Raw genomic sequence first — 70810 nt, forward strand, 5'->3', positions numbered from 1 at the left:
TGAACCTTTTGATAACTTTCCTCATATATTCTTCTTGTGAGAGTTTGATGCCCTCCTTGCTTCGGTCGATTCTCATCCCAAGGATTTGCTTTGCAGCTCCCAAATCCTTCATTGCAAACTCTTCCGATAACACTTTTTTCAACCGATCAATCTCCTGTAGGTTTCCTACGATTAGCATGTCGTCGACATAGAGTAGCAGTATCATGTATGAGTCTTCAAATTTCTTGAAGTAACAACAGTGATCTGCCTCGCACCTTGAAAAATCAGCTTTCTTCATAAAGCTGTCAAACTTTAAATACCACTATCTTGGAGCCTGTTTTAGTCCGTACAGACTCTTTTGAAGTTTGCACACCAGATTCTCCTTTCCTTTGACTTTGAATCCCTCCGGCTGTCGTGTGTAGATTTCCTCGTCTAGATCACCGTGAAGAAATGCAGTTTTCACGTCCATCTGTTGCAGATGTAGATTTTCCTTTGCTACCAGTCCAAGAACAGTTCTGATAGTCACCATCTTGACTACGGGAGAGAAGATCTCCGTATAGTCGATGCCTTCTTTCTGTTGAAATCCCTTTGCAACCAGCCTTGCTTTATAACGCTTGCTTCCATTTGGTTCTTCCTTTATCCGATAAACCCATTTGTTTTGCAATGCCCTCTTATCCTTTGGCAACTCGGCTAACTCCCATGTATGATTTGCTGATAGTGAATCCATCTCATCTTTCATTGCCAGCTCCCACTTAGTCGATTCATCGACTTGTATTGCTTCTTCATAACATTCCGGCTCCCCTCTATCAGTGAGTAGAATGTAGTTGAGGGATGGAGAGTACTTGTGAATGGGCTTCCTGATCCTGGATGATCTACGCAGTTCTGTGATTGGCATCTGTTTATTTTTTTCAGAATCAGCACTTTCATCAGCACCTTCTCGGATTATTTGTTCCTCTGCTTCGGCTGTACCTGGTTGCGGCTCAGGTGTCGGGAAGCCCCTCAAATCGACTATTTCCGATTCCTTGTCCTGACATTCTGAATTTTTTTGCAACTTGTCTTTGTACAGTACCTCTTCGTTGAAGACAACATTCCTGCTTCGGATGATCTTCCGATTTTGTTCATCCCAAAATCGATAACCAAGCTCGGTGTCACCATAACCAATGAAGTAACACTTCTTTGATTTTGGATCAAGCTTGCTTCTAGCCGTATCATCATTATGAACATATGATAAGCAGCCGAACACTTTCAGAAATGAAATATTTACCTTCTTTTCACTCCAGACTTCTTCTGGAATTTTGAAATCCAAGGGAACTGACGGTCCTCGGTTAATTAAGAAGGCCACGGTATTGACTGCATCTGCCCAGAATGTCTTGGGTAGGCCTGTGCACAAATCGGTTCAATCCGAATTTCTGAACCGATTCGAAACAATTCGGATAATTTAATTTGGATAATACAATTCAATTTCAATTTACAAATGCAATTGTAAAATATTACGGTTTAACGGTTCGGATACGGTTGACTTCAATTATCAACTGAACCGATCCGAACAAACCGAATTTATATGCCACAACTGACTAATATGACTAATTTGGTATATGTAATGTGGTGTTGGTGGATTTGTATGCTTGCACAAGTTTTCAAGCTCTTGTTTTGCTATTTATATGCTATTATGCTTGCAAGTTTATGATTTTTTCTTGGTTAATATCTTGGTTATAAGGCTGCAAATTTAGGATCTCATAATTTTTTGTTATGTTTACTCTAAAATTGAAATGAAATAGTTACTTGTTTAAATTTCGAATAAACCGAACAAATCGATTTGTGTAACCGAACCGAAATAATAAAAAACGAATCGAATTGAACCTAGAATGGATCGAGTTTGATTGAAAATTTTAGAAAGTCGAAATTCAAAATTTCAACTCGATAATGGCCAAAACCGAACCGAACCGATTCGTGCACAGGCCTAGTCTTGGGCAGTCCAGAGTGTATTCTCATACTCCGAGCACGCTCGTTCAACGTTCGGTTCATTCTTTCGGCTACTCCATTTTGTTGCGGCGTTCCAGGAATAGTCTTCATTATCTTGATCCCATTATCGGCACAGTACCGTTTGAAATCACTATCGGTGTATTCTCCGCCGTTGTCGGACCTCAAACATTTCAACTTGAGGTTTGTTTCATTCTCGACCATGGCTTTCCATCTTTTCAATACACTAAACACATCGGCGTATGAGTGAACCTATTGATGTCATTAGTGACTCAAACAAGCACTTGACAATTTTCCAAAGACAAGGAAGACGTTTTCTTCCTCAAAACAAGGGAAGTGTTTTCTTCGTCAAAACAAGCGAAGTGTTTTCTTTCCTAAAATAAGAAAGGTGTTTTCTTCCTCAAAATAAGGGGATGGACCCAATAGTTAAGTGCTTCGACTAATGATAGGTTATGTTATTGTTATGACGTTAGGAATAATAGCGGGAAATACGTGAAACTTTTGTGGCCTAGGGTAAATGATTGGATTGACGAGGGCATTTACACTTATGTAGAAAGCCTCATCCCATTGAAAAAGATTTGCAGTGCTCGTCACCAAAGTTAAGCTTTAAGACATTTGGGTTTGTGGTCTATTTAGTTTTCTCGTATAGGGAAAAATAAATCTTGAAATTCATTAGACCTGAACATTTAGAAAAGTAATATTTCTGTCTCTTTCCTTTTGACAAATAAGAAATTCAATTTTGAATTGAATATTACTTTATATAAATCCTAATGATTTTATGAATCTGATTAGCATGCCTTTTAATTACTACCGGACAACAAATTTGGTCTTATTCTGCATAACGAAAACTGCTTCTTTATTTTATTTTTGTGATGTTTCAACATGTTCTTGCCATACAATCAATCTTGAATATTGGAAAAGGCTACATGTTCTTTGCAAATTTAAAGATTTGAACAGTTGTTAGTGATTTTATGTTTCTTTTTTAAATAAATATTTCACATAATTCAACAAGCTTAATCAACAGTTATAATAGCACATTCCAATAGTCGTATTAAGGTCGGAATATTCCTCCTTCATACATGTGTAGCCCTTCTTTGGAAAAAAAAAATCCAAAAAAATGTTACCAATGACATGTTGTGTGCATAAGAGTATTGTATTCAAATATTTACAATAATGTTTTTATTAGATAGATTCTCTGATTAGAATTTAAAAAGAAAGATTAATTCATTTTTTAACGAGATCGATAAAACGTAGAATGTTACAAAATTTTAAACAAAAAAAAAATGATATAAAAAGGTGGTTCTTATATGTATGATCCTTAGTCGGTATATAATCATGTATAAAATATTCGCATGTATTGATTTTATAAATGATCTGAATGGGTAGAGATATTCTTAATATATCTTTACATATAATTTAAAGACAATGATAAATGATCCTCAAGATGCCGTTTTGCAGGTCAATTAGTTTTGTAGTCTTTTACAATTTTACTTTTAATTTTAAGTTTTTTTTTTTTTTTAAAATATCTTTATTTTATACGTGAAAAATTAATTTTTTGCGTAAGTTATTTTATTCAAATTGTACCAACTCCACCAATTTCCACCCGTCGCTTGCACTGCATTATTGACAATTTGACATGAGCATTGCCGTTGCCGACACCAAAATTGCATCACTAAAGAGACATATCAATGCATCGTGCCTTACAGGCTTACACGACTAATTCTTCTTTAACATTTAAATGTGACATCACTTAATAGTAATATACTGCCACAAGAAAAATGAATAATAATAGGAAAAATCTTTTTTAGTTTTTACGTTAATTGGAAAGTAAATACGAGTAATATTTGTGAAAAGAAAAAGAAAAATATTGGCACATACTCGATGTAGAATGCAGTATGGTTGGCCAATCATTTTCTTTGTTCAGTGCCTCATATTTTTTCAGATCCATATAAAAAAAAAAGCAAAAAAGTATGCATGTTTGCCACCTCTGATTAATCATGCATCTTAAGCTTCTTAGTGGTCGTTTGGTTTAAGGTATAACATGGGTTATGCCGGTACTAATTTTTATACCACGTTTGGTATAAGGTATAGATTTATCCCGAGATTATTTTATACCTTGCACCAAACGTGGTATAAAAATTAGTGCTGGAATAACTCAACTTATACCTTCTTAACCCACTTATACTGGGATTATTTTATACCATCTTTCAGATGGTATAAAATAATACCAATTGATGGGATAAATTAGTCCCGGGATTACAATCCCGGGACTATTTTGACTAGCAACCAAACGACCACTTATAGTATTAAGTAGTACGACAAATGAAAAGGTTAATAGGCCCCAGCAGAAGCAAAGCTACTGGTTGTAATTATTTATACGGACTTTAATTTAATAACTAAGATCTAGTATTGGACCAAACAAAAATAAAACTAAGATTTAGTAAATCGTTGCAATTAGTTTAATATAGTTTATCCTCGAAAAATCACAATTTGAATCGTAGCCTTAATATGTGATTTAACAAAATCAATCTCAAAAAAGAAAAGAAAAGAGGGATCAACATGAATCCCAAATACGGTTAGAGCAGAGGTAACTATACAATTTCACATGAATTCAGTAATTTTTTTTTCCAGATCATATATATTAAGAATTTTACTATTTTTAAGTATTTATTTGTGAACTTAAGTATTATATATTTTTTGAATTGAGATCTTCTGTAGCGATTCATAAACTTAAAATTTGATTCGTCTTTGCCATGGAAGTTTGACCATCAGCATTGGTTAATATAGGTGGAATATCGAAAGTCTTGTTAAGAAATATTTTAAATAAAATAATAATTATTCACAATATGTCAAAACTATGTTTTTTTCCAGTTAACTCATTTTTCATCAACAAATAAATATGTTGAAACGTATTCCTAGTAGTGGACTAGTGGTAGGGTCACGGAAGGGAATACTATATTTTACTATAATATTTTCATAAATTTTAAAAGTAAGCAATCCTCATCTAGTATGTCCGTAATATTTTCATATGTTTACCGGGAAAAGGTAAGCAAATATAATCTATATCCATCTCATAATTTTAGTACAAGCTCATAATTTAGCTTCCATTCTACAAAGACACTCTTTTTCCAGCTCAGCATATATTCTCCATCTATAAATAAGCCCACACGGTTTTGACTCAAAACATACACGCATTTTATTTCTCACCTCTTTTTGTGTAATAAACTCACTTTATTATTCGAGTCATTTTAGCGTCAAAATTGGAGTAATAAGCTGTACTAATAATAATAATCAAAATTAGAAAGAAGAGCATAAGCAACACACACGTACTCGTAGAAAGCATTTCCTTCATATATTTTTTTTCTCTCTCTACATTCAATCTTCCGATCTCAGGGAAGAGAAAGAATATCAAATCCAAACCCAAAATTTATTGGATTCAAATTCAAATGATACAAGAAAGTCAATAAATCAACATAACATATTCAGATTCATTACACACACATTGTGGGTATATTCATATTGGTGTAGTTTTTTTGTTTGGGGTTTGTTTGAGCTTTGATTTACCAAATGCATTGGTCTCGTAAGAGACCAGTTTTAATATCATTTGATTGCTGTGTTATTGGATCTGATGGTGAGAAGAATTTCAACATTCAATTTGAATTGTTTGAGAATTTCGAAACAGAACAATAATAATAATAATAATATTAATCCAAGAGGCCTTATTAGGGTTGTGGATTGGAATTGGGATTGGGTAGTGAGAGGTGTAGGGGAAGTTAAGGTGGAGAAGAGAAGCAGCGATGCAGCTGCACTTGTCACCTAGCATGAGAAGTATAACAATATCGAGCAGCAGCAGCAGCAGCAATGGAGGAGGAGGTTATGGTGATTTAATGAAGATCAAAGTCGCAGCTGGTCATTTTTCATATCGAACCATTTTCCATACAATACTTATCTTAGCTTTTTTGTTGCCATTTGTCTTCATTCTCACTGCTGTTGTTACCCTTGAAGGTGTTAACAAGTGCTCCTCATTTGGTACTTTTTCTTTTCTCTTTCTCTTTTATCTATTTTCCTACATCCTTATGTGTAGCTACGCATATTTCATGTGGCAATGTTGGCACTACATTATTGGGTATCTTATATGTTGTTTGATTTGAATTGGAAATTATTGTTTTTCACTCTAGTTAGAGTTGCCGTTGGAGTTGTTTCTACGTGGCTTAATTCATTTAGACACTCGAACTGCAATCCGTTTCGAATGAGCACATGATAAAGTGTTCTTATTAGACACTTTTGGTTCAAATTTTTGAATTTCTTTTCCGCGTGTTCTCAAGCATCTATTAACTAGGGAAGTTAGCCACATAAATTTAAATGAAATTTACTGGCAAGTTTAAGGGGCTGTCAATATATTAAGCCTTTTAATATTAACATTGTGTGGAATTACGGGAAAGTTAAGGCTGAGATTATTTTCTTTCATTAACTTGCCCCCTAGGATTTGAATTTGATGACAAACACTAAAAAAGGAAACAAGCAATAGAGTGGTATGGTACACCATTTATGATTTTTTTGTTGCAATACTTAAACATTTTCTTTTAATTTTACTCTGCGCTGCTCCAGTCAAATTAAGAAATTGTTTATGCATTTTGTTGTCCACTTTAGGAAGCAAAGTATGTGATTGAGCCCAAATTGTTTATAGTGATGCATGAAATGGTAATTAGTAACTTCTTCTCATGTATGCAGCTTACTACTATTAGTCTAGTTGACGTCGTTCATTTCTTATATGTGTTGCATTAAGCTATCTTGGATTAGAAGTTCTTCGTGGATCATGTGCTCTGATCACATGTCTTAGTTGTTATTGGATGCCTTTTCTAAATGACATTTTTTGTTCTGTGGGATGAAAGAAGAAGCTCCCTTGGTGGGACCCTTTTTGCGTTGTGGGTGGGGGAATTTTCGAAGTACCAATGTGCCAAGAAGCCTGTATGATCAGTGTTGTTGGTCCTGGTCGTGATGCTTCTAGTTGACATTTCCGTTTGTCACCCAATATACTTCAGAATGTTGTTGGATATGAGGGATCACTTTCATTATTATTATCTTTTTTCTTTTGCAAACTTTAATTTAGTTTTCTTCTCCTCGGTTATCAGATTGTTTAGGTAGACGATTAGGACCAAAGCTTCTCGGACGAACTGATGATACAGGGGTAAGTAAACATCATTCTACATTGTCTCTTATTGTCATTGCTCTCCAATCTTGTGTAAACTTTTTACATGGAATTCCTTTTCTAAACCAAGTCTATCCCATTTTTTATCTGTTGCTGTTTCAGCAGAGGCTGGTAAAGGATTTTGTTAAGATCCTCAATCAAGTGAACTCTGAGAAAGTGCCTGCTGGCTTGAAGCTCCCAGAGTCCTTTAGTCAACTTGTTACTGAAATGAAAAACAACAAGTACAGCACAAAAGAATTTGCTTTGGTGCTAAAGGGAATGGTATGTGCATGACACTCTTCTCTAGCCTTTTTAGTAGCGCATGTCTATTAGGCTTATTTGTTCTTGCCTTCCCCTTGGACTTTCCCATCTGGCCAGGGTTGGGGTTGAGTTACTTACTGACCCCCACTTTGGTTTTGAGCACAGAAAGATATAGTCCTTCGTAGCTGAACTTCGCGTTGAATTTGCTATTTTGCAGATGGAGAAATCTGAAAGAGATATTAGGGAATCAAAGTTTGCAGAGCTGATGAATAAACACTTTGCTGCAAGTGCAATTCCCAAAGGCATTCACTGTCTTTCTCTGCGGTTGACTGATGAGTACTCCTCGAATGCTCATGCACGCAGACAGTTGCCTTCACCAGAGCTACTCCCTCTGCTATCTGACAATTCATTGCATCACTTTGTAGTGGCCACTGATAACATCCTGGCTGCCTCAGTTGTGGTCAATTCTGCTGTGCAGTCATCGCTGAAGCCTGAAAAGATTGTTTTCCATGTCATCACTGACAAGAAAACATATGCAGGCATGCACTCATGGTTTGCTCTGAATCCTGTCACTCCTGCTCTTGTGGAGGTTAAAGGTGTTCATCAGTTTGACTGGTTGACAAGAGAAAATGTTCCAGTGCTTGAAGCTGTTGAGAGCCATAATGTTATTCGAAAATACTACCATGGAAATCATATTACAGGTGCCAATCTCAGTGATACAACTCCGCGATCTTTTGCATCCAAATTGCAGGCTAGAAGTCCAAAATATATATCTTTGCTCAATCATCTTCGCATATATTTGCCAGAGGTACCACTTTCTCATATCTTGTAAACTGTCTTCTGTTTCGCTCAAGCAAAATTTTGGAGGGTGGAATTCCAATGTCTTTTCCACTTCCATTCCTCTCTCACAGGCAGGTGGACGGTGAAATAATGCCTAGTGAGAAAAAGTTTCCAATATATAAAATTGAGTCAACGGTAAACTTAAGCATGTGATTGAGAAACTTTGGATAACTTAAGGAAGAAGCATACAGCCTAGTTTAGTGACTGTTATTTGCATTATTTATCTGGACCTAAGCTAAGTTAACAAAACTTTCATAAGACGTAGTTTAGCCAATCTTATCTGACATTCGAGGCTTCTTATTGTTAATGTTGTGTACACACATAAACAGAGCTTATAGGATGAGTATTTTGATGTTTATGCAGACATTATTTCTTGATTTTGCTAAAGTGTTAAGATTTTTGTGCTCCAGTGATCATTCACATTACACGCAAATGTTGATAAGATGGAATAACCAACTCTTCTGTATAATGTCCTTCACCACATTGGCAAGTCAGTTTCAGTATCACCTTTCCCACCCAAAAACAGTATAATGAGACCTTAGCACCCTAGATTTGAAATTGTATATCTCAAATTACTCTTTATGGAGAATGAAGCAAGTACCCTGTGGAATTAGTCGAGCTAGTTGAGCTGCATGCAAGTTGGCCTGGTGACACCACGGTCATTAAAAAAACTCTTTATGGAGAGTGAAGCATAGTTATAATCAGACTTTTCTTTTGTTATTCTCTTCTTGTTCCAAAACTCCAAGTTTGGCATCTCCAGGTGCTCCTTTCTTTTCTGGAAGAGTTCCATGTAGCAATACTTTTTGGTTTTCCTTTCTTAGACTTTCTATCATTTAGGTTTTAATTTGGATTTCGCTTTGTAATTTTTCCCTCTTTGATTCTTACGTGTAATTCGCTTGCCGGTCCTGATTTATGTAGATATGCACATTTTCAAATAGCAATCTGAGATTTCTGTGGTGTCTTCTTTTGCAGCTCTTCCAAAACCTAGACAAAGTGGTTTTCTTAGACGATGATGTTGTAATTCAGCGCGATTTATCTCCCTTGTGGGACATCGACCTTAATGGTAAGGTCAACGGAGCAGTTGAGACTTGTAAAGGTGAAGATGAGTGGGTGATGTCCAAGCGATTCAGAAATTACTTCAACTTTTCTCATCCCCTAATAGCAAAGAATTTGAATCCGGAAAACTGTGCATGGGCTTATGGGATGAATATCTTTGATTTACGTGCATGGAGGAAGACGAATATTACAAATACTTATCATGCATGGCTTAAGGAGGTACTCGATCTTATGTTTTGTGATTTTTGGGGAAAAAAATAGTTTATTTGAATTCTAGCATCTATGTGTTTACATTTTGGATCTTGCCAGTGTTACGATTCTTCTGTCGTTCCTGTTTGTCTGTCTCTTAGTTGTCCACCATATCAGTCATTTAGCCTTTTCTTTTAACACTGACAAATTTAGCATTTTTTACGATTTGGTTTTATGTGATTAGACTTGGGTACTTCAATTGCCTGCTTAAGCCATAAAAAATATGGTGATTAATATTTGAGGCCGCACATTTTTTTAGTTGAGAGAGGGTCTTCATTTACTATTTTTCCAACTATTGACGATTTGATCTTAGCAAATATCTTCAGATTCTGAATTGACATTGTTAAACTATCTAATCGTTGTAGAATCTGAAGTCAAACTTGACAATGTGGAAGCTTGGAACATTACCTCCTGCTTTGATTGCTTTCAAGGGTCATGTTCACCCAATTGATGCCTCGTGGCACATGCTTGGCTTGGGGTATCAGAATAAGACCAATATTGACAATGTGAAGAAGGCTGCTGTAATCCATTACAATGGCCAGGCCAAACCTTGGCTCGAGATAGGCTTTGAGCATCTCCGTCCTTTTTGGGCCAAGTTTGTTAACGGCTCGAACGATTTTATCAGGAATTGCCACATACTGGAGTAGTCGACGGATTTTCCTTCAAGGACAAAACACATGAGAATTTTGAAAGCCACAGGCTTTGCAAACTTTGATTGGTTCTAGGGAACTTCAAATTCAATTGAGAAGGAGATTCTGACGATTGCCCGGATATATTCAGGTTTCCAGATTTGGTGCTTTGTCACCTCCAAAAGAGAACCTGCATCTCTAGCATATGGGCATGAGATTCATTCTTTCAGTCTGTAAAATAGAAGTTGGTCGCCTAATTCTATTGATTGGACAAAGGACAATATTTTTGGCCTCTTATCTGGGGTTTAGCCTACCCTCTATTATACTATAGCTTAAGAGGCAATGATGGGGCGTCTCGGAAAATGCTCATCATTGCCATCATCAGTCATACAAATTGGTGAATTGCGAGAAGAAAAGCTAGGCGCCGCGCCCTGTTTAACTCCCGCACTGGCCTCGTTAGCTGCAGAGATGATTCTTCAACTTAAAATTTCATTTTTCCTTGTTAATTTTGTTGTCATTACTCCACGTTTCTTGATTCAATCATCTTGGTCATATTAGACTGTAGGCTATGGAAATTTGCATCTCATAGTTGGGAAACTCCGTAGGTTATTGTTTTGGTACTTGTTTTGTATGATTCAAGATATACAACTGATATGTGCAGATTCTTTTTACCAAACATTCTCCACTCTAACCTTTTGCTTTTATTAACGTGGGTTGTTGTCATGTCTTGAGGTTTGATGTTTCAAAACATTTCGTTCGTACCTATGTTCAGGAAAGATTAGAAAATGAAGGAAGGTCATTAACCTAATCATGAGATACGAGTTTCAATTAATTAACCCTAACTTACGGGTGTGGGTTTAATTCTCAGCCGAGACAAAAATATTAGGTGGTGTCTTTCCATCTGTTCTAGCTTTAGTGGACAGAACTACCTATGCTGTTGCTGATGGGAGGTAGCAGGTATACCGTGGAAAGGACACTGCGATTATTAAAAAAAATTAGGGTAAGGGTTTTAATGTACTTATGGATTTGATAAGTAACTGTGAAAATCACTAGGTGGTCAAAGTAAAAATTGTTAAAAAAAACTCATGCTGAGGAAACATGTATGCAAAATGGTGCATCGTACCAGCCTGTTTTTGGGTAGCCATGTTTCGTAGCTTTCAATATTAAAAAACTGAAGAATCCCTTTAAATGCACTCAAAGGACAAAAATAAGCACTAAAGATTCCTATGTGAAGAAAGGTTTTAAAAAAGAAACACTTTCCAGCTCAAATATTACAAATCTTTTATTTATTTATATTTAATTATATATATACAAAGGGATATGGAAGGGCCAAGAAATCTTTTTTTTTTTTAGTAAGAATTAACTCACAATCCAATTGGACAAGAGTCTTTCACCAATTACATATATATTAACTTACCTTTAAATACATAAAGTGAAATCCCAAAAAGAAAAAGAAGAATAAAAGCAAACATTGTTGTAACAGTAATAAAGAGAAAATAAAAAAGTAGATTACTAGCAAAGTAGAGAGAAAAATATCGATATTTCCATAGAGTGCGAAGGGAACAACGAAAAGTTAACTTCATTGACCCAAGCGAAGATGTAGAAATTGGGAGAAGACTTTGAAAACTCCGAAACTGCCGAATTTTCTTCATCTCCTTCCTCTCTTTTTTTTCCCCTTCTTCTTTTAAAAAAAAAAAAAAATATATTATTTTATTTTCTTATTTTATTGTTAATGCATTACACGTATTACCTACCCTTTCCATTTCTTCTTCCTAAACTAGTTTTGTAGCTCCATCTGCCTTTGAAGAAAATCATATGAAATTACTCTGTTGGTTAAAAAGTTGACAATTTCCAGATCAGTTTCTCTTACCAGTAAGCCTAATTGTGCATAATTTTTCTTCTTTTTTTTTGTTAATTTTTTAAAGATCCTTTCTTTTGCAGAATTGTAACTAATTTCTAGTTTTGATGTTCATCTGACTTTTGGGATTCCTCAAGTTAGTGATTTATTGGTTAAAATTTCTTTCTTTTGGTTATTGTATACTGTTGACTCTCCTTTCTTGATAATCTAATCTAAGAAAGTGTAATTATTTATTTGATTTTGAGTGGGTTTATGTATATCTTGTCAATATTCACATCTGATAGTCTCTTAAGAATTCATAGTTTTTTTTTTTTGAAGATTTAAGGCCGGGATTAGGGAATTTGATGAGATCCATAAAGTGGCAAGAACCAAAGACTAAATTCTTTGGTCCTGGGAGTTCCAGTGATTGTGTTAATTAAGGCTAAACAGTTTTTTTCAAGAAGATCTTAGTGAAGATCGTTGTTTTGGGGGTAGTTTTGTAATTTGGAATAAGGATGTCTGCAGCTCAAGATCAATTAGAGATCAAGTTTAGATTGATTGATGGAACAGATATTGGTCCCAAGAGTTATTCTGCGGCTACAAGCGTAGCAACCTTAAAGGAGAACATTCTTGCTCAGTGGCCTAAAGGTTAGTTTAGTACTTCAATAGCTGCTAATTGTGTGTAAGTTTTTCAATTACCCAAGATTTCAATTAACATTATTTTGGAGCTTTTAGCAAATTCACAAGAATTGCCTATAGATCGTATAGTCTATGATCTGTAGTTGTGACTTATATCCAGCTCTGTGGATAGTTCCTATCATTAAGGAATGCGTATACAGGCGCTAAAATTTTGTTGGGATTCTGAATGAAAGAAATATTGGCATTTTGTTATTCAAATATTGCAGCTTCAATAAAACAGTGGTGCACTTTCTCTTGAGATTGTTTTAGGCTTCTTTCCCTTGAAGGGATATTGGTTAAGAAAGTTGACATAGTAGACTCTGATTGTGTTCGGATGACATGAACCTCTGGCTAATCAAGCCTTTCAACTTTTCTTATTCGCTGATACGTTGTTGTTTACAACAACAACAACAAACCCACTGTAATCCCACAAGTGGGGCCTGAGGAGGGTGGGATGTACTCAGACCTTACCCCTATCTTTGTGGGTAGAGAGGCGTTGATGCCTTGTTGTTTGTTATTCAATGATTGGGTATTCACTTCTTTCATTTCATAAAAATCAACATGTTCCACGCACCAATTTCCTATAGCAGTATATTCATGCATGTCTTTTAGAATGACCTATTACATTCACAGTTTGCTAAGTACTTCAAAACCTTGAATGAACTTTAAGCTTTGCACACCTTACTAGAGCAAGTATTGAGCAAATCCTGTTTCTCAGCATTCAAGACGACTCTGAAAGCATAAGCTGCGATGCAATCTAAAAAATGGAAAATAAATAAGATCGAATTAGGAACTTGAGCTCTTTCCTCGAATTCGTTTTTGTATTTTCAGATTATCTACCTGAGTGGTGTGCACTTTCTCTCTGTTGTCAAAGAATATCTGCCATTATCTTTTCTTAAATGATTCCCTGGGTCCAATCTTGATTTTCAAGTTTTCAAGTCATGTTCTCTGAGACATTTAGTTTATGAAACAGAGAAGGATAATGGTCCGCGGACAGTAAAAGATGTCAAGTTAATCAGCGCCGGAAGAATATTGGAAAACAACAGAACAGTGGGTGAATGCAAAAGCCCATTATGTGATATTCCCGGAGGAGTTACGACCATGCATGTAGTTGTTCAACCACCAGCTCAGGAGAAAGGTCAGCTTAAATTTCACTAAACATATCAACGACATGCATGAATTGAAACGTAAAGTAGTATTTACAAAACTGTAGGACGTTTGATTCATTTTTTTTTTCCATTTCCTTTGCCAATGTCCATTCTGTGATATATGTTCTTTTTTGTTGTCTCTGTTGACAGAGAAAAAAGCATCAGATGACACGAAGCAGAATAAGTGCCTCTGTGTTATACTATGATACGCAGTTCCAAGGGATGGCTACATGCAAGGTAGGTTTTTTTTTTTGGTTTTTTTGGTCATCGACAGATATTAAATTCTGTAAACTGACGTTTTGGACCCTCTATTTTCAGATAAATACTGGTGGTTGTTAACAATACTGGGTGAAGTAGTAACAAACACGAGTTGTTGGCATGCCATCCATTCTCAAGATCGTGTATGGTCTGATTTCATTTTCTTTTGTATTTGCTGCTTTCTTTTTTAGTGCTTGATGGATGCAAAGTCCATTCTGCATTGATTGAAAATTTGTGTTGCTGTCAAGTATACCATTTCATATCTGTAGGACTCTGTTGTCTGTACAAAATACAAATTAACTCGTTGGCTGAGCTCATAATTTAATCTTGAATATCTTCTTATCTTGGTCGATGTAATATATAGATACAAAAAAAGGATTTGGAATATATCCAAAGTTTTCTCTACTCCAAATTTGTATTCTCAGCTGGACAAAATTGACTTTTGCAGCATTTTTGTTTTTCCAAAGAATCCAACCTTCCATTTGTTTCTTCTGCTCTCAATTTGGCCACCAGAAATCGGCATTCAGCCAGTTGGTCATTTGTCATATTTTCTGGGACAGTCTTGTTCTGTGCGATAAAGCTTTTTTAATAGCCTTGCTGTATGTATAATGTGGATATTCTTGGCCTTGATTGCAACTGATACATTCAAAGACTAAGAAATTTTATTACTGTGGACAACAAAGATTAATTCGACATACATAGTTGGTGTTGTGAGTGTTGTTTCTCCATAAACTGCTACATCATCGGGGAAAAATTGTTGTCAAATTGGCCTAACTAGCTTGTTCTTGAGCACTATTTTGAAGTTTCTGCCACTACTCAAAGATGTTGGATTATCGAATTTGTTTCCCAACCCATTGAAACATGGAGACTTCCTTCCTGAACTAGATCAAAGACATGTTCTAGTGGCTTAAGCTCCAAGACCACACGGGGACTAGAAGTTAGGTTTCTATTGTGATTCTTTTGGTGAGTTTGGTTAGAAGGGACAAAAGAGATGCTTTTGATCAGTCAAAAGCAGGTATCGCCTCCCGTGCTTTCACGGTCACTTGCTGAGGAATAGAAAGGAAGGACCGGGGGTGAGAGTTGGGGTATAGAGCTGCGACATGGTACAAATTGAGAATAGAAGAAAGACACAGGAAAAAGGTCTTGATACAGTGGTAATGACTAATGAGTGGTTTTGTTACAAATTCTTGAAAATACAGCAGTGTCTGCTAATTGTTCATCAGTGCATGTCTCGAGATGGTTTATGTATTCAGCAAGCAAATAGCTAATGATGAAATAGGTAGCAGATTTAAGGCGGTTCATGTCTTATCAAATATTGGACTTCCTACCTAACTTTTGTTTGCACGAACGTGATTCTTATGTGTGTTTCTATTCTAGTTATAGTTTAAAGAACTGAAAACTGTATAGTGCGGATAAATAAAGAACACAGCATTTTATGTGGGAAATCACCCGGCTTAAATTTTTGCTATGCACGTCCACGGTCCATCATCATGCAAGAATATTGCAATTTTGGACAGGTAAGTAGCAGAGGTCTGCATGAATAGCCGTAGTTAAAAAGTTACGATTGAAAGATCAAAATTGAATTACTACTTCATTATTCTGGGAAATTAATCTTTTGTTAAGAGGAGCGTTTAACACTTTAGGTGGACCAAACATATCAACAGAAATGAATTAAAAAAATTATAGCTTCTTTGATACTATCTGGCATCTAACGACTCATCAATTAGATAACTTCTTTCTTCATGTAATCAAAATGTGAAAAGTTCTATTGTAAGTCTCTAAAAATTATTTTAAGTTGATGTTCCGTGCTCAATTTATAGATCACGGTTTTGAGCTGAAGAATCAATCACTAATGCTGGTGACAAAAGTAAGTTGATTAGATTATGCCCCTATGGTGTGACTGTTCTCTAAACATTTAGATAGAATACTTTGAACACCGAACTGCCCTTTAAATGTTGCTAATTAGTTCAATTAACACCATTTATTAGTAAGGCGTTTGGATCTGGGAACTTTTTTAAAAACGTAGAAGAACTTTAAAGAAATATGTTGGGTTAAAGCCTTTTTGAAAAAAAAAAAGATGGAGAATTGCCTTGAACTTTGAATATCAATAGCTTCTAAAGAGTCAATATTTTTCTGGCAAACAATTCTTCCAAGAAGATGCTTCGGGAAATTATTTCAAAAGAATGTCGCCTAATGAATTGCCGCATAAGTTATTTATAAATAAACTTAGAAAATTGGTACACTTTTCCTTCATAGAAAATAGATAGAAATCTATATCTATCTATTTCTATATATAATAATATAAAGCTAAGCATAGATAAGGTGATGTAGCACCTCTCTATGATCACTATTCATATTTATCTTTGTTCTCTTTTTTTTTTTTTTTTGGCTTTTCTCCCTATTTTCTTTTTATACCTAATATAATATAATTTAATAAGTTTCTTATTTATTGTAATTAAGAAGACTAATAATGCAGTGAATGTGGTATCTCGGTTACATTCTTAATGACTCAACAACGTGGATTTTCTGTTACTAAAGCTATTTGGATGGATCAAACTTCATTTGTGCTCTCTAATATCAACATAAAGGTTACGATCCCTTCTTGAAATCTGGGTGGAGGTGTAGCTAAAAATTGGACCCTTTATTTCTGAAAAAAAAAAAAATCTTGATAATGAAGAAAAGAAGGAAGTTTGCAAGGTTTTGATGAAATGGTGGTACATGAGATGAACCAAGAGCACAGACGGTAGAATTAGAGTTATAGGGCGTCAAATAACAACTCATAGGAGTTTGGAATAAAGTGAGGCAGAGTTGTTAGTTTGATTCTATTTAGGTTTTATCACGAAAGATGAAGCTACTCAATGAAGAGTGAAAACGAAAAATCGAAAATTGTTCTGGCAAAGAACGCAGGTAGAGAAACAAAAAATGCAAAAAGTGAAAAATTTGAGATCCTAATTAAGTCCAAGAATACACAGGACGCATCAGAAGAAGTTTCCGACAAGGATCAACAATTAGCAAAGGAATAATATGTATCGATGCTCAGACAAAATCTTCCTCCCTTATTAAAGTTTGTCCTTTCTTTATGAAGAAGTGATTCACTTCTTATAATATAGTTTCATATAATATGTAATTTTGGAAGTTGTAAATGCACTCAAATTTCATGCTAACCAAGCTCCCCTTTTCTATTTGTTCTTTCATGGAACTAAATAAAGAAAGATAAATAACACGTCTATGTATCGATTGCTGATGTTTATAGCATACATATATGAGTCCGGAGCCTAAAGGCACAAAAATGTTCAAATTAAACCAAATGGGGTGCTCCTTTCCATAATATACCAAAAGGGGTATAACGTGGAGGGGCCAACGTTATATCCCAAAAGTTTTTTCAATTGTCAGACCAAAAAAAAATAAAATTTACAATGGTAAAACGTTGGCTACAAAAATCAATTCTTGTAAAACGTTGGCTGGCCAACGTCTTACAAAAACTGATTTTTGCAAAACGTTGGCTGGCCAACGGCTTACAAGAATTCATTTTTGTTTGACATTGGCCAACCAACGTTATACAATTTACATGAAATTTAAGTTTGGCTGGCAGTTTTTTTATAAACAATCATACTTGTTTGGCTGGCTGTTTTTTTTATAAAAACAATTTACGTGATTTTTTATTTTTTAACTCAAACATACACCACAAGTCATATAATAATTAACTCAAACAAATATTTTAACTCATACAATAATTAAAAATGTGTGATATATGTAAAATATAAGTTAAATAAACGTCACACATTATCTGTATAGTAAATGTTAAATTAAATATGTTATTAAACGGCACAAGACATATTATATATTCTTGGAAGATTACATAAGAAAACAACGATCGTACAACTTAGGAAAAAACATAAAAACCAACAAGCAACAACAATTACTGATTTCTGTCGGGGCAGCAATTCTTGTTATGACCTATTTGCTTGCACGTACTACACTTCCTAGCCATGCGGCAGGAGCTATATATTTTTTCTCCGCGTTCCTGAAGTTCGCTCGTATTCAGTGTTTGCAATGGATATAGCTCCTGCTCGCATGGCTAGGAAGTGTAGTATGTGCAAGCAAACAAGTCATAACAAGAATCGCTGCCTCGACAGAAATAAGTAATTGTTGTTGCTTGTTGGTTTTTATGTTTTTTCCTAAGTTGTACGATCATTGTTTTCTTATGTAATCTTCCAAGAATATATAATATGTCTTGTGCCGTTTAATAATGTATTTAATTTAACATTTACTATACAGATAATGTGTGACGTTTATTTAACTTATATTTTAGTATTCACATATATCACACATTTTTAATTATTGTATGAGTTAAAATATTTGTTTGAGTTAATTATTATATGACTTGTGGTGTATGTTTGAGTTAAAAAATAAAAAATCACGTAAATTGTTTGTTATAAAAAAAACAGCCAGCCAAACAAGTATGATTGTTTATAAAAAAACAGCGAGCCAAACTTAAATTTCATGTAAATTGTAAAATGTTGGTTGGCCAATGTCAAACAAAAATGAATTCTTGGAAGACGTTGGTCAGCCAACGTTTTGCAAAAATCAGTTTTTGTAAGGCGTTGGCCAGCCAACGTGTTACAAGAATTGATTTTTGTAAAACGTTGGCTAGGCAACGTTTTACCATTGTAATTTTTTTTTTTTTGGTCTAACAATTGAAAAAACTTTTGGGGTATAACGTTGGCCCCTCCACGTTATACCCCTTTTGATATATTGTGGAAAGAAGCACCCCATTTGATTTAATTTGAACATTTTTGTGCCCTTTAAGCTCCGGACTCAAACATATATAGTGCTATCAATACAGATTTGATATTAACCGCTAGGCATAATTCAGTTTTGGCTCCAAAACATCCTCTCCTTCCATAATTACCTTTTCTTAATATAATAAAATGCTACAAAAAATTATTAAAAGGGGAAAAATGGAAAGGTAAAAGAAAAAAGTGAAAAAAATTGAAGAAAAGAGGACCATGCAAATTTATTTGTTTTCTATTTTCTTTTTCTCTTTCTTTTCATTCACACATCCTCTTTGTTTCTTTTTTTTCAAAAATAAGAGAAATATCGAAAAATAGTTTAGAAAGCATATGTACATATTAAATATTTATTAGTCAAAGACATTATTGTTTCTAAAAATATAAGAAATTAATTATTTTCTAAGGGGAAAAAAAAGAGCTAATTGATTAAAAATTCTTATCAAGTTTACATAAGAAGATTTTCCTATTTATAGGACTTGTAAGTATGGTGCTTGACGTATTGAAATGACATCCATGGATATCATCGATATATATACATAGTATATTCTATTAATATTTATATTCATATACAAAAGATTAAATTTATTGTTTATATTTGCAAAAGTTTTTTATAACTCAAGAGTTTTGCAAGAAGGCCATTTTGTGAATTTACTATTGTTTTTTTTAAGCGGATAAGTTTGTTAGTTTTGATATGACTAGAAGTCTAGAAGAGCGTAGTTGAATGGAGAAGGTGGTGATTGGATCGTATATGTCACTTGTGGGGTCCAGCTATGCCCATCAAAAGTGCCAGGTGTACGAACAGAAGTGACGCGCTCTCTCTCTCTCGGAACTTACCAGAACACTCCATCCACCTCCCTAATTGTAGTGCTCCGTTTCATCCCACATCTCCACTTTATTATATTCTCACGCAAAGTCCCCAACTTTTACTATAAACTCCCCTATCCACTGCAACATAGACTGAATTCTAACGATAATAATGTCCACTGTGACGTCAATTTCCAGCGTACAACTTTGCGTTCCTTCTTCAAATAGAGTATCTTTATTTTGTTCTCAGGCACCGCCGTCTGTTAACTTGTCCGTTAAATCTCAGTGTAATTCGTTAAGATTGAAGAGAAATAAGGATGTGTTGTTGTTCACTACTAGAAAAACTGACAGGTTTATTGTACGTTGCGATGCTTCAAATGGAGGAAGGGTAACCCACTTATATTCACTTGTGCATTTTACTTTTACTTCTAATTTTAATTATTGTTTCGCTAATGTGCAACTCTGAAAACAACTTATTTTTACTCCTCTCTTCACTTTTACTTTGATCAATATTTTAACGTGAATTTTCTCGAGAAGAATTGCAACCAATACTATTTAAACATGTTAAATTAATCTAATTCAGTTTAGCTTAGATTAGTCAAATTGACTCTCGAAAAGCGAAATGTGTCGACTAAAAGTGAACGGAGGGAGTAAAACTTATATAGTATGAGATGTATGTGTAGAGTTTTGAGCTAAATTTATAGATGGTGTTATAGTTTTGGGATGTCTCAAAAAAACCTAAAATTTTGTTGGAATCAATTAAAGCTAAGAACACATTCTACCAAGTTGGAACTGAACAAACTATTCTAGGATCCAATCTTTCCAAGGAACTCAAATACAATACCATAACTTCTAGGAAATTACATTGTGTACACTACCTTATCTAAAAGCTTTTAGCCTTTTAGAGCAGCCACACTGGACACATCAATTTAGTGGGAATGGAAACGGTTTCTAATTCCAACTTGTTTGTTGTTGTAGGAAATGGTTTCGAATAGAGAAGAACTAATATGACTGATACCAACTAGTTTTTTTTTTTTTTTTTTTATTTATGACAAGGGAACCTGCAGCCGCAATCCTTTGGGTGCGCACAGGGTAAACCCGCTTCTGTGCAATAGCTTGGAAGCCACACAGAAGAGATAACCCGCACTAGGCAAGCCCGTGCGACGAGTTCGACCCAGGAAAATCCCCTGCTTTTTGTAGACAGGAGGTTTCGAACCTGAGACCTCCATTATGGAAGCCCCATGCTCAACCAACTAACAGAGCAACCCGTGCGGGTTGATGCGAACTAGTTTATGATTGAGGCATAGTAGGAAAATTGAAGGGAAAAATCTCCTGTTTGACATCTTGGGGTGGCAAGCAGTTGATAAATCATTGTTGGTCTGATCTACCATTCTCTCATTAAATATATTGACCAAAATGCAGTGCGTTCTCTGTGCTTGCTCGTTTTTGCTATCTGGGTGCCCTTGGGTTCGTGTGTGTGTTTGTGCCTTTTGGGGATGAAGAATGATAAACTTGTCTGGCAAATGCGAGTGAATGATATATCCGTACAGCTAGATAGAGTTGTTCCCTTAAAATCTCTTGGAATCAATGAGCTGTAAGCAAAGGGTTCAGATAGCAATACCAGTCAGTTGAGATCAACTAATTGTCCATGTAGGGAGAGAACCAGTGAGCTGGAATGAAATTTATCTGAATAGAGTGGAAAGAATATGGATGATTTAATATTGCCGTTTTGACTGATTAGGGATTGAGGCGTCATGTATTGATTAGTATATTTCTGAACTCTATTCAGTTAATTGGTTTTGTAATGGCAGATCACTCAGCAAGAATTTACGGAAATGGCATGGCAAGCAATTGTTTCATCGCCAGAAATAGCAAAAGAGAACAAGCATCAAATAGTAGAGACTGAACACTTGATGAAGGCACTATTGGAGCAGAAGAACGGGCTGGCTCGCCGTATATTCTCCAAGGTCGGTGTAGATAATACCCGCCTTTTAGAGGCTACGGATAAATTTATTCAACGACAACCAAAGGTATGCTTCAGATCAACTCAATCGTTTGATAATAATATGACATGTTCACTTATGTATTATTGGTTCTTTTCTAATCTTGCTTAGAAATGATTTAATGTTCATTTATCAACAGCAATTGGTGTTTTCTTCATTTTCTATCCATGAAGTGTTTAGCTAAAAATTCTGCTTTGATCAGCTGCCATTTTCACGTTAATTGTAGTAGTCAGTTTATCTTAAACGGATCTAATGAACCATTTAGTCCATACATAAGCATTTTCAAGCATGTAAGGTTTTCCTTGTAAACTTTTAATTTCTCAAGGACTTATCTTAACATGAGCATTGCATTTGATTTTCTGACCCAATTCAGCAGTAGATACTTTATTGTTGTGATTAGTGTTACTTCTAATGGTTTAAAGTAGTTTTTATCTGCATACAACTTAAGTTTATGGACTTCTACTGCATGATTTACCAAGAGGTCCCTACTCTTATGTTGGTTTGTCTAGGGTGTCATGCTTTTAACCAACAACAAAATAGTAGGTGGTAAAAAATTTCAAAAAAGTTAAGCGGAGAGTGCTCCTTTTTGCCTTTGATCATCTTGCCCCTATTCATGTTCTGAATATGTTCATACCCACCTTTAGAGCTAAAAACTATCAATGCGCTTGCCAAGAAAGTTCGACATCCTAGCCGAGTCGAGCTCTCTTTGCAGCTAAATTATGAAAAGACAATAGCTCAGGGGAGCTAATTCTGGCTCAGTTAGTGTTCATGAAAAGCATCCACTTTTCTGTCTAGAAATTTAAAAAGGTATTTACACTCCACTCACTTCTGATATCAATCAAATAACAAGCTGTTAAATACATTTTTCTCTTATGTATTATAGATAGCTGAATCTTTCTTCTTGTTTACAATGTCTTTCCAGGTAATTGGTGAGTCAGCTGGTTCTATGTTAGGCCGAGATTTGGAAGCTTTGATGCAGAGAGCCAGGGAGTACAAGAAAGAGTATGGTGATTCCTTTGTGTCAGTTGAGCATTTGGTTCTTGGCTTCATTCAAGATAAACGATTTGGGAAGCAACTGTTTAATGATTTCCAGATTTCCACGAAGACACTGAGAGCTGCCATCGAATCCATAAGGGGACGCCAAAATGTTATTGATCAAGGTAATGAGTTCTTTCTGTAATTAGCAGCGCACTTCAAGACTAATTTGCATATGTGGAGCTTGTCAATAAGTGTAAGAATGCAGACATAGTTAACTCATACGCGGGCCATTATGTTCATTACACTTGGATCTTCTCCCTTTCATGTGATACAGAGAGCTGCTTCCTAGTGTAGTCTGGAATGTGTTAATACGAAAATTTGACTGGGTATACACTATTAGCCTCTTAGTTACAACCTATCTTACTTTCCCAACACATGCTTGTTAAAGCGTGTCTGCAATATTTCTTTACCTCTTCCTTTTCATGCTATAAATCTCGGTTATACACTCTTGCAGATCCTGAGGGGAAGTATGAATCACTAGAAAAATATGGAAAAGATCTGACCGCTATGGCAAGAGCGGGAAAGCTTGACCCAGTTATAGGCAGAGATGATGAGATCCGTAGATGCATACAAATCCTCTCCAGGAGAACAAAGAATAACCCAGTGTTAATTGGTGAGCCTGGAGTTGGGAAGACTGCAATCTCTGAAGGGTAAGTTTATATTTCTTATTGAATATGTTGTAGATTCCCTGGGCATGTGATTTAAAACTTTGATTTGTATGGCACGTTCGGGAATATGTTCCATTTGTTCTCAATTTGTCATATGTTTCAAAAATACTGCATCCATTGCTTATAACTTATATTCTTCTCTTCCTGTTTGATAGGCTTGCGCAGAGAATCGTGCAAGGTGATGTGCCTCAGGCTTTGATGAATCGACGGGTTAGTGATGAAGGGATCTGCTGTTGCATTCAGCTGAATTCATGAAAGAAAATATCTTTATTAATTAACATGCTTGGTTCCTCTGTGCAGTTGATATCTCTTGATATGGGTGCGCTCATAGCCGGTGCAAAATACCGTGGTGAATTTGAAGACAGATTGAAGGCTGTGCTTAAGGAAGTGACAGAATCCGAAGGACAGATCATCCTTTTTATTGATGAGATACATACTGTTGTTGGCGCAGGTATGTTCTTAGGAAAAATCACCAGATGTCAAAATGCTGTTATATATGTTGTCGGAATGCCTGTGATTGAAAATCAATATTTGTTGCTCCTTCCCTTGAGCCCTTGTATTACTTTCTCCCCTTGTGGTAGTTTGCTGCATGGACGTGTAATTGACGAGTTAATTGGCCTATATGTCTGCTACACACAGAAGCTTAGACTTCAATCTTATTTTTTTGGTTTGGCTCGTGAAAAAACAAAATCATATGTTTTCTTCAGGTGCCACGAATGGCGCAATGGATGCTGGGAATCTCTTGAAGCCGATGCTTGGTCGAGGAGAATTACGATGTATTGGTGCAACCACCTTGGATGAGTACCGTAAATATATTGAGAAAGATCCTGCCCTGGAGCGTCGTTTCCAGCAAGTTTATGTTGACCAGCCTACAGTTGAAGATACTGTCTCTATACTTCGTGGATTGCGTGAAAGATATGAGCTGCATCATGGGGTCCGCATTTCAGACACTGCACTTGTTGACGCAGCTATTCTTTCCGACCGTTATATTAGCGGACGTTTTCTACCTGACAAAGGTGAGAAATAACATGAGACTTGCTGAAAAGCTGTTATCTATAGAGCAACTTGTTTTTTCCTTTGATAGTATAAGTACTGTATTGTTCATGGTGCTATAACTTAATTGTGTAGTTTATCTGCTTTGTGTAGTCTTTTAATTTCAATTATGAATAGGAGGGGGGAAGGGATTACAAGGTGGGGAACTGAACTTTCACCTACAAGGTGGGAGTTCAGGTAACCAACTGGACTACTAAGATTCCCTGCTTGTATAATTTTGATTTAAGATTTAGGAAAAGAACAGATCATCCTTGCCTTCGCATGGTCTAACTTGCAATATGCAGGTTTTAGTCCTGCTGGTGGATTTTGAATCCTATCTAACTACTAATCATCACTTCAATGACATTTGAACCTGGTCTTTTCAATACAATATAGGAACAGAGACAACTCGAGCAGTGATCTGGCCACATTTTTGGTCACATCAAGCATATATCTTGAAATTTTTGTCATCACATAACACCAAGTGCATGCACTTGACTTGCAAAAATGTGGAGTCCAATATACTTGTGCTTTATGGACTTACTATCGGTGCTAAAAGTGCTGGTTTTCAAAATGCAGCAATCGACCTAGTTGATGAAGCTGCCGCAAAACTGAAAATGGAGATCACCTCAAAACCTACAGCCCTTGATGAGATCGATCGTGCAGTTTTGAAGTTGGAGATGGAGAGGCTATCTCTAACTAATGATACAGATAGAGCATCGAGAGATCGGTTAAACCGCCTTGAAGCTGAATTGTCTCTATTAAAGGAGAGGCAAGCTGAGCTGACTGAGCAGTGGGAGCATGAAAAAAGTGTCATGACTCGCATACAGTCCGTTAAGGAAGAGGTATGCAACTGAAGATTCTCTACTTAAGTTTGATCATAACTAGCGCCTCTTTTGTTTAACCACTCTTGACTGGAACTGCACTCTTATTAGCTGTCAATTGAATTAGTTGTAGGAGCAGTTTAGATGTAAATGAATTAGATTGAGGTGGAGCTTGTTTAACTTTCTTCCTAAATACAGATTGACAGAGTAAATGTTGAGATCCAGCAAGCAGAGCGGGAATATGATCTTAATCGTGCTGCTGAACTGAAGTATGGGAGTCTAAACTCCTTGCAGCGACAACTTGAAACTGCAGAAAAAGAACTTGATGATTATATGAAGTCTGGGAAATCAATGCTCAGAGAAGAAGTGACCGGCAATGATATTGCAGAGATTGTCAGTAAGTGGACTGGTATTCCTGTTTCTAAGTTGCAACAGTCAGAGCGGGAAAAGCTGTTGCATTTGGAGGAGGAGCTACACAAGCGTGTTGTTGGTCAAGATCCAGCAGTGACAGCAGTAGCAGAGGCAATCCAGCGCTCACGGGCTGGACTTTCAGATCCTCATCGTCCTATTGCAAGCTTTATGTTCATGGGTCCCACTGGGGTTGGTAAGACGGAGCTAGCCAAGGCGCTTGCTAGCTATTTATTCAATACTGAAGAAGCACTTGTGCGCATTGATATGAGCGAATACATGGAGAAGCATGCAGTTTCAAGATTGATAGGAGCTCCCCCTGGTTATGTCGGTTATGAGGAAGGAGGGCAGTTGACCGAGATTGTTCGCAGGAGACCATATGCTGTTATTTTGTTTGATGAAATTGAAAAGGCTCATTCGGATGTATTTAATGTGTTCCTTCAAATCTTAGATGATGGTAGGGTGACTGACTCACAAGGACGCACAGTGAGTTTCACTAATACTGTCATCATCATGACATCAAATGTTGGTTCACAATATATTCTAAATACGGATGATGATGATTTGCCGAAGGAAACGACTTATCAAACAATAAAGCAACGGGTGATGGAGGCTGCACGTGCAGTGTTCCGCCCTGAGTTTATGAATCGGGTTGATGAATATATAGTATTCCAGCCTCTTGATCGTGAACAAATCAGTAGAATTGTGCGATTACAGGTAACATATATTTTCAAATCTTTTTCGTGGAGTGTCAATCGTGAAAATGGCCGTTGTTTCTGGATTTATTTGAGTGGAATATTTATAACGCCTTTTGTGTTCTTGCAGCTTGAGAGAGTGCAGCAGAGATTAGCTGATCGCAAAATGAAGATTCACGTGAGTGATGCTGCTATTCAACTACTTGGAAGTCTTGGTTACGATCCCAATTATGGAGCACGGCCAGTGAAGCGGGTGATCCAGCAGAATATTGAAAACGAATTGGCCAAAGGAATCTTAAGAGGAGATTTCAAGGATGAGGATACTGTTTTAATAGACACGGAGGTTACAGCATTCTCCAATGGGCAACTTCCTCAGCAGAAGCTACTGTTTACAAGACAAGAATCTGGATCAGATTCTCCAGCGGAGAACCAAGAAGCTTTCTCTCAGAAACTATGAGGCTGCACATGAGAATCTGGTTCAGATACTTGAGCGGAGAATCAAGAAGCTTGCTGCCGGAAACTTGAGGTTGCATACGTACTATGAGCAACTAACTCGTAGCTCTTGTATCATAGATTTTGGATATACATATTTCGCTGCTTTGAATAGCAAATATATGCAGTTGATCAATGTGGAATTTTTTTTCTTTCTATATTAGCATATTAGCCTGAGGAAAGTTGTGTTGTTCGCCATGCTTTGTGCATCTTTTATAAAGGGCCGCCTCCTGTTGTGCATGCATGACTAGTGAATAATCAATGGTGGTCTAGTTTTCGCTACCATCAGAACATGCAGCTGCTTGACGTAAACTTGTATAATACTATTACCAGGCTTTTGTCCTCGATAAGATCTGAACTTGTGACATGCCTAACCTTATCCGCACTTACTGTTAAACCAAAGCTCTGAAGGCAATTTCTATAGTCATTTTTAGTAGAGCCCTGAGTTCCTCCAGTTTGTTTCTGTTTATGCGTCGCACTAACTTGTGTTTAACTGCCTATAAGTTGGCATCTGTATAGTTGAAAGAAGGCGGGTTGGGGGATGAGAAAGTAAACAGAGGGGGAGGATACCAAGCATGGGTTTTCTATTTGGACATGCTGAATCTAATTACGGACTATCATCCATACAATGATTTGTTATTACATCAGAGCGCTTGAGTTTTTATGTAGAAATGTTTTCTATAAATGTATAACATGCCTGAATACATGTGTTTCCTCGAATTTTCAGACTTTCATGTTTCTCAGTGGGCTTGAACAGACTGCAAAGACCAATTCTCATACGATATGTGGTTGTAGAGAGTCTGAATGCTTTGCCAAGTAACTCTGCAGACCTAGCAGGATCCTGTCCTCTTCTGGTTGATCATTATCCACCTTGTGACTACCATAGTTCCATCATTATAATCAGCAAGACTAGCCAGAAATCGCCAAATCCCCAGTGCCCTATCGGCTTTAGACAATCTGGGAAATGAAAGCAGTAATAAGGATAAGTTAGTATAAATCTACTGAAGAATCTGAACAACTAACTGATATAGACGATGCTACTACCACAATAAGAGATATGAGCTTAGGGGTAATTCAAATGTCAACTGAATAATAAGAATGGAACAGAATACTCGAATAGCAAGAAAGAGATGATATTACCAAGCCAGCTTTTCATGCAAACAATCAAAGAGAGGGTTTAGCTGCGATTCGGGATGAGTTAATTATGCCTAAATATACAAGCTGGATGTTGAGGAAAGAGAGTTCGCTTAAATCTTATTAACACTGACCATGATATGAGGAGGCACAAGTTGCTATCTCCACGTACACTGACATGCCCGAAATAGAATTTGTCTATTGGCATTGCTCTCTGCCTGCACATCAAGAATAAATGTTACATAACACAAGGGAGGGAATTTATCTAGAGTGATTTGTTTGCACAGGGTTGAAAAGAACCTGTTCATTAGAGTATCTGCACCTTGGTGGGTCTTCTCACTCTTCTACATGACGATAAAGACAAACTTATATTTTGCCATCAACTCAGCTACAAGCACGTGCTGCACCCATTGACTCTATCTGCCTTCAGGTTAACCTTCATATGAGAATTTATAAGAAAGAAGAACCTACATAGGCAACACTATCTCTTATTAATGTCAATGTAAAGTATGTTGTTCTTTTCTCAATCATAGTTTTGCAAATTACGTTTTCTTTTTTCTCCTGGAATTTTTTTGTAAGTTTTGCAGCATCATAGCCCGTGTCTTGCCATCAGGTTGAAGGCCTCTCTCACGCATTTCCGTGTACAGCTTCTTAGCCAAATCAAGCTTTCCTGTTAAACACATCCCTTGAATAGCAGCATTGTAAAGAGATCCATTTGGTTCAGAGAACTGCAAAACACCAAGTATAAGAGTTGAAGCGACTTAGTGATGTCTCATGGTTGCTATGCCTCCTTCCTCCGTAATCAGTTCTCTCCAATGTCAAAGCAATTTAAAGAAAATAAATAGGAATCCTCTGTTTTGGGATTGGAGTTCTTTTTTTTTTGGGTTGGGGAGGGGGGCGCTGTGGTAAAAGGTTGACCCGAAGAAATGGTAGAAACAGATTCAAACAGAAGAAATAACTTATCAATTAATAATCAACATTTTGGTGCAGTTTCTTTCACGGATATGAGTTTTCGACATTCTATGTTGCACATTCCCATACAAGTGATGATCCATCAGCAAGTTTACTCTCAAATAAAATCTTACCCCAAAGAAGAAAAAAGAACAATCAAACCCACAATTATAGCTTATTCTCTGATTTATTTGCAATGCAGGGAAACTAAAGAAGGGAATAGTTAAGGTCGAAGAAGATGCAATGAATGTCATAACTTACTTTTAGTATTTCCACCGCTTCATTCCAGAGAGAACCCCAGATGAAAATTCTCATCAATGACAATAGAGTAAATATATCAGGAGAATGTTTTTGGCGAACCATGCGGTAGTACACTTGTAATGCAACTTTGGGTCTTCTTGCAACCTCGCAAGCTCCAATAACTTGATTATAGGATGCAGTTGAAACTGGGAGTTCAGAAGCCTCCATCTGCCACAGTACTTGTATAGCTTTATCCCACAACCCAAGTTTATGGCACGATGTCAAAACAGTATCGAATATATGCACATTCAAAACGACACTTTGGATATTTCTGATTCGCTCGAAAAGCTGAAGTGCATCACAATATCGGGTTGCCCTGTTTAAGGCATTAAGCAATGAGTTCCATGTGTATACATCAGGTGCATGACCTAATGATTTCATCATATCGTAAACCTCAAATGCAAGCTTGACTTTGCCAGCTTTTCCAAGTGAGTTGATAACTGCGTTGCATGCTCTTGCATTTGGCTTAAGCTCACTGTCCAACATACATCGCAAGGTATTCAATGCAGAGTCATACTTACCCTCCCTACTATATGCTCCAATAATAGCATGCATCGTATCACTTTCTGGGCTCAACCCATTTTGAATCATCTCACTGTATGCATCAATAGCTAGTTCATTCTGACCACAGCGAACAAATGTGCAAATTAACAGACGGTAAGTGACTGTTGTTCCAACTTGACCATTATCCTTCAAAATTTTCCAAATCTTCTGTGCCTGATCCCAGTTGTTTGCTTTTGCAAAAATGGATATCATTGTGTTGTATACAATAATATCAATTTGTTCTCTAAGATTCCTACTGCTTATCAATTCACCAAACATGTTTATTGCTGTGTCATAACCGCGAGCATCAGCAACTGCCTTCAGAATTAAGCTATAAGTGTGGCCAGTTGTTAGCTCACTAGCCTTCATTGAGTTGAAGACTTTTAAGGCATTATCAAGCATTCCATTCCTCAAGAGACTTGAAAGAAGGGAATTACATGCATGTAAATCAGGTTTAAGACCTGAAAAAATCATCGACTTGTATATCGCTAATGAGCTTCTGGGTTTATTTAGTCTGCTGAGCTTCAAGATCCTTTTTGACAATACCTCCTCATCCATTTCTTCTAAATATATTACCCCATTCTCAACTGCATTTTTTGTTTCTTCAAGAAAACTTGAAGGTTGGTTAGAATCAAGATTTTCAGTATACGAATTCATCAAACACTCCTTACCAGACAATTCCAGCTTATACACATCTTTGGTTGAATTTTCTTTCTCACTCTCTCCATCACACATAGGTTCGAGGTCATAAGCGACATTCAGAGCTATGCCGCACTGGTTATTCACTTTCTTGAAGCCAAATATTGACAACTTTATTCCAAACAAAGTGCATTGATCAAAAGCAGTAACCAAATTAGAACTATTAAAACTAAGACACCCCTTATCTTTTCCAGTATAAAGATTGAATATCCCACGTGGGTATTTTAACTTATCCCTTCTTGAACAGAAAAATCGATTTTTCTTCTCATTACCATCTAAAGAAACTGCTAAAGTAGGCAAGTTCTTTATTACATGTACCATAATTGCTCCACAAGGTACAACAACCTCATAAGACAAGAATTTCTCACCTAATTCAATACTAGAACTTGGAGTCACCACCTGAAGAAATTCAATAGAGTTTAAGCACCATAACCAATTAAAGTTCCAATATTTATCGTTCAATTTAAACAGTTGATAATGGAAAGAATTGAAATTTACCTGAAATTTAGAAGGTAAAAATCTGCCGCTTCAGCACAAAAAAAGAAAGTGACAGTTGGCCGAGCAAGTAAAACAAGAACAATTGGGAGAAATTGAGGGAAAAAGGATAAAGATAAGTACCCAATTTACAAAAATCTGCTGGTAGAATGGGCCTCAACTAGTGAGCCTTAGTTAAGATCCAGCCCATTTAGCAAGAAATTGCACGTCTTAAAAATTTATACCTTTGTCATAATGTTTTCTTAAAAGATTTTTGATTTTGCTTAGAAGGTATCTTTAGAACATGGTCTAAATAGTTCATAAGTTACAAGTGAAATAAAAGAGGTTATCTACAAAACAGTTATTCCAAAAGAGGACAATCAAGGTAAATTTCTGCTGATGCAACACCCTCCTCAATCAATTAATCAAAATGACTTTAATTGTAAACTAATAGAGATTAATTCAAGTTTATTTCATTCTATCACCGAAAAATGTTTTTTTAAGACAAATTAGGAACATTAGAGTATTCTCCAAATCTCACGTTGATTCCTCTACTGATATTTTCATCTTTAGCCAAATTAAAAAGGCCATGGCAAACAACAACAACAACAACAACCCAGTGAAATCCCACATCGTAGGGTCTGGGGAGGGTAGAGTGTACGCAGACCTGACTCCTACCAAGGTAGGACGGCTGTTTCCGAAAGACCCCCGGCTCAATAAAAGCATAAAGAGAAGTCAGATAAGGTTAGATAAGGTTAAGAGTTTCAGATAAGAGATTTAAAGCGATATGGAAATGAAATAATGCAAGCGACACAGATAATATAGGATACTCAGAGTACAGAAAATAACCGATAATAGCAGAAATCGGAGCAGATGACACAGGATAACCAAAGCACAGGAAATAACACATAATAACAGATAATAGCAGAAATAGGAGCACAAGAAATTATATTGCAATAATGCGACTACTAATAAGAACGGATAACGAGACTATCTACTAGCCTTCTACCCTAATTTGGGTCCTCCAAACCCTCCTATCTAAGGTCATGTTCTCGGTAAGCTGTAATTGCGCCATGTCGTGTCTAATTACCTCTCCCCAATACTTCTTCGGCCTACCCCTACCTCGTCTGAAACCATCCATGGCCAACCTCTCACACCTCCGCACTGGGGCATCTGTATCTCTCCTCTTCACATGCCCAAACCATCTCAATCTCGATTCTCGCATCTTGTCTTCCACCGAGGCCACCCCCACCTTATCCCGAATATCCTCATTCCTAATCCTGTCACTCCTGGTGTGGCCACACATCCATCTCAACATTCTCATCTCGGCAACTTTCATCTTTTGAACGTGAGAGATCTTAACTGGCCAACACTCCGCCCCATACAGCATAGTCGGTCTAACCACCACTTTGTAGAACTTGCCCTTAAGTTTTGGTGGCACCTTTTTGTCACATAGCACTCCGGAAGCAAGCCTCCATTTCATCCACCCTGCCCCAATACGATGTGTGACATCATCGTCAATCTCCCCGCTGCCTTGCACAATAGACCCAAGGTACTTGAAACTACTTTTCTTCTGGATGGCCTGGGTACCAAGCCTTACTTCCAAGTCAGCCTCCTGAGTTGCTTCACTGAACTTACACTCCAAGTACTCTGTCTTGGTCCTACTCAGCGTAAACCCTTTAGACTCCAGAGTATGTCTCCAACACTCCAGCTTAGCGTTAACTCCGCTACGAGTCTCGTCAATCAGGACTATATCGTCCGCGAAAAGCATACACCATGGCACCTCACCTTGAATTTGCCGTGTCAATCCATCCATCACCAAGGCAAATAAAAACGGACTAAGAGCTGATCCTTGATGCAACCCCATCACAACTGGAAAGTGCTCTGAGTCTCCTCCTACTGTCCTCGCCCTGGTTTTGGCTCCCTCATACATGTCCTTGATCACCCTAATGTACGCCACAGGTACACTTTTAGCCTCCAAGCATTTCCATAGGATCTGTCTTGGAACTTTGTCATAAGCCTTTTCTAGGTCGATGAATACCATGTGTAGGTCCCTCTTCCTCTCCCTATACTGCTCCACCAACCTTCTCATAAGATGGATGGCTTCTGTAGTTGAACGTCCCGGCATGAATCCGAACTGGTTTTCTGAAATAGACACACCTCTCCTCACCCTCATCTCCACCACCCTTTCCCACACTTTCATAGTATGGCTTAGCAGTTTGATACCTCTATAGTTGTTGCAACTCTGGATATCTCCCTAACAACTTGTTGACATTATAAATAAATAAATTTAAGTTACATACCCATTCGATGTGAAAATCATTTAATCATCCAAAAGATAATTTGCACTAGTCCTTCGATGTGATCATTTTAGTTTATACCACTATCTTCGTGGAGGATCTTAGTAGCTCAGTTAGCTGACTACCTGAACATCCACCTTGTTGGTGAGAATTCGATTCCCCAAATCGTAATGCTCCCTCATTTCCCCTTCCCACTATGTAATGAAAAAAAAAAAAAACGACTATCTCCTTAGCTTCAACTAAATGGAATAATACAATCCAAGACAAAACAATCTTGTTAATACAACTCTCCTACCCTCCTGGCACATGAATAAGCTGAAAGAAAATGGCAAATGACTCGTTGAATCAGAACTGCATTCAATAATATTTCAAACTTTACATGGTGCAACTTAACTGCTTCACAACAAACAACTCTCGAAATGTTGTAGATCCTAACGTGTCACTCAAATTAGATGCAAATTTGGGGTCATAAATAAAATATACAGACAAATTCTGGTGTTTGTTACAACTGAGGCACAATGATCAGTTACAGGTTTCCAGTGAACTGGTAGGCGGATCAGATAAGTTTGGGAAGAGGCAATCTTGCAGAAATACAGCTCCATCTCCGCTGTCCACCAAAAGATATCTTTCACTGAATGGCTCAATGACTTGCATATTCATCCTATCTCTCAGTAAACAGTACCCACCAAGTTCCCGAATCGACGGAATCCCGTCTTTTAACACCTGTGGATAAAGCAGTATATCAATTGCAGGCACTCACGATGCACATCGTAGAACAATCCAAGGACTTTTATCATCTTTTTCCTATCTGATCCACAAAAATAAACCAGAAAATGAGCAACATGATTCAATGGATAAAAGGTTGCATAGTGAACTCTCCGCCACGTTAAAATGGCAACAGGACAGTGGTGAAATAAAAATAGCCAACACATTTACATCAAGCAACAAATGTGCAATTTGACAATGATACCTGCATTCATGCATCACTGTGCTCTGAAGCTTCCTCAGAATCGGACAAGGGCAAGAGGGTACATATCCCAAGCACATGCCCATTAAGGCACACATAATACTCGATTGCATCTTCATAAGCACCCAATCTACAGCTGGCACTTGCTGGTACCATATTCGCTTGCAACATGCTCCACAGTTTTGCCTTACAGTAAGGGCATACTTCTGTCTGATGAAGCTGAGCCTCCCTCTTAATTAACATTTTACGAACTTTTGAGCTAGCAAAGGATTTAAATATCCCCCGAAAAAACCCAATATCTCCCTCATCTCCTTGGTCAAGATGCTCACAAGGATCAGAAACATACAAAACATCTGTCCTGCATTGTGGTAACAGAAAGCTTTTTCCAGAGGTCCTAGAGAACCTAGTCCTGTAAACAAAGTGTCCTGGAATATGGATGTTGTTGAATAAGCCACCTTTAGTACACCCAGAGCAGTAAATAAGAAGCTTTCCAAGAGCTCTCCAGTTCCCATCAACACTATGACTCCCACTAGACTGTAAATCAAGCATCATTTTTGGAGCTCTTGTCTTACAAAACTCCTTCCACAGCACTCTCTTTGCAAGATCATCAAACCATTTGCAAACACAAGATAGAGTTGCAACCAACTTGGGGTTCCAATTCAATCGCTGAAAAACCAGAAATATAACTTCTTCGCTGAGATGCCCTTTTGTGCACAAACAACTAGCCGAGTGTATGCATCGATATTGTTTAGTAATGATCATTGTTTACAACTGCAGCCAGCATAATTGAAATGACAACAAAAGTTAGGTTATATATTCTAAAACTTTCACAAAGATGACATCAAATGCCAAGATACTTCAAATGGCTGTAAAAAAGGGAAGAAGTGATCTGAATAATGGTTGTTTAGTGGCATAAACAATGAAAATATAGAAGAGATCGAAAAAATCAGTCATTCACGACCACTGATGAAGGCTTCCTCGAAAAGTTAAGGATTTGTAATCCTTTTGAGAAATCGAATGGATATGACTCTAGTCAACAAGCCTATACACAAATCAGTCATGCTAGTATGTTTGAATACAGGATTAAAGGATTTTAAAAAGCCCATTGATAGCAAGTAATCTGTCTACTTAGTCGCTTGATAAGTTTACTTTTACTACATCACTATCAATTGATTAAAGACAGAATTATATTTTGTTAATTAAATCATTTACCTGTTAACACTTATCAACAAAAAGTAATTTACCGATCAATGGTTTTGCAGAACATAAAGACGAGAACACACTTCCCCAGGCCATGTTGCTATTATAGGTTACAGAAATGAGCAAAATGCAGAAGTACCAGAAAAAAGGTTTTCCAAGATGGCCATCAGTCACTTTGAACAAAAGGGTTCAGTGAGGCGAATATAGCATATATACTGCTCCAGAACTAGTGGTACTCAACAGATGGCCCGTGACATAAGATAAATAAAGAATTTACAGAAAGTTCAGAAGAATAAGACCCAGTAAGCTGAGGATGAGTAAAGATAATTTAGTTTTAAACAACTTGAAAGAGATTTGGACTCTAGAGGATGGAAATCTAAATGTGGCACAAGCTCGGAACTCAGAAGTGTTTGGTTTCATAGCCATTAAAAGATGAACTTACAGGTCCCAGAAGCAGATGGAATGTACTTATGGCTGGCTTTACCTGTTCTAGCTCCAAATAAACATAGGATCATAAATGTTTTTCTAAGAAGGCGGGTCATAATAGAACACAATAGTATCAAATGTAGAGGTGAACAATACGCTTCAGTGGGAATTGGGAAAGCAATTTTTTTTTTTAAGACGAAGAGCAACTTGCCGACACATAAAGGAATTGTGAATGATAAGAAGATCTCAGTTGTAGGTTGCTTTTACACTTCATGTACATTTGGTATGAAGTAAAATGTTTTGTTGGAAAACATTCCTTAGATCATTTTGTAGTGTTTGGTTAGTTAAAAGTACGTGATAAACGGTAATGTGCAACCATTAGTATATGCAATAAGTATTGGCTGACACTTTTAAGGATTAAGGGTTGAAAATAACGTCCAAGTGTTTATTTAAGCTACTAGTAGAAGTAAGGCTGTAAGAGTTTGGACATCCATAAAGTGAAAAAAGTTCCTATCCCCATCCCCCTTTTGGTGGAATAGATCCCTTGGAAAAAACATCTTCCACAGTTCAATGTGACCAAACATTTGAAAATGAGTTCGTCAAGGAAACATTTTTTTGCAATACATGACTCATGCCAGGAAAAAACAAATCTAGACTGTACATATCACATCAAGCCTTTATAAAGAATGAATAAAGAGCAATATTGTTCATTTTGTATATTTAAAACCATGTTAGATACAAACAAGTTTAAATTTATTAGAAATTATAATCTGTCATTTGAACAATTGGAATTTTTTTTTTTTACTAAACATATCACATTTATGACTTCCACTCCACCAAACAAACTAAATATTTTCTCTGAAATTAGGAGATAAAATTAATGTTTTCCCTTACTTCGTGAAAATGTTAGCGTTTTATACCAAAATATCAGATTAGTACAAGCAACAAATTGCACTACCACATAAGATGCAAAAAAAATAAAAAAAAAAACTTCATCGAACAAGATAAAATTATGAAAATTGGAGCAAAGGTCTTATCATTCAGCTAAATCAAACAAAACCCTAACAATACAGCTCACATTTCTAATCCTACTTTAATATTTCAAAATCATAAATTAGGGTTTGTGTAATCACTGAGTGAAAAAAGAGAACTTACGAGATAAGAGATCGGAGAAGTTGGCCGACGAGATAATCGGTGGAAGCTAAAAGTGGTGGGTTCAATGGACTTAGGACAATGAAATTGACTGAACCGTTTAAGCTGACGTCATTAGGAATTTGTCCAGTTCAAACCAATCAAATGATATTTTGGGACCCGTTTGGCTAAGAAGAGGATACTTGGGCTTGTCAACATCACTTGCATGGCCCAATTCCATCGATATACCAATCATCCCATGGCTAATTCCCTTTATTCGGTGCTGCTCTTTAATTTACGTCCCCCAAATTGGTGGTCTATTTTTGCCCTTCACTAAAATTTTTTGATTTCCGGTTCGAATTTCTATTTAGTTAAAAATTTAAAAGAATTTTACAAGGTACAGTTTCGTAACAAAATTAAACCTATTCAAGCTAAAATTAGACCTTCAGGCATATTTTGAAACCTAAGTAAAGTTTACAGTTAAACTCTTCCTGATCAACGACTCAATCTCTGAATGATTAGGGATAGTTTTGCCTTCAGGCATAAGCCAAACTCTCCCTTAAAGCAGAGTTTTGTCTTATGCCTGAAGACAAAACTCTACCTTAAGGTAGAGGTTTGCATTAAGACAATTTTTTTTTTAACTCAGTTAGAATTTTATAAAACTTTGTCTTAAGGCTTAACTTTGATCCGAATAGGCCTAATTTTGCAACGAAATTCTGCCTTGTGATTTTTTTTTCTTACTGAGCCGGAATTCGAATCTCAAACCTCATGTATTAAGCGAAAGACAATAATTAAAGACCATCAATTTAAGAGACAAAATTAAAGACCAGTGCATTTGAAGGACAATCCGCACAAAACAAAGTCATCCTATCCGCTCCCCCGGGTTGCCCACCAAGGCGTTTGATTTCAAGGGGAAAGTAGTGCACAACTAGCTTATTTTAAGGGTACTGTTTGAGATATATATGACGTTTTGAAATATTACCTCCTTCATTTTTTTATATATTAAAAAAAAATCTTTTTCTTTTTACTTGTTGGCTTTAGTAAATCAAGAAAGATTTCATTATTTTTCTCTAATTTTATTCTTATCATTAAGTGACCGTTTCTTAATTTTATTGAAGTATTAGTAGTCAAATTTAGATTTCAACATACGGTAGGTAAGTATGAATAATTTAATAAAATAAACACTTGACTGATATTTTTCTGAGAAAATATAAAATACATACCGGTCAAATAAAAGGAAAATGAAGTAAATAAGGAAATGAGTTTCTTATCTCCTCTTATGCGGACTTAACTTAAAAATGTTTTAATCGAGAAATTAAATTCAAAGATCTTTTCTTGACCTGGTTTCTAATTGGTAACAACATTTCTCTTCACACCATTCTCTCTCTCACATTATGTTTCAGACTTATCACTCAGCATTTAACACTTAATATGAGTAAACCTGAATAAAAAAAGTTGATTTTTTCTTGATTTGATAAGTAAACACACTTTTTGAAGAAAAAAAAAAAGCTAAGTGGGCACTTTTTTAGAACCGGAGAGAATATCTAACTACAATTTAAAAACATAACTAGAATAAACGGTGCTTGAACATCATTACTTTTTATAAAAGATTCCTATATAAATTTAGTTTATTATTCATCTTTATACAATGGCTAAATTTCGCATGTGGACATACAACTATAACTTTCTTTCACCAAAGTCGCTTAACTATGTTTCCTAACACAAAAGTCCCATATGTCGAAAAAATTCAACTTCCGATGGGTGATAATTTTTTACTATTTTATTTATTTTTAACATTTTTACTAGTTTATTTACTTTTAATTTACAAATTCAATTAAAAACTCGAATCAGGTTCAACCCAAAATTCATACCTGACCGGTGATAGTCTCTTACTGTTTCTTTTTAAACAAAATTAAGTGTAATAAATACAAATTCAATTTAAAAAATTCCAACCCGACCGACCAAAATACGTATGCAAAAATTAAAATACTCTTATTCTTATTTAGAATTTGCTACTATATATAAGAAGCATATCATATGCTATATCAACTATTTATGTTAGTAAAATATAGAATCAATACTCTTTCTCATCTGCAAAGAATAAAAATATATTACTCCATGATTCTTTTTTATTAGAGATTTCAAACTGTGCACAACTTAACTAGTATACATGTTCGCGCTTCGCGCGGTCGTAAAAAAACATAATTGCGTATCAATATCAATATCAAACTTTTTAAAAGGAAAAATCAAGTTTTACTCATTACCATATTTTTGTTGTTTATCATCCTCTATAAAGTTATGTGACAAAAGAATTGTGGAAAACATTTGAATTTAAGTATGAAACATATATTCATGATTATCATATTTTTGTAATCTTTTATCGTACTCTATTTTAACATTTCGGATTCACTTGCGAATGTCCGATGTAATAAGAAAATGATCTTAACGATATCTAAACTCAGCAACATAATTCTATCTCTTTGTCAACAAAATAATTGATGTGGTCTCTTAAATTTTAATTATGAAGTATCCATCCTGTATTGTTCCGTTTTTAGGAAAGACATCTCAAATTGTTTGTCTCTTCCGCGCATTATTCACCAATATCATATCCTTATCACCTTACGATGACTATGATATGAATGACATTGGGGACATTCCCTTCCCCGGTTTGTTGATTTACATTTCATACAAGGTCAATTATGTGTACTCATTCGTTAATTTAAATTTTCCAATTAGTTGATTTAAATTTTATTCAAGGTCAACTATGTGTGACCTTGTTGGGAATAGAAACCATATATGACCTTGCATTACTTCTAAATTTAAAAGTGTGACACAAACATGAGGGGAAAATTAAGTGAAATAGGAAGAAACCGGAAAAAAATTAAGAAGGAAAGATATAAATAGAATTTCAACGCCAACATCATATTCCTTATGATCATCTTTATATTTATACAAGAATTTCTTTTTTCACAAATTTTAAGAATAAGAAACTCAAGTCACTAGGCTCGAACTCCTCTTTAGTTCTCTCTTCCACGTTCCTCTCCCTCTTTAGTCTTATTTGCAAGAGCAATAGGCCATATTCTCTACAAAAGAAATTAAATTAGGTATTTCCTAAAAACATATGTTTCCTTTCTCTTGTTCAAAGTTTGATTAGAAGTATAATAACTAAAGTTATAAGTATATGGTTAAAAGTATCGATGGGAAAATAAATTTGCCGAGATACGAAATCAAGAACTACCCTGCATCTAGGTTTCTTCCGATGGAATGAATTTGTATATATAAAAAATTGTAGTTTTCCTTATGACTCTTCTACAATGGCTTTTTACTCTTTCTCTTTGTTCATCTCCTTGATTATTTTTTACAATGGTCCATTCTCATCTTTTCCTCCAGGTTTTAGTATAAAGGTTTCAACAAAAAAAATAAATCTATTTCTTCCCCCTAGTAATTACTTTTACTATCTCAAAACCTCCATCATTGAGACTTGAGAGAGGAGTCAACACAAGTAAATAAAGAAAAAGAGGACGAAAAAAGTTTTAAAGACTGAAGCTTTTTGTGAATGCAAAAGCAAACTCACCAATCATTGTCTGAAACTCCAATTCAGCGGACACATTTTAAAGCACTCGAAATCAAGCCAAAACTAATTCTGCCATGAAAATGATTTTTCAAGGTTTTAAGTTCTGTGAATTTTGGATTTGGAGAAGAAATAATGGTACATGATATATATATATATATGGTATTGATTATAGCTTATATCGGTAGTTGAAGAGATGCATAGATTTGATGATTATTTCAGTTTTTCTTTTCAATTATTAAGCCTTTATGAGAAATATTTTAATTAGGGGAGAGTTATTGCACTTCAAAAGGCAAAAACCTGGAAAATGGGATGCTACGTAGGATGATTTAGACTTAACATTCAATTGGACTTAATTGCAATTGATTGCTGCATTTAGTTGGGCTTTATGATGCTTCATCCATTATTTAGTAGCATAAATGAACCAAAAAATGTAAAATAAATTGAGAAAATATCAAAAAAAGGAGAAAAAAGATAAATGCCAATGGAAGCCATAGAGAGGTGCCACATAAGATTGTTTATGCCTAGCTTTATATTATATATAGATATAGATTACCACAAACCCCATTCTATGGCTATCTACATCTCCTTCCGGTCCGCTATCCACAGATGCAATTGCCTACGACCATTAGTTAAGCACCTAAAGGCTCGAAAATCATTGGGATATGAAGAATGTATTTTCTCTATTCTTTGATTTCTGAATTTAAAGTTTGGTTCCTTTTTTTCTCTCTCTCTTTCTTCTTCTTGTTAATGAGCTGCAAGTAGACTACATTTTAGTAAAGTCTTCATGCTTTTGGTGATAATCCTGCAAGGTGGTCATTAAGATTAATGAATCTTGTTCTAAACTACAACTAATACATATATTTCATCATAAGTTCACTAGTTTTGCATTGACCCTTACCATACTATCGGGAAACCTGCAATAATTCACTTGTGCGCTCACATAGCATAAGAAACTCACAAAAGCCAAGTTTCCTGTTCTAAATTCAAGATAACCAATTAGGCAACTTGTAGTGTGAGCTTACATGGGAGAAGAAACACACACAAGCCAAGTTTCTTGTTCTAAAACTCAAGATAACCAATTTTGTGGTTGAATTTGCTGGTAACCCATGGAGTTAGTCGAGCTAATGCGCAAGCTAGAACTTAAGTGTATGTTGTTTTCTGAAGTCGTGTTATCTTGTGGGGGTTAAGGAGTGGGTGGAGGAGTTGTTGGTTTAGATGAAGAGCTGCAATATAAATGGAAGCACTTGATCGTTTGCTCGAAAAACTAGAGTTGGATGTAAAAATTTCTATGCCCCATCTCTTCCATCTTGGGTCTAGACATCCAAATTTTACCTTTTCTTACACCCTCCATATGTGTTCTATTTTGACTGAAATTAAAAAGCAGTTTGGATTCTTGAATATGCTTAAAAAGTCTTCTAAGCATTATTGTGGTTGCATCTAGTAAACATGGATCGTGAATTGGAATTGCATCGGGTGGCCCACTCAGGGGGTCGGGGGGCCGCTCAGGGGTGTTGACACTCAATTTTGTCCCGCCTCTCCTCCGAAATACCTATTTACGCTTCTAATATTTTTTTTTGGCAAATTAAAAAATATATTTATATTTTACTATAATTATTAGTTTTTTATTAATACCGGCATTGCATTATCCTGTCATTATTACCGTTTCTACTACTACTATTATTATTATTATTATTATTATTATTATTATTATTATTATAATTCACAATTTTTATCATTTCGGCATTTTTACCACCTTATGCATACGCATCGCATTTATTTTGCATAATTAAATAATAGTGTTTATTTACTGTGGACTTTCGAAATATTATTGCACGGCTATTACGACGGCATATAATTTTATTATCTGAGCACTAATAATTGCATTAAGTAATATTTTAACACACTTTAGTATAGAGTTATTTAAATAGGTCTTTTATTTAAGTGTAGTAGCCCAATCAACTCATACTATTTTCGGACCAATTCATAAATCAACCCACATTTTTCAATTTACCTGGCCACATTTTAATTCAATCAGCCCGTTCTTTTAATTCACTAGCCCAAATCAATTAACCCACATTTTTAATACCCAGCCCATTACCCCTTAAAACCGACCCGGACGACCCATCCATTTCAAAATAAGGGAAACCCTTTTAGGGGAAAAGGGTTTCGCTTTCATTTTTCGCTCTTCTCTTCCTGAGCCAAGCCGCCATCCCCATCGTCTCTCTCTTTCCTCCCTTTTCCTCATCTCTCCCTCTTTCATCGTCATCGACCACGCTCCACTGCCATCTCCACTCGCCCTTGTCCCCCCCGCTCCTCTCTCTCTTCTTCACAAGCAAACCCTAGATTTCCCCTATAAATAATGATTTCTATGTTCGTTGAAAGGGGAGGATTTTTCGATTCATGAAATTCCCCAAGAACAAGTGGTTCAGCCGCTGAAATCCCTCCTAAAATAGAAGCTTTAGTTGCCCGCAAAAATCTCCCGAAAATATGTATATCAGTTTGCAGTGATCATATATTTTGGGTTGTCGATTAAAATACACTAAATCATTTTCTGTTCTTGCCTTGAGTATTTGTTTGTATTCGCGCATGTATAATTTCGGGTTTCGTGGTGTTTCGAGGTAGATCGAAGGATCCGAAGCTCCATTTCGCTGCACCCGAAGAAGGTCCGTAATTACTCCTTCTCTATTTCTGGCATTTTTCTGGTCCTGTGTAATTGATTATATGATAGTTTAGTGCAGTTTATTAGCATTTTTTTATTTGTTAGTTATGTGCTTATTTTAGTCATTTGTTGATTATATGTTAGTTTTAGTTGGCTATGCTTATCCGTGGATCATTGCCCAGCTGTAGTTTGACAAGTAGTCATTAAGTATAATGTTGTTAATTAATTTATTTGTTTAGTTTAATTAAGCAGGATGTTAATGCAGCCATAGTATTGATAGTAGATGCATGATGAATTATTAGTACGGTTAAATCATGTCTCTTTACTTGTCTGTAAATCATGTTAGAAGAGTGTTAAATCCCATCATATATCGTGTGCTAGCTTAAGTATACTCTTAATTAAGGTCTAAAATGCCCAGAGATTAGCTAACACAGACATTGTCTACTGCTATGAGATTAGTCATTTGTTTGGTATAGATTGAAAGCTTTCTAATCATGTTTGTATGCCTAACTTCCTTATGATTTTCCTGCTGGAGTTTAAATCACTTAAATCCTGTTAGCAATATGTAACATGAAGTCTAAAGAGGGTCAAATGTGCTGTCAAGATCCGTCTTGCTTTAGATAACTCATTGATAATTTACTTAGGTCTTCATATGCCAGCTCCCTGTGAGTTGAGAATCTAAATCCACGCTATTACTTTGTATGCTTAAGTCCTGGTCATAGTCAGTGAATTCATGGTCTTTTGTCCAAATGATATGATTTAAGTTCTCAAGTCGCTATCCAGTTGCTGCAGTCAAATATTGCCTAACAAGTTGTCTCTAAATCCAAGTCATGTATGGTTGAAGTTCTCTGTGCTTGAACTAAACCTGTTTAAACCTTTGAATGCCTTTTAAACCTTGAGTGTAGTACTGTTTTATGGCTAGAGTTCACTGATCTAATTTTTTTTTTAAAGTAATATTGAGGTTCAGAGATTTGCGTATGAATGATGTGTTCTCAAGCATTTATTCTTGCCATTGCATGATCGTAAATATGAGTGGTTTTGTTTTAAAACGATGTCGAACTTATTTGAATCTTCCTACCTAATAAATTATCCACTTAGAAAATGATGACCAGTCTATAATGCTCCAACTGCGGCTCAAAATCTTTAAATGTGCCTGCTTGCATTGCCTACTTATACTACTCTCAGAATCTAGACCCATTTTTGCATGATCATCTGCCCTAGTTAACGTATTTAAACTTATGACCTTGGCTGGCCATCACACTTTGATTATCTACTGTTTGCTATCCTGCTGTATCTGCTTAATATGTTAGAAGGAGAATGCTAAATATGCATGATTTGATGCCATGTCTGATGTTTGCTTGTTATCCTCCGCTGTGTCTATTAGTTGTAACACTACCTGCTACTGCCCTCTTTACATGTCTGTTAAGTTGAGATTGGGAACATTATATTTAGTTGTGATAGTAGCCTCTTTACTCTGTGTATAAGTCCTATACAATCCCTCTCCAATTGTCATTGTATGAGTCATCCTATATCATTTTTCTGTGCCGAGACCTGCAATTTATTTTGTTTAAGTCATATATATGTGCCTGAGCTTCAACTGCTTTCTCCACAAATTATTGTCTTGCCAATGAATCTGCCAGTTCACTGCTGGTGCAGTTGAAACTGTTGCTGATGCCTCTGAATTGTATAAAAATAGTAAAGAATGGGTTCAGGCCTTTGTGAATGCTGCAGTGATATATGTTCAACAAGCCATATTTCATGTCTATTTTATCTTCTATCTCATTTTGTGTTGTTTGCTTCAGTAGTATACATGCAATATACAAGGTATATACAGCCTATATGCACCTCGGTGTGTATAAGAGAGTATATTTTGTATATCATTAAGTTGAACTGGGGATTTTTCTTATCCTGCATACTTTGTGGCAGGGCTTTGGGCCTATTTTTATGTTTTGTTTTTTTATTGGGTTTGTTATCTCTGTCTGATCCTAGATTTGGGCCTATAACTTTACAAACTTGTATTTTTGGGTCTGCTTCTCTGATTTTCTGTCTTTTTGGGCCTGTGTTCAGTTAGTTTCCATTCCACTTAATGTAGTACGTACACTTAGCACAGATATAGGAATACATGATTTATGCATGTTTGCACTTATTACTTAAATCCTTTAGTAATTTGTTCATTAAGTTTAGATCTGTTCTGAGTTCATATTTTGCATGTTTAACCTTATTCATCGATTATATACTAATTCTTTTCCTTTCATTTTATGCATGACCATCGCATGCGAGTCCAAAGGACTCATTCTTCTCCCGCATTCGGAGTTGGGCTAAGAGCCCAACGAAATCTTTCCGAGTCATTCCCTATCAATCCTGTCCGCAGCAGAAAATAGAAAACAGAATTTATTGGGTCGAAGCCCAATAGCAGGCAGATCCGCAGCATAAAAAAAAACGTGGGCTGAGCCCACTCTCACCAACAGCAGCAGCAGCAGTCCTTCAAACGTGGGCTGAGCCCATTAAATTTTATTTTGTTTTTTATGCCTTTAACTTGTATTATGTGACTAACTTTTTATTTTGTTTCTATGCTCTTAATTTAGGTGAACCTTAGCAAATTTAGTGGGTTAGTTTTAGTATAATGGGTAGTAAATTTAAGAGAGAAGCTCAATTAATACCATAAGTTTCGTTTTCTTCTCTTTACATTAAAGTTATTTATAGTATCTTAATATTTACTTTCAGAGCAATTAATTTTTAAAATAGAATATTTTGAATCAAAAGAATTATGTTTTATTTATTACTTTATTAGAAAATTAAACGTCACTAACATACAAATATTAATCCAAGTATTTTTATAAACATTTTCAAGATTTACCCAATTATACATATTTTTAACCGAAATTGGTTAAACAAAGCAAATAAAGAAAGAGAAAGAAAACTCATACCCTTTCCATCACATTTTAAAGGAAAATAAGTCTAGGTATTTCTACACCACCATATTGATATAATACAATTTTGTCTAAAGTTCACATTTTGCTAAAAGGCTATAGGCGAGTTGTTATATTTTTGCAAGTCTTATTTTCAAGAACATTACTACATTTTTCATTCAAGGCTTAGCATGTCCAAATTTAATTTTAAATAGTATTTAAAATCTTCTTTTATACAATACATCATATTTTCTACAAGTATTATTTCAAATGACATCATTATTACTTTCATTTAAAGTCTTAGCAGCATTTATAAGTCCTATTTTAAAAAAAAATGGCATTCAAAGTTTTCTTTTATATTATATTTTCTGTAAATCTTATTTTCACTAATATTATTTTCTTTTTAAAACTTTATCAACATTTGGGAACCATTTTAAAATTTAAGCATTATATTTACTCTTAATTAATTAACCTAAGTTTGGCCAGATAACCGTAGTTAACGGATTCTAAAGGATGCCTAACCCCTCCCCTTTAGAATAATATAGAACCCTTACCTAGAATCACACTGATTAAGCAGACTATTAACGGAGGTTTAGTTAGTTTTACCTTAGTTAATAATTAGGTGTCCTAATTCACCTTAAAATCAATTAGGTGGCGACTCCTTAAAATAAAATAAATAGGAATCACCAAAATGTTGTACTCCTAATTTAACCCGGTTAAAATGGGGTATAACAAGGGGTTGGCTGGTAGGTACTTGGTGCCACCTAGGATGAAGTACTACGAGCTACAGAAACTCCTCAGAAAACTTCATTAACGCTACATAAATATCGGCGGGTCAGCCACAAAGTAGACTCTATATGGACAGTCCCTCTGATGTCCTGGCGAGATCAGAGTGAAGGTGGAAGTCCTGCTCCACCCTAACTCGAATGAGTGGGCGGTCAGAACTTGTAACACCTCGTAGCTTCGGGCTAAGGTTTGACTCGTAAGATGATAATATAATGAAACCAATATGAGGATTATAGGAAATGTTTTGAAAACTAATCAAGTCATAAGAAGCGTTTTTGGGCAAAACAAAGTTGGAAGCCACTCTATGGGGCATGTTTTCAAGTGAGTTTGTAGAAGGTCTTACTTCCAGCGACCATAACCCTTTTATTAATTAGTAATTTGGGAAAAATTCCTTGATGAAAGTTGTAGCCCTTTGAAATATCTTTCCAACGGTATATTATGGAGGTCAAGCATACATCTGTACAAAAAGTTATGGCCATTTTACTGAAGGGTTGCAGAGCAGTCCGCTCACTGATCATATTATACGGACGAGTTATACGGTCCATATAATTTTATACAGAATAAAACGGCCATATTTCATGAAATTTTAGTTCGACATTCTATTTGTTCCATGATTAAATATGGTCATATTATACGGACGGTATAACTTTATACGGACCGTATAAATGACCATATAATTTTCTGACTCGGTTTAGTATAAATTCAGGCCTTCAGTTCTTTTATTTCATTATTCACAATTCCAAACCCTAGAACGAAGGTTTTCTTCTCTCATCCTTCCAAGACATCAGGGTAAGCCTACTTTAAGCATTCCAAGTCAATTCTAACATGTATTCATGATAACGTCCAAATTCACCCTATTAATTAGAATGAGCACGATCGTATGCAAATATAATTTACCCAACTATGAGTCGGGGTCGAATCCCACAGAGAACAATATATAGGCGATTAGGAAAAGTAGGAATTATCACCAATAATAGCTATGCCAAACAATAGATAATATTTTGGTTTTTGGAGAAAAGTATAACTAATGCAAAAATGTAAACTAACCTAGAAAGCAAGTAAAATAATCAATGGCCACAAGCATGGATACAAGGGAAACTACGCTCAAGTAACGATCCAATGTACTTCATGATTTACAAATAATGGTGAGTTTATATTACTTATCCTCGGATAATGACTCTAAATTAGCTTCTTCCGAAGACTAACTAGACTACCTAATTGAATATCCCTAAAGCAATTAGGAGCATTAAGAACACCCGAATATGGCTACAAGTGGTGTCGCCTATCCCTAGGTCGATTTCCATTAGATGAGGGTTAACGCCCCAAATTCTTGTTAATTAATCTTTCCCAATCCCGAGTTTGCCTCTTCCAAGTTTAAATCAAAATAAATGGGCAAGTCTTAGGGTTAGCTACTCCCTTAAGAATCATTCAAAATGAGATTAATTAAAGAAACAATAACCCACTTCATTAGGAATAAAATCATTCAACACATAAGCAAAACAAGAGATTCAATCCAAACTTAAACAATGTATACTTCCATAAACAAGGTTCAAGTATTGAAATGAAATACTACACACATAAATATTCAATACAAAACAAGGAATTGAAGAAAGGATTAAGAAATATCTCATTAAAGTGCTTCCAATCTTCTCCTCCAATGGTGTTGGTGATGAAACCCTAGCCTCCAAGTTTATGTGTTATGCCAAAGATGATAATGTTTTTGCCCTAAGCCTCTCTTTTATGCCCCATATTTCAGATTTGCAATTCTGCCCGTTTTTGCGAATCTGTCCCGTTTTTGCAAAACTGTCCAGTTTTGACAGTTTTGCAAATCTGTCTAATTTGGCCTCCTTTTGACTTTATTTTCACTTGGTTTTTTCCGATCACTTCTAAATCATATAAAACCTGTAAAATAGATGTAAATGATATTAAATGCACTATTTTCTCAAGCAAACATAGCAAAAATATAAGATTAAAGAAGAGATAAGTTGGTAAAATACCAACTTATCAATTCATTAAATTAAATTAGGAAATCATTGTTCCTAAGCTAGGGTTTTCAAGAAAACCCACAAAAGGTTCAAGATTCAAGATTTTGGAATTTTTCTTCAAAGATTCAGATTTTCATCAAGTTTTTGGAGCAATTAAGGTATGTAGAGTTGCTATCTACGTGTGGGAGCATCATTGTTCTTCCCCACACCTCTTCTTCCATAAAAGTATGAATCTTTATGAAAATTAGGATTTTTAATCATGTTCATGATAACCCTAGGTCCATGTCCCATGATTATATTATGTATTGAATTATTATTAATTCTTCATTGAGTTCTTGATATTTCATTATGATTATTGAGAATACGTCCGAAATCCATGAAAACCATACTTTGCATCCCATGGGTTCCTACATGCAAGTTATGAATCATTGTGTTATTTTCAAGAAAACACTCTACATGATTTACACGTTTTCATGCAAGTATATTATGTAACTATATTGTTCAAACCCATGTTTTACAAGCTATTTGATATGAAACCGTGTTTATGTTATATCACTTCAGAACATGCTTACAAGTTATTTCATGACACCATGTTACAAGTCGTTTCATGAAATCATGTTACAAGTTAATTTCGTGAAATCATGATTACAAGTTATTTCACGAAAATCATGGGCTTCTTAGCCAACTATATCATGTTCATGTTTTTGGGAGTTGCTTAGTTAACCGAGAAGGCTCAGTAAAGCCTGAAACTACGTAGCCACCGTAGGATATGGGTTGTCGGTAAGGAGGCAACACCTTCATTATGCAGTTTGGATCCTTACATGCTTATTATTATTTAAATTTCATATCCCTGGCAAGGTGTGAGTGTTCTGCTGGTAGGACGCAAGTACCAGATCATGTTGTCGGTTATATTATAGCACTCCCCATGTTACAAGCAGTTATATATACATGTATTTCCATTGATTTACTGTTTTCAGACTTTACTCACGCTTCATGCTGATGTTCAGGTTATATTCAGTTTCAGCTCATGTCCTATACCAATATTATATATGTATATGTAATTATGTCCATGTCAGATACTCATGTTCATGACTAGGTTTCAGTTTCAGCCCTTATCATGTTATTCATGTACCATGTTTATTTCATTCAGTTGTTTTACATACCAATACATTCAATGTGCTGACGTCCTCTTTCTATTGCCCGGGGGCCTGCATTTCACGATACAGGTATGGATTTGCAGGACGATGCATCTGTTCTATAGGATCATCCACGTATCAGCTTTTGGTGAGCCCCATCTCCTTCGAGGTTTTGTCATTATTTACTTTTATGTTAGTTATGCATTTAAGGTATGCTGGGGGCCTTGTCCAAGTAGTTATGATTAGTAGTCCAGACTCATGTTAGAGGTTTTCATAGACTAGACAAGTCAGTTATGTTATGTCAGACTTTCAGAGTCGGTTAGCCATTTTGGCTCATTTATGATATTATCCGCATTCATGATTTAAACAAGTATTCATGATTTAAACAACTTACTATGTTTTACAAAGGCTCACTATGCATGCATATACAGCAAGTCATGTGGTTCGCTCGGTCACATGTAGTAAGGCATCGAGTGCCGTGTTTCGCCTAGGCCATGGTTCGGGACATGACAGAACTCTTCGGAACTGGAAGTACGAGAGCCAAAATGTCTTGGAAAAATAAAAATAAAAACTTTTGAATAAAAAAGTGGATAGGGGAAAGTAGTTATACAAATACACAAACATGTTTTCGTTGTAAAAATAGATTTTCTATTTTACTTGTCCTATACAATAAATCAAGAGAGAGTTAATTTTTTCCCATCAAATTTACCCTTATTATTAAGTAATAATTTTTCATACTAATTGGAGTACTAGTAGTCAAATTTAGATTTCAAAAAGACCATTAATAGGGATAATTTAGTAAAATAAGAATTTAATTACTATTTTCTTAAGTGAGTGCAAAATACAAACTTAATAAGTAAAAGCAAACGGAAGATATTTCGTAAATTTTTTATAATTAATTATAAGTTGTCTAGTTTTACGATAAATTTCCCGAAATTGGGATGACAGTCTGTGCAAAGGTCTTCCTCCGTTTAGTTTCACTGCTAAAATAAATAAATAAATACATTATTAAAGGTTATATAAAATGATTGCACGAATATATAAGACCAACCCATCATTGCCTTTTCTAACATGGTTAATATCTTCCACCCTCTTCCGCGCCCCCCCCCCCCCCCCCCCCCCAAAAAAAAAAAAAAAAGAAAAAAAAACCCACAAAACAGCGATTTGTATATAAACCAATAATGAAATTAATGTAGTATTTTAGAATAACAAAGTTGTACGGGTAATAGTAATTTAATTACCTTTATTGTGAGGGTATCTTGTTCACCAATCTTCCTGCTTAATCTCATTACACTGCAGAATAAGAAAGCAAGATCATCATTTAGTTGAAGAAATTGAAAGCAATCAAAAAAGAACTCCAACATTGATAAAAGAAACTAAACATTATTGCAGTAGGGGATTCTCCAATTGGTGGTAAGTTAGCTGATCTTGTGAGAGCATCACCATCAATAGGGGAGTTTCTATAGTAGTTACGTAAGAAGAAGAAGAAGAAGAACCCACATTAATGAAACATAACCCCAATATTAAGGACCAAATTGAAACCCACATTAATGAAATAGCTCCAATATTAAGGACCAAATTGAAAACACAAAGTTTAGTAACGAACCATAGCAGAAGACGACAATTCTCCGGACTCATTTGTAGAGTGAGGTGACGATTTTTTCTTGTAAGAAAGAATGGAGTGAATAAAACTAGAGAAAAACCCTAATGGCAGCGGGTTCGCCGGAGATGGAGATTCATGCTGGTTGTTGTCGCCGGCGGTGGGAATTTCATGCTGGTTGTTGATTTCTCCGGCGACAATGGGCAGTGTAAGGGTAGCGCCGCTATAAATCTTACTATTCTCACCGGCGGTGATGAGAATTCCATACTAGTTGTTGATTTCTCCGGCGACAGTGGGTGGTGAAGGGTAGCGCTGCCGTGAACCCTACTATTCTCGCCAGTGATGAAGGCGGTGAGAATTCCATTCTGGTTGTTGATTTCTTCGGCGGCAATAGGCGGTGTAAGGGTAGCGCCGCAGTGAACTGGGATAATCTCACCGATGATGATGGCGGTGGGAATCTTAGGTGCGGCGGAGATAGGGCGGAGTTCATTTTCCATAGAATTCATTCCTTCGGTTGTTGTTTAACTGAATTCAAAGTGAAGCGCCACAAATGTTTTGGATACCTACCTATATATAGAGACTTGGTGAAGGACGTTAGTTTTATTTTAATTTATCTCCCGTGAAAAATACTAACGCACATCTTTCCTAAACAGACTAAAAAAAGGGGAAATGTGGAATTTTGTTACAGATCGATTATTTGTCCGCCTCCTAACTTTCCTAACACAAGATGAACCAAAGTCTAGGCGGCCCCCATTTTTAATCCATCTCAATATAGCCAAACTACTATCCTCAGTCTCCTAGAAATCTAGCTCTCCCTCGAGGCGTCGGGTGGCCCGCTCAGAGTGTCGGGGGACCTCCACGCGGGTAGACGCTACATAGATATCGGCAGTTTCAGCCACGAGGTAGACGCTATATGGACAGTCCCTCCGATGTCCTAGCGGGATCGAAGTGAAGTCTTGCTCCGCCCTAACTCGAAAGAGTGGGCGGTCAGAACTCTCCGAAGCTGGAAGGGCTAGAGCCAAAATTTCCTGGAAAAAAAATCAAAAAAAAAATTAAATAAAAAATTGGATAGGGAAAAGCATTTATACAATAGACAAACATGTTTTCGTTGTAAAAATAGATTTTCTATTTTAATTGTCCTCTACAACAAATCAAGAGAGTTAATTGTTTTCCCTTCAAATTTACCCTTATTATTAAGTGAGTTGCACCTTCAACCTTGCATCAATGACAAATTGGGAAACTCAAAAAATAACTTTGAACAAAAGACATGGACTGACTCAACTTTAGCTAGATGTTAAGGTTGATAGGTGGAGGTAAAAAAACTAGGTTTATCAAACTGAAGTGGCTTCTTTAAGCTAAAATGTAGTTACTACTTTTCAACAAAGGGAGCTAAGGTAGCTGTTAAGTTACCTGGATAAAAGATGCACATAAATATTGTAAGAGCCTGTTTGGATGGGCTTATGCTTATAAGCTGCAAACAGCTTATAAGCTAAAAAAAATAAATTGGGTAGTCTAACTTTTTTTTTTTGGCGTATAAGCTGTTTTCAGCTTATAAGCTGCTTTAGATAAGCTAAGTCAAATGGGCCCAATTATTTTTTTGAGCTTATTTTAAGCACAAAATGATTTTAAGCTGGCCAGCCAAATACTCAAAAAAATTGAAAACAGCTTATAAGCCAATCCAAACGGGTTCTAACTTGTTTGGGTGGTTGTTACATATTCTTTGGTTATTTGAAATACAATATTTACACTTGATTGTTACATGCTTATATCTTATTGTATCGTATGGCATGATGAAAAACAATACTAAAAAACATTGCTGTCGAGAGACAGATTCCTTTCCAAAACAGCTATAGCAAACAGTATACAAGCACAACGTCACATGCTCTGTCTTGTCAATGCTCTTAATCAACAGAAAGTATGAGCAAATCCCACGTAAAATGAGTCCAACAGCATTATATGGTCACTGGTCAGCCGGACCAACAACCTTCATAAGTGAAAAAGAAATCATAATCTTGCGTGACTTTATCTCGCAATTCAAAGTAAAAGTATCCAGAAGATACTGAATTTATTCAACCACGAAAACAGAACCGGCAACCCATCAAGAAACCGTTATGAAGATGACTCAGAATGAGAAACATACTTCATCACCTTAACAAGTAAAAGTATCTGCGAAGACATTGCTATGCCTTAAAACATTTACATAATGACATGAGGGCTTAAGGAGCCAAATGAGTAAGACAAACACTTCAGAGAGGGTCAACAACATAAACAGTAAATTCACATTCAATCCAAAGCAGTACTAAACGCAGATATAGCTACAGAAGTTAGCTTTACATGTCATTGGTCTATGTCCAAAATGAGCCAATCATGGCGAGTAACCTAAATCCAAACAGAACTTTGTGAGATGGGTCCAAGGTAATCACCCTCCAAGCTCACAACTGCTTGGAATTCCTTCTCTGCCTCCACATACCTTGCTCCAACCACAATGAAACGCACCACAGTGTCTTTCTCAATTCTTGACATCTTCTCATTCATAAAGATGGGATTTTCTCCAGGCACATACTTATAATCCGACATCTTCTGATGAGAGGTATACCTTGGTAGTGGGGCCACATCTCAGAAAGACACCGTGCTTCAAGATCTTGTCAAAAAACCCTTCCAAGATCTCTCCACGGAATATCTTGAAGATAACACAGCTGAATTCCACAGGGAAAAGCACGTCACCACTGGCCAGTGTGTTCTCGAACTCTCCCTTCCCCAATCCTCTCCAATGTTGTGACAGCCATAATGTAACCAAGATTTTTTGGGGCCTTCTAGGAAGCAAAGTCTTCCAAGAGGCGAACAACAATTGCCTTCTGAAGCATTAAGCCTTCAACATTAAGGTTCTCAGCAGGGATTATCACGTTCCATGACAACTGAGATTCCAAATACATTTTGGATGACCAGTCACAAATCAAAACAGAGTGGGCAATTACCAAAGGAAATGTGGGGCACTAAAAAGATACCATGCAGTCACAGCAATGCTTGTATGAAAGTTCAAGAAAATGTTCTGAAATTCATGTGCCACAACCACAAGAAATGCAGAGCACATTTACTGAAATTAATCAGGAAAAATCCCTGAAAACATTGTTAAGGTGTAAGAGGTACTGGGTAGGAAACCGTAAGAGAACGAATGGTACATTAAATAAGGATTTGCATGCTGGGTTCTTAATCTCTCCCTCAAATAAGTTGCAAAGATTGGCTTGAAATATGACAGGCAAACATAGAAGAGTACACATGCTAAAAGAGATAGACATGATTAATGTTAAGCTGTTCTGTAGTTATCTGCTTGTACATTTCTTAAATATTCTGATATTTAGTCATAGCTATTGAGACTTTTATGGGATTAGTGTTGTCTCACTTTAGGATTTGTTGTTGAATCAATTCCTATATATTCTTCATTTAACATATGAATAAAGTGTCGTTCAACTCATTCTCCATCTACTCAATCATATGTTTTAAAGTTCACTACTGTGAGATACATTTTATTAATCAAGTGAAATGACAAGAAGAATCAGGTCTTAAATTAATCAAACCTCCACAAAGAAAGCAACAACTAACATTCTACAATTGGTTGTAAAGAGTGTAAGAAATGATCTGAATCATGACTGCTTAGTGTCATAAACAATGAAATATGACTCTAGCCAATTACCCAGTATACGGATCAATTATGCTAGTAAGCCGAATACAAGAACAAAAGGGCTTACAGAGCCCCATTCAATAGCAAGTAACCTCTCTAGTTAGTCACTTAATCGTATCACCTTTTACATCCCAATCAATTGATTGAAGACCAAATTAGGTTTGATTATACCGTTGCCATGGAAGAAAAATAATATACATTGTTGATACCTATTAGTTGAGAATATTTTAGACACGTTACAACTATTATGCTAGGTCTTTGGTTTCTAGGAGTGGTTAACAAGATTTATACATTTACAAAATATAGGAACTTCTTGTTCTTTTAATTTGTATTTGCATAACATTGGCATGTGGCGAGTTTAAAGGTAGTAACAAGATTAATAAGAGTTCATATAGCCGACCGCCATTTGTTGGGACTGAGGCATAGTTGTTGTCCTACTGTAAATTGTTGTTTGTTATTAATTATCATCAAACGATAACATACCATCAATGGTATTGTAGAACTTTAAACACCATCACTACTTCTCCGGGCCATGTTGCTATTATAGGTTACAGAAATAAACAAAATGCGGAAGTACCAGTAAGAAAATCTCAAGATTTAAAAACAACATAACTTTGAACATGGCCTAGTATCTTTTTTTTTTTTCTTATTTGGAACATAGACCAAAATATATGAATTAAATATAGCATATATACCCCATGCAGCCCTGCAGAACTCCATGGTACTCAAAATCAATGGAGAAGGCCCATGACATGAGAGAAAGTGAAGAATTTAACACCAAAAAGTTCGGGAGAATCCCCAGACCTCACTTGTGGGATTACACCTGGTTTGTTGTTGTTGTTAAAGTTCGGGAGAATGTGAGATTATTAAAACTGAGTTGCACCTCCTCCCCACATTCTCTGATGCAGCGAGTTAAGGATGAGGAAAGAAAAAGTAGTTCTAAAACAAGTGGAAAGAGATTTGGACCCTAAAAGATAGAAACTTAACGGTGGAACCAGCATAGAACTAAGCAAGTGATCAGTTGCACAGCCATTACAAGATGAACTTACAAGTCCCACAAGCAGATGGTATGTATTTAAGGCTGGATTATCCTACAACCAGCTTCAAATAAATATAAGGTCATAAAAGTTTTGAAGAATACAGTAGCATCACATAAGGAGGTGAACAAAATGCTTGAGAGGGAAAGCATTTTGCCAATGATGCATAGGGCACAACAAGGAATTGCTGCTAGTAAGATAAGTTCACTTGTGGATTATTTCGATGCTTCATATCTATTTGGCATTTGTAAAACGTTTTTCAGATAGATATTTAATCTTGTTATATCGTTTTGTAACTTTTGGCTGGTAATAAAAGTAAGTGATAAGCACCCTTCGCAAAAGCCAATAGGTAATTTCTTTCCATCTGTCCAAGCCTTTTTGGACAGAGTTACTCGGTATCTGTTCTGGTGGGAGGTAGCAGGTAGCCCATCGAATTAGTCAAGGTGCGTGCAAGTTGACTCAGACACCATGGTTATCAAACAAACAAAAGAGTAGGTTGACAATAATGCCTAAGTGCTAGTTTAAACTATAGAATTAAGAGTTCTGGCATTTACAAAATGAAACAGTTTCCATTGCTCGACATAACCAAACAATGGAAAATAAGTTTGCCATGGAGCATCCTTTTTTCATACCTAACACTCCTGACTCATGCTTCACTCAGTGCCGGGAAAAAACAAATCCAGATTCTACATTTTTTTTTTATCAAGCCTTTATAAAGAACTAACGAGCAACGCTATTTTTTTCTATAACAACAATAACATACCTAGTGTAATCCCACAAGTGGGGTCTAGGAAGAGTAGTGTGTTCACAGACTGATACAAGCCGAGCTTCATCAAGAATATCCATTTCAAGTTGAGCTACGGATCACGTCTTTGGAGACTTACTAGGTGCTTGGATTGAAGGCAAGAAGCTCAAGAATATGCTAAAATGGAAGTATAGGCCTCATTTGGATGAAGTAGGGAGAAGAAGGCCTTTCTCATCTTTTGAGAAAACTACTAACCAAACAAGGCCCTTACTTCATTAAGGGTATTATCGTAATAGCCATAGTAGTCTTCCTTTTCTATCTAGTATAAATACTATCTTAGTTTATTTCATTAGGGAGACTTTGATGATATGAAATACTGAAATTGTGAAATTGTAAGACTCCATTGGGAGCATGAGAGATGAGAGCTTGTTGAAGCTTTTGGTTGAATTCTTTGTTGAGAAGGTCGGTTGCTTGGGACTTTGTTTCCCTTGAGGTCACCTTAAGAATTTGGTGTTTCTTTTGATGATAATTTAGAGATCTTAGTTTTTATATAACTTTGGTTGTTGCTAAATTGAATCTTAAATTGTGTCAAATTATCTATCCTTTACTTTCCTTGTTATTTTATTGCTTCCGCGTATCCCTTTTTGTATCAATTGGTATCAGAGCTTAGCTTAGATTTGTTCCATCAAATCTAGTCTTGGGTTTTGATTCAACAAAAAAAAAAAAAACGAAATTCAAAAAAAAAAAACGAATTTTCTTGTTGATTTTGTTGAATCTAGTGTTAGATTAGAGTTTCTTAGTGTTTCTAGAGTCTAAATCTTCAATTTCGAGTCAATTTGGAGTTAGGGTTTGTGTTCCACCATTGTTGAGCTTCAAAGCTTCAAGAACAAGGTTGGTGAGTTTGAAGAAGGAGAAAAATTGAGGGTTCAAGTTAATTGGGGTTTGTTCTCTAGTTGATAAGGACTCTAAATCCGAAATTTGGAGGTATTTGGCTAAGGATTGAAGGATCTACCATTTTTGGAATTTGAAGCTTTGAAAACTTCAAGAACTTGAAAGTGGGTCTTGTTGAAGAAGGTGAAATTGAAGGTTGAAACCTAGTGGGCTTTGTTCTCTACATTAAAGAGAACTTAGATCCAAAATTTGAGCCAATTTGGAGTTGATTTGAGGGTAGTTAAATTTTTGAATTGTTCTTGTGTTCTTGAAGACCTTCAAATCTTCATAAGGAAGAAGACTCTCCAAAGGGCCATTTGATCCAAAAGTTGTCAAATAAAATTGTGAAAAGTGTTTGTGGGCCAAGTAAGTATCCCAAAAGAAAAGAAAAAAAAATCAGAAATACTTAAGTCATATTTTTTGATTTTTTTTGCAAAAAAAAAAAAAAAAAAAAAAAAAATCATTGTACGTGTGTGCGCTGCACGTGCGGCGCACGGCCATCGCACGGGTCCCGAAAAAAAATCAAAATTTCGATTCTCTGCAGAACGTGTGTTGCACAGATTCAGAGATGGGTATTTTGTGCGATCCTTGTGCAGCGCATGGCCATCGCACGACTCTGAAAACTCCGAAAATTTTCTAAGTGTCAGATTCAGAGAAGGGTGTTTTGTGCGGCAGGTGTGCGACGCATAGCTAACGCACGACCTGCAGAAGATTGTCTAAGTGCTCGAAAACGATTTGATTCCTTCTTAACTTCCCTTCTTTGATTCTTACAACTAGTTAACAACTAGTAATCGATCTTATTAGTTGCTAATTAGTTCTTGAGTCCTTTCTTTCAAGCCAATTCTTTTCTTTCTTTTCTCGTTTTACAACTTCATCGTTAATTTCTTGATTCAAGTGCGTTTGCTTTAAATTGAGCCGTCCTTTCTTTCTTCGAGTCAATAAGAATCCACTCTTGACCTCGAGTAGTGAACGGGACCTTGTGACCCAACCGGATTAACAAGCATACAACCATTAGCCGAAGCAATTTGTGAGGCATTCAAAAGGTGCGCATACTTGAGCGTTTGGTGAGTTATTTTTAACTAACGTAACGTGTTTGCTTGCTTTGTTGAGTTTCTTAAATAGGTACTAATGGCTAATCAAGGCGGGGAAATGCAAGTTCCCACCGGGGAACCTACAATTGTTGATTTGATGAGGTTGTTGCATGATATGAACAACAAGGTAGGGTGATTGAATAGTCAAATGGATCACCTGAATAGTCAATTGGATCACCTAGAGAGTAGGATAGAAATCGCGGAATGTAAGGAGAAACGACGAAGAGAGCGTGATTGGTTCGAAACTCATGGAACTACCTATGAAAGAAAGGGGAACAAGTATGTAGTGGGCAATTGTGGGAGTCTTCTCTTTCCACAACCTATTCCACAAGAGACAATGAATGCAAAGTTGCAAAAATCTCCACCCATGGAAACCTTGTCAACTAAAGAAGATTCTTCGTGTGAACTTCCAGGTACGATAGCTAACCTCAACACTTCCAACTCTTTGAATGCACAAGTTTGTGATGTGAGTGTGAGTAGTAGCTTGTCGTTGTGTGACTTTAATGATTCTTTACCATGTGATGATAATGTCATTGTTGAAAGTGTCCCTACACTAGTTAATCCTTTAGATGACCGAATTGATTCTTCTTGCAAGATTGGTTTGTGTCCACCTAGTGTTGACACTTGTGCTTTGAATGAAAATACATTATCATGTGATCAACTTGAGTGTAATGTTAGTCCACTAGTAAAAGAATTTTGTGATGTGATTAATGAACCTCCGATTAGTGATGACATGGTTCTAGTTGATTATTTGAATGAGTTTGACACCCCACCCTTGTTTGATGAACGTGGAAATGAGTCTCTTAGCTTTATCTTTATGTCGAGTGATGAGACTCCTGTTTGTGATGGTGATGTGTATCATGTGGATAGTCATGTAAATGAAGGTACTTTGAAAAATGACATTTGTCTTTTTGATAATGAAATTACATGCTTCGGCTTACCATTGTTCATTGATTATTCTCTCTTTAAAGATAATGTCTTATTTGATGATAACATGACTAATAAGAGTGAAGTGTCTAGTGGAATGTATTGTAATGTTGAAAATGTAGCCACTTTTGGGGACTACATGGTATTTGAAAATCCACTATGGAATGGTGACGCTCTTCCCTATGATAGAAAACTTCCCTTGGGAAATGATAATACACTTGTGGGGAAAGAGTGTTTTGAAAAGAGAGGTGATACTTGCTTGCAAATTGTTAACTCTTCCTTGTGTGTTCCGAGTCTTAGTAGTATGATTGAGCATGTACTTGAATTTAATAGTGAAGCTACATGTGAGGACACCATAGATGAAGTTTTTTTGGGTGAAACCTTTCTTTACTATCTATTCGCATATGATGATATTCATGCTTGTGTTAGGGGTGCATCTTATGTTGGGAGGGGGTCTAATGGGGTAGATAGTCGTTCTCTTGGCCACGATGTATGGATATTCTTCCCGTTTGACCCCGGTGATATTTCAAATTTGTGTGTCATGTCTAGTAGAATCAATGTGGTATTGCCTTTTCGGTATTTTGAAACCATTGGTTCCTCTATGATATATTCATTTCATGTTCTTTGCGATAACCAAGTTCTTAGTGCTCTATATGAGAGCTTGTTCTTCTTAATCATGGTTGATACTTGGTTATATCACAAGTGTGTGCATATTTGGCATGTTCGTAGAGTAGGCTAATCTAACACTAACCCTCATCCTTTGAGGACCTTGTTGTTGCTTGTCTTCCCTATTGTTTTGCAAGGTTTAGATTCGAGGACGAATCCTTTTCAAGAAGGGGAGAATGATACAAGCCGAGCTTCATCAATAATATCCATTTCAAGTCGAGCTACGGATCACGTCTTTGGAGACTTACTAGGTGCTTTGGATTGAAGGCAAGAAGCTCAAGAATATGCTAAAATGGAAGTATAGGCCTCATTTGGATGAAGTAGGGAGAAGAAGGCCTTTCTCATCTTTTGAGAAGACTACTAACCAAACAAGGCCCTTACTTCATTAAGGGTATTATTGTAATAGTCATAGTAGTGTCTTCCTTTTCTATCTAGTATAAATACTATCTTAGTTTATTTCATTAGGGAGACTTTGATGATATGAAATATTGAAATTGTAAGACTCCATTGGGAGCATGAGAGATGAGAGCTTGTTGAAGCTTTTGGTTGAATTCTTTGTTGAGAAGGTCGGTTGCTTGGGACTTTGTTTCCCTTGAGGTCACCTTAAGAATTTGGTGTTTCTTTTGATGATAATTTAGAGGTCTTAGTTTTTATATAACTTTGGTTGCTAAATTGAATCTTAAGTTGTGTCAAATTATCTATCCTTTACTTTCCTTGTTATTTTATTGCTTCCGCGTATCCCTTCTTGTATCACAGACCTTACCCCTATCTTATGATGGTAGAGAAGTTGTTTCTGATAGACCCTCGGCTCAAAGAAAGAAAATGAAAGCATTTCAAAGCAGTTACGGAAAAAAGAAAATACAAAATGACAAAGCCATGGCAAATAATAAGGAAAGCATGACATAGCATTTTTGTTCCCATGCGATCAAGAGAACAAAAACAGTATCTCAGGCGATGATTTCTCGAACCAACCAATCCAAACTGGGATATGCAAAGCTCAAAATTAGAAAAGATGGGAGCGCAAACACAACGGTGATGAGCATGTACAAGGCCAAGATTGCTGCGCCGGCAGGTATAGCATACATCATGATCAGGAGAAATACAACCACTAGAGGATAAAATTCCAATTTTGAGTCGACGGCCGAATAAGATTCTTACAAGGCCAAATGGGACTAACCTACAAGGATATCCAGGTACAGCCTTAAAATTACAAGCATATGGTCCCTTCTCCCAAAAAAGCTAGAATAATAACACAATCAAGTCAACATGTTGCTCAAAAAACACAACCATATGGTCCCTTTGCTTCCTTCTCCCAAAAATCTAGAATAATAACACAATCAAGTCAACACATCGCTCAAAACACTAGCACATTGCAACCAGAACAACAATTCTTTCTCAAGCACACTATGGCTCTCATTAAACACGCATAATGACAATAGTAGTCTTAGGGGAAACAATCATAAAGTATAGTCTTTCTTAAGTAATAACGAATAAATAGGTACTTGCCTAACCTATACAAGTTGACCTACCATTAATGACAATAGAGAGCTGATATAGTATTTGTACAAAAACAAACTTATTGGATGATCACCACAGCATTACTAGAGATAGCTTGCCAGTGAAGTTTTTGTTCGATTGAGAGGCGTTCTCGTTCTCTTTTCTTCCATATGTCAAATCCATAACGAACACTATAATATGGGATGATTAAACCAGGTCGTCATAAATGGGACTTCAACCATAACATAATCGACAAAGTCAAGATGTACTCCAACAAGTAAAGGGAGTTTAAATAGAGATTGGTTGTGTTTGAAAGGTTATGAATCTATTTACAAGCTCAATGCAAGTGTCTTGATTTCTAGTAGAGATTGGTTGTGCTTGAAAGGTTATGAATATATTTACAAGCTCAATGCAAATGTCTTGATTTCTAATAGATATTGGTTGTGCTTGAAGAGTTATAAATCTATTTACAAGCTCAATGCAAATGTCTTGATTTTGGGTAGCGATTGGTTGTGCTTGGAAGGTTATGAATCTATTTTAGAAGATCAATGCAAATGTCTTGATTTCTAGTTGTAATACATCACTATGTCACATATTCATCATATGCTAATACACGGCCGGTTGATATCTGGATAAAAATCTTTTCTGACGTCATCCCATTCTAAGAACTCACAGAAATACCCCATACAGTGTCGTACAATAATGTATTTGAACTATTTCAACTAGTCTACAAGTGAGATATCCAGCGTCTCTAAACCCCACTCATCCCCGATACCACCACCAAACACCCTGCCTCACACTGCTTCCACCACCATAGTATTTTGCATAGATTAGATGAAGCTTTTGAGACAATATTTTCCGCGTACTTACCAAACCCAAACAAATAAATAAGCAAATGACTTATTTTTTGGAAAAAAAAATTCCTCGTACCAAACACACCCTTCGTGTCTAAATTTGCTCCTAGTGTGTTATTCTATCTTTGAATATTGAAACTATCTCTATGTATCGGTTTAATTTTATTGGATGTCCCTGAAGGGACAATATTGAATCAATTTCTCCAACTCTTTTCAATTGGGTGTTGCTAATATGCGTTTGTTTAAAAATGAAACAATTGGGCGAGCCGAAATTTCTAGAAAGGAATATTAGCAGCGTGATAGTAACTCCTTCATTCCTTGGATGACTGGCAAATTGCTTACGGAAACTTGAATTTTTTAAAAAGATACACAAAGATGAATGGATTGGATCACTTTAACTTGAAATTATGTTTGTTAGTCCAACAGAAAAGTGATAAGTGGAGTTGCACGTTCAATCCTTGCATCCATGGCAAATTGGACAACTAAAAAAATAACTTTGAACAAGAGTACAAGGACTGACTCAACTTCAGGTAGATGTTATGGTTGATAGGTGGAGGTAAGTTTATCAAACTGAGGTGCCTTCTTTAAGCTAAAATGTATTACTTTCTGTCATGTATTTCATCTTTGTTTGTATAAAAAAACAAATTGCATGGTCCTTTCTCTGGACATTGAGAGTCATTGCAATACTTCAATTGCATTACCCTTTCAGTTTAGCTGGATAATCATGGAAATGCGAATGGTACTGCTAATCAAAGATTAGAAGTAATTCGATTTTTCTAACAAGCAACCACAAGCTTTCGACTTGCAAGGTGGTTCGACATAATTCTTCATCTTGTATATATGGTTGAGAATGTTGTAACCTTTATAACTTTTAAAAGTTAAAGTGAGAATACATACTTAAACATGAGCTAAGTAATAAATGTGTAGTGTATGAAAGACACATTTTATATTTATTGATTTGGTATAAAGACCCGGTGTTAGTTTTTAATGTTCAAGAGTAGATTCGCTTGGGAAACACATCTTTTTGTTTTGTTTTTACGAGCTTAGCCAATTTATCATGAAAGGTAAAAGGGGATAAAGGAACAGTATGTTAATTGTCCCGTAAAAAAAGGGAAATAAATAAATCAATTAAATTTCAAGGACGACAAGGAAATATTCTCAATATGATTAAATCTTGACGACGTTTCTCGAAAGTTTTTTGATGTTAATGGCTATTCCAATTTTGTGTCGACGGCCGAATAAGATTCTTACAAGGACAAATGGGACTAAACTACATGGACATCCAGTGGTACACGCTTAAAATTACAAACATATGGTCCCTTCTCCCAAAAAAGCTAGAATAAAACACAATCAAGTTTATTCTAACACGATCAAATCAACACGTCGCTCAAAAAACACAACCATATGGTCCCTTTGCTTCCTTCACCCAAAAACCTAGAATAATAAAACAATCAAGTCAATACATCGCTCAAAACACTAGCACATTGCAACCAGAACAACAATTCTTTCTCAAGCACACTATGGCTCTCATTAAACATGCATAATGACAATGGTAGTCTTAGGGAAACAATCATAAACTATAGTTTTTCTTAAGTAATAGCAAAGAAATAGGTACTTGGATAACCTATACAAGTTGACCTACCACTAATGATAATAGAGAGCCGATATAGTATTTACACAAAAACAAACTTATTGGATGATCACCACAACATTACTAGAGATAGCTTGCCGGTGAAGTTTCTGTTCGATTGAGAGGCGTTCTCGTTCTCTTTTCTTCCATGTATCAAAACCATAATGAACACTATAATATGGGCTGATTAGGTATTGGCTGAGAAACATCCGCTTGAGTACCATTGCACTTTTTAGAATATAAAGAACAAGTTCAATCTCTTCTTGTATTCCAAGAAATCCACCGAATCTCACTTCTTTTAGCTCTGTGTGACATGTAGGAGATAAAGATCTTATGCCACTTCTTCTTGCTTTTTGGGTAATTGTACTCTTTTGCTGAGATCAGAACGAGAAATCAACATATATATGGCTAATTGAATGCAACTATGACTTACATAGTTAAGCAAACTGCAATACAAGGCATTTAAATCAACATTAAGAAATAATCTTAGTAGTTCGCTATGCTGCGTACAATGAAAGTAGCTTTATGAAAATCAATTATAGTAAGTGCTACGTTCTACAGGTACTATTAGACCTTTTCTAGTACACAGTGAGGCATAACATCTCCTAGTTATACCAAACCAAAAAAAAGATGTGTCCTAGTTATAATAAATGAAAAATAACAAATACTTCTCTAATGTATGGAAAATCTTGAAGACTTGCACTTTGACAACTAAACTTAAGTGGCACTTAGCTATCAAATATCGTTGTTAAAAGATTTTTCAGCAAAATCAGTCATTGCCAGGATATAAAAGAAAATATATGGTAGAACATATCCTTTGGGCAGCGTTTTTCCGTGCAATGTGAAAACATCTTTGAGGTATCCACTATGAAAATATGTCTCGGAAATTGGTGTTTCTATTACAGTATAGAGGATCTAACAGCAAAACCAAAAGGGGGCATCTCAGAAAGCCATTGTTTTGTCTCAATCAGCTTTTGGCTCGCTATGGTGCTTACATTTATATACACCTTATACATATGTAACAAATATATATATAGTAGAGAGAAATTAATTCAAAAAAATTGCACTATCTAAAGTTACACCATAATCTGGTCACCAGGTTAAAAGGCATTTGAATATCTACTAAGTTCTTTTATTTATAATATATTGTAGAAGAGAAAAGATCCTAAAAAGAACTTTTCAAATTTGAAAAGTCCCATGTGACCGGAAATGGAAGGTTCAGAAAATTGGAAATACAGAAAAGAATCAGAATTGCAGAGTTCTTCCTGCCAGAACTTTAAACAGAGAGCCAATAGAAGATGGATTCTAGGAACGTATGGAGGGAAATTGGGAAATTTAAGAAAAAGACCAAAAAGCCCATGCAAGTATCTATTTAATGAGGCAGCAGGGGTACTTTAGTAATTCAAAATATGGGTACAATGCTAACCTACTACACTCATATATACCCAAACTCAAAATATAAAAATAGAAATTCTTATGAAATACGTATAACGTTACACATTTTCTACCGCATAATTAATTTTATTTTATTTGTAGGTTAATGATATCTTATTGATAAGTTTTATAATTATTAAAGTTTCTTCGTCACACAATTAGATGATTTTTAATGAAAAATTTATTTATGAGGAAGAAAGTTAAGTAGAAAAATTAGCAAATCTCAAAGGGACACAATGACTCGATATCCTATACTAACATTGATTATGATAAAATATGATAATTACAACTTACAAAGCTCATAAATCAAAAAATATTTTCGTATTTTTGTGAATTTGTGAGTGTGTGATTTTATTCATAGATAAAAATCAATTTGTTTTGACATTTATTAAATTTTCATTCATTATCTTGCGTTAAGGGTTTATACTAGTTAAATGTGATTTTTCACCTAGTTTCGGACGAAATTCAAGAAATAACCTATATTTATTAAATTGAGCCTCAAGATCCAATAAAATTTAATTCTTCATGTATCCTCTATACTCAAAAAAAAAAAAAATTTGTTCACCAAACAAGAGATTTTAAAGATAACCCGATCTCAATGGATGACATTGTCTTCATTTTTAACATTATATGGCATCATTTAAAAAAATTTACTTTCTGTATTTATAATAAATCACAGATATTTCAAAATTCAAAGGCGACGTATAAAATTATCCATAACTTTTTTGTTAGGCTAAAATTACATTATTGAAAAAATTATCTTATAAAATAAAAAAAGACCTAAAAGTAATTAATTGAAAAGTTTGACATTAATTTGAAAATTTTTATGAGGACATTAAATCATGTTATCTTGCCTTCTTTTCAGTTGAATATGGAAAACATGTTCTTTTTACTATGTATGACTATGAAGTTGGTTGGTGTTAACCTTGCTTTGAGTTTCCCAAATTCCTTCTTCTGCTCTCCCAAGATCCTCACTGTTAGTTGTGGGCGCAATTCAAGACACCTCTTTTTTTTTTTTTTTCAAATCTCTTCTTCCGCTCTCTCAAAACCCTCACTGTTAGCCGTGAGCGCCATTCAGTCCTCACAATCTCAAGTCATAGTTGTTGAAGAAGACTCAGAGTCTAAAGATTTGTATAGAAGCTTGGAATGATTCTGCGTGCCATTGTGTTTGGAAGATTTGTATGGTGGATATAACTTCTTTCTATGTTTAAAAGAGAATTTACGATTTTTATTTTATTTTCTTGCCTGATAATTACACATTTTTATTTGTATTTTTCTCTTCTGAATTGCATAACGATGGAATGTTAACTTCTTGATTTCTCTTCTTAGCTCATTCTGATTTTTTATATTTGGTAACAATGAATAGTGTCGTCTATCATTTTGTGGCTTTTGTTGTGTAGAGAATTTCTCATGCGGTTACAAGGATATGAGGCGGAGAAACAATAATAATTTGAGAGAAGAGGGAACTGTAGAATGGATTACTCCCTCAGTCCAATTTATGTGACACTCTTTCTTTTTTAGCAGTCCCAAAAAAGAATGACATCTTTTTTCTATTTAGTAACAATTTTTTTTATGATCGAGAAATTCGTCAGGAACAGACCCTGTGGGCCAATCGCAGCCTCCGAAACTTGGGGATGATGCGCCTGCCCCTCTACCCTTCTCCACTTAAGTACCAGAATTAGTTCGCTTGGCACAGGGCTCAAACCTTTGACCTAAGACACAAGTCCCTCAACTTTTGCCAATTGAGCTAAATCCTGGGGGCTATTTAGTTAACATTATTTAGTAACAATTTAACTTTAAAGTTCTCATTTTACCTTTAATGAGATAATTTATAGTCACTCAAATATCTTTGTTTTATTTTAGACTATAAATTTTAAAAATCTTTCTTTCATTTTTAAACTCCGTGTCAAGTAAACACCTTCACATAAATTGGGATAGAGGGAGTACTATTAAGTCTATATGCAGGGCTACTACTAAAAAATATGGTAAAAAGAAAAAGAGCCTCTTTCACTCAAGATCCCAACTTTTTTCATCAGCTAACTTCAGCACTCCTTTAAAAAGGCATATAATGTATCTTCTATTCTCTGGTTGTTATTGTAATTCTTGAAACATATAACCCAAAGATAAAACCTTGCCTTCTGTTCACTTGGTTAAATTAGCTCCAAAGGTACAAGATTCTAAAGGGGCTTGACCCTTTTTTTATTGGATCGTTATTTTATAACCTGTAGAATTTAATCAATCCTCTATTACCATAATGAGATATTGTTGTTTCTTTCAAGGTATAGCCTAAGCAGTGTTCTTGTTTCCTAAGAAAATTTCGGTTGGTGCAAAATATGGTTTCAACTTGGGGATTCTAACACATTGTATTTGATTTACTGGGTTTGAAATCCATAATATGTACTTATGTAGTGAAACTTTTTAACACGTAAGCAAGATTCGAGCCAATGCTACGGGGCTTAGATGAATCCATAAGATGTATGTTAGATCCACCCCTGATTGGTGTGTCCTGCAATTCTGTAGCTTGTTGCCTGGAATTTTATATCAGTAAATTATGGTTGAAAAAATATGTATGTGATTTTATTTAAACTGGTTTTGACTATTGTAGGATTGAACGCCATTGAAAAGAGATCTTCAAACCTCGACATGGCTGAGGCTGAGTTTGAAGCAATCAAGATAACAAAAAGAAATGAAATGATCACGAAGAAGTCCTGAAGTCTTCAATATCTGAGATCAAGCAAAGAATATCCCCCCCCCCCCCCAAAAAAAAAAAAAAAAAAGATAAATATAGATAACTCACCACTAAATCCAAATATTGGAGAAGAGGACAGGCATCTAAGACGGGAGAAACTTTGACTATGTCAAAGTCGTATGTGCTCTCAAGTAGCAAGGCTAACTTCCTAAGGTTTCTGAATATCTGTGTCTCTGTTGGGAAGTTTGCTACCTGAAATAAGGAACACTTCAAGTGATTAGGGTCTTCAAAAAGATAAATACCGAAGGAGTTTGAGAAGACAAGACATCATCAAATACCTGGTCAGAATAAGCTGTGATGATTAAAGATTTAACCTGAGCAGGTAAGTCTCTTGCAAATTCACCAAATATGTATGGCATTCCAGCACCTCCGATAAGGCAAATATTTACATGTTTCAACACAGGAACAGAAGAGAAGCAAAATTTTACTTTGTCATCAAAAGAACCCTCAAACCTACGAAGCTTTGTAGCCTGAAGATCAATCTCATCCAATTCGCAACAATTAACAAAAAGAACAGATGTTACTGTACCAGAGATGCATAGCTTATACGGAAGTTTGCAATACTTTATGATTAACTGATTAAGGTTCAAACAAGAGGACAAGATACCCTCAAGTTGTCCCCTTTCTAACACAACGCCCATCACGATAAGGGTCTTGAGGGAGTTAAGAGGGACTCCGACACTTGGTTGTAGAACGCAAGCAGTCAAACACAAGAATTTCAATGACGATGCTTGAGAGAGAAGCTCAAGAGAAAATTTAAAAAACGTGCTGGGGTCAGGGTTAATGTTATGTGTGGCAGGAATAGTGCCACAATCAAAGTAAAGACGTAATCTTTCAACACCTAATTTTGAAACAGAATGCATCAATTGGTGAAATTCACTAAACTCTCTCCCAATGCAAATGCGCATTCAAGGTCAACCACTTTACGACCCGAATAAAGTTACAAAAACTGATTTACTACTCTCAAGAATTTTTGTTGATAGGAAGGGCAACAACTATGACGTAAAGAGTTAACCCCAATCATGTCAAGGCTGAATTGTAATGTAGGCATCTAGGCATACAGATATCTCCACCTCCTAGATAAAATGCTCGTCCTAACAGCATCTTTTATTTTCAGACGTGCGAGAATGAAAGACAAAACGTCATCTGGTAGCTGACTAGTGTCATCTGGTAGCTGACCGGCGTAATGTGGTAGCTCTGGTAGCTGACTGGTGTAATCTGGTAGCTGACTGGCATAATCTGGTAGCTGACTGGCGTAATCCACCTTTGCATCATGAACCAAATTGCATTACGCGCACCAACAAAAAAAGAATTAAAGAGAAATTTTTAAATTAGTCAAAAAACAAATTCTAGAGGAAAAAAAATAGCAGTACTAGTTGATAGACTATGTAATAGTCTACGTAAATATTGTAAATATTAGGATAATCTTTTCATAATTAGCAAATGTATATTATGCATGATCTCTTCCTTATGTATAGTAATTAGGTCTTATAATTTAGCCTAGTATTATGCTGCTAGTTAGATACCTACTTTGTATATAATGACTTTCATACATCAATACAGATCACGGATTGATTTCCTACATGGTATCAGATTAGGTTTCCTTCCTCACCTCCTAAACCTAGCCGTCACCTTCCCTCCCTCCTAACCCTAGGCGTAGCCGTCCTCTTCCTCCTCCCTCTTGTCTCTTCAATGGCTGACAAAAAAAATTCCGTACTGCTTTAACTGTCACGAATGTGAAATCTTTAATACCAATCACCCTTGACATGGAAACCGGCCATTATCACGAATGGGTGACACTATTCAAAGTTCTAGCCCGCGTCCACTCCGTACTAGAGCACATCATACCACCAACTGACACCACCGAACTTACCGCGTACAACGCAACGAAGGCGGCTAATCTTCCGCTCTGGAAACGGCTTGATGCGGTGGTCCTT

General features: G+C 35.9%; 6 protein-coding genes and 1 pseudogene across 13 annotated transcripts; 3 read left to right on the top strand and 4 right to left on the bottom strand.

Moving 5' to 3' along the window:
- The first annotated feature begins 5197 nt into the window (after positions 1–5197).
- On the top strand, positions 5198–10858 carry LOC132622753 (probable galacturonosyltransferase 13). Of its 2 annotated transcripts, none has more exons than XM_060337418.1 (6): positions 5198–5988; positions 7092–7147; positions 7271–7429; positions 7626–8216; positions 9221–9523; positions 9919–10858. In XM_060337418.1, the coding sequence occupies exons 1-6, from the start codon at positions 5757–5759 to the stop codon at positions 10198–10200; spliced, it is 1623 nt and encodes a 540-aa protein (XP_060193401.1). In that variant the 5' UTR covers positions 5198–5756; the 3' UTR covers positions 10201–10858. The 2 variants fall into 2 exon arrangements, with proteins under 2 accessions (XP_060193401.1, XP_060193402.1); XM_060337419.1 differs by having other exon boundaries at positions 5200–5988; positions 7274–7429.
- Positions 10859–11717: 859 nt separating this feature from the next.
- On the top strand, positions 11718–14508 carry LOC132622754 (membrane-anchored ubiquitin-fold protein 2). Its single transcript, XM_060337420.1, has 5 exons — positions 11718–12054; positions 12359–12667; positions 13671–13835; positions 13996–14082; positions 14164–14508. The coding sequence occupies exons 2-4, from the start codon at positions 12535–12537 to the stop codon at positions 14049–14051; spliced, it is 354 nt and encodes a 117-aa protein (XP_060193403.1). The 5' UTR covers positions 11718–12054; positions 12359–12534; the 3' UTR covers positions 14052–14082; positions 14164–14508.
- Positions 14509–19743: 5235 nt separating this feature from the next.
- LOC132621264 (chaperone protein ClpB3, chloroplastic) lies at positions 19744–27210 on the top strand. Its single transcript, XM_060335454.1, has 10 exons — positions 19744–20088; positions 21512–21730; positions 22626–22863; positions 23196–23391; positions 23565–23619; positions 23710–23860; positions 24117–24425; positions 25021–25286; positions 25464–26390; positions 26499–27210. Exons 1-10 carry the CDS (start codon positions 19873–19875, stop codon positions 26823–26825), a joined length of 2904 nt encoding a protein of 967 aa, XP_060191437.1. The 5' UTR covers positions 19744–19872; the 3' UTR covers positions 26826–27210.
- Positions 27211–27458: 248 nt separating this feature from the next.
- LOC132621265 (pentatricopeptide repeat-containing protein At3g29290) lies at positions 27459–31152 on the bottom strand. Of its 6 annotated transcripts, none has more exons than XM_060335457.1 (6): positions 30986–31152; positions 29207–30886; positions 28541–28722; positions 28317–28461; positions 28129–28212; positions 27459–27817 (listed from the first exon to the last, which is right to left on the bottom strand). In XM_060335457.1, the coding sequence occupies exons 2-4, from the start codon at positions 30806–30808 to the stop codon at positions 28383–28385; spliced, it is 1863 nt and encodes a 620-aa protein (XP_060191440.1). In that variant the 5' UTR covers positions 30809–30886; positions 30986–31152; the 3' UTR covers positions 27459–27817; positions 28129–28212; positions 28317–28382. The 6 variants fall into 6 exon arrangements, with proteins under 6 accessions (XP_060191440.1, XP_060191442.1, XP_060191441.1 ...); XM_060335459.1 differs by having other exon boundaries at positions 28317–28418; positions 30986–31151; XM_060335458.1 differs by having other exon boundaries at positions 28295–28418; positions 30986–31147.
- Positions 31153–33594: 2442 nt separating this feature from the next.
- LOC132622214 (EID1-like F-box protein 2) lies at positions 33595–37293 on the bottom strand. 2 transcript variants are annotated; one of them, XM_060336778.1, is made up of 3 exons: positions 37010–37293; positions 34232–34999; positions 33595–34069 (listed from the first exon to the last, which is right to left on the bottom strand). In XM_060336778.1, exon 2 carries the CDS (start codon positions 34988–34990, stop codon positions 34238–34240), a length of 753 nt encoding a protein of 250 aa, XP_060192761.1. In that variant the 5' UTR covers positions 34991–34999; positions 37010–37293; the 3' UTR covers positions 33595–34069; positions 34232–34237. The 2 variants fall into 2 exon arrangements, with proteins under 2 accessions (XP_060192761.1, XP_060192760.1); XM_060336777.1 differs by having other exon boundaries at positions 33595–33984; positions 37010–37292.
- Positions 37294–53885: 16592 nt separating this feature from the next.
- LOC132623636 (DNA-directed RNA polymerase V subunit 7-like) lies at positions 53886–54695 on the bottom strand (annotated as a pseudogene).
- Positions 54696–64562: 9867 nt separating this feature from the next.
- On the bottom strand, positions 64563–69629 carry LOC132623410 (uncharacterized). Its single transcript, XM_060338157.1, has 3 exons — positions 69152–69629; positions 68922–69065; positions 64563–65064 (listed from the first exon to the last, which is right to left on the bottom strand). Exons 1-3 carry the CDS (start codon positions 69512–69514, stop codon positions 64750–64752), a joined length of 822 nt encoding a protein of 273 aa, XP_060194140.1. The 5' UTR covers positions 69515–69629; the 3' UTR covers positions 64563–64749.
- Between the last annotated feature and the right edge of the window lie 1181 nt (positions 69630–70810).

The sequence above is a fragment of the Lycium barbarum genome, chromosome 12, assembly GCF_019175385.1.
Source record: "Lycium barbarum isolate Lr01 chromosome 12, ASM1917538v2, whole genome shotgun sequence".
NCBI lineage: Eukaryota > Viridiplantae > Streptophyta > Magnoliopsida > Solanales > Solanaceae > Lycium > Lycium barbarum.

Excerpts from the sequence above, each read along its gene's own strand:
- LOC132622753 (XM_060337418.1), top strand. The coding sequence starts at position 5,757 with ATGCAGCTGCACTTGTCACCTAGCATGAGAAGTATAACAATATCGAGC. Across the intron at positions 8,217-9,220 it reads TTCGCATATATTTGCCAGAG|CTCTTCCAAAACCTAGACAA; the intron begins GTACCACTTTCT and ends CTTCTTTTGCAG. Across the intron at positions 9,524-9,918 it reads ATCATGCATGGCTTAAGGAG|AATCTGAAGTCAAACTTGAC; the intron begins GTACTCGATCTT and ends TAATCGTTGTAG.
- LOC132622754 (XM_060337420.1), top strand. The coding sequence starts at position 12,535 with ATGTCTGCAGCTCAAGATCAATTAGAGATCAAGTTTAGATTGATTGAT. Across the intron at positions 12,668-13,670 it reads TCTTGCTCAGTGGCCTAAAG|AGAAGGATAATGGTCCGCGG; the intron begins GTTAGTTTAGTA and ends TTTATGAAACAG. Across the intron at positions 13,836-13,995 it reads ACCACCAGCTCAGGAGAAAG|AGAAAAAAGCATCAGATGAC; the intron begins GTCAGCTTAAAT and ends CTCTGTTGACAG.
- LOC132621264 (XM_060335454.1), top strand. The coding sequence starts at position 19,873 with ATGTCCACTGTGACGTCAATTTCCAGCGTACAACTTTGCGTTCCTTCT. Across the intron at positions 23,861-24,116 it reads ACATACTGTTGTTGGCGCAG|GTGCCACGAATGGCGCAATG; the intron begins GTATGTTCTTAG and ends TGTTTTCTTCAG. Across the intron at positions 25,287-25,463 it reads TACAGTCCGTTAAGGAAGAG|ATTGACAGAGTAAATGTTGA; the intron begins GTATGCAACTGA and ends TCCTAAATACAG.
- LOC132621265 (XM_060335457.1), bottom strand. The coding sequence starts at position 30,808 with ATGGTACATGTAATAAAGAACTTGCCTACTTTAGCAGTTTCTTTAGAT. Across the intron at positions 28,723-29,206 it reads AAGCGGTGGAAATACTAAAA|TTCTCTGAACCAAATGGATC; the intron begins GTAAGTTATGAC and ends GGTGTTTTGCAG. Across the intron at positions 28,462-28,540 it reads TCCAGGAGAAAAAAGAAAAC|GTTCTTCTTTCTTATAAATT; the intron begins GTAATTTGCAAA and ends TTGCCTATGTAG.
- LOC132622214 (XM_060336778.1), bottom strand. The coding sequence starts at position 34,990 with ATGATCATTACTAAACAATATCGATGCATACACTCGGCTAGTTGTTTG.
- LOC132623410 (XM_060338157.1), bottom strand. The coding sequence starts at position 69,514 with ATGGGCGTTGTGTTAGAAAGGGGACAACTTGAGGGTATCTTGTCCTCT. Across the intron at positions 69,066-69,151 it reads TCACAGCTTATTCTGACCAG|GTAGCAAACTTCCCAACAGA; the intron begins GTATTTGATGAT and ends TCCTTATTTCAG. Across the intron at positions 65,065-68,921 it reads TCCAATATTTGGATTTAGTG|CAAAAGAGTACAATTACCCA; the intron begins GTGAGTTATCTA and ends TTCTGATCTCAG.